The sequence below is a fragment of the Cibotium barometz genome, chromosome 21, assembly GCF_041138505.1.
Source record: "Cibotium barometz isolate CiBa-2024 chromosome 21, ASM4113850v1, whole genome shotgun sequence".
Lineage (NCBI taxonomy): Eukaryota > Viridiplantae > Streptophyta > Polypodiopsida > Cyatheales > Cibotiaceae > Cibotium > Cibotium barometz.
In genome coordinates, this window is record NC_141066.1 from 56,578,873 (window position 1) to 56,650,961 (window position 72,089).

At 42.7% G+C, this 72,089-nt stretch overlaps 1 protein-coding gene across 2 annotated transcripts; it reads right to left on the bottom strand.

Annotated features, from left to right (window-relative positions):
- Positions 1 to 14,770: 14,770 nt before the first annotated feature.
- MAPR2 (membrane-associated progesterone binding protein 2) lies at positions 14,771 to 42,325 on the bottom strand. Of its 2 annotated transcripts, none has more exons than XM_086816045.1 (2): positions 42,188 to 42,325; positions 14,771 to 15,398 (listed from the first exon to the last, which is right to left on the bottom strand). In XM_086816045.1, exon 2 carries the CDS (start codon positions 15,368 to 15,370, stop codon positions 15,047 to 15,049), a length of 324 nt encoding a protein of 107 aa, XP_086672171.1. In that variant the 5' UTR covers positions 15,371 to 15,398; positions 42,188 to 42,325; the 3' UTR covers positions 14,771 to 15,046. The 2 variants fall into 2 exon arrangements, with proteins under 2 accessions (XP_086672171.1, XP_086672172.1); XM_086816046.1 differs by lacking the exon at positions 42,188 to 42,325 and adding an exon at positions 41,494 to 41,589.
- Positions 42,326 to 72,089: the final 29,764 nt, after the last annotated feature.

The window sequence follows — 72,089 nt, forward strand, 5'->3', positions numbered from 1 at the left end:
TAACAAGAGGAACTCTCCTCGGGCCATTAATATCCTACAATATATAGGCTCCCAATGCTATTTTTGCATTAAGATAGACAATTGTTGTGTGTCCCACATCATTGGTCCTAGTTGTCTCGAATGATGTTCACTTCTAGGTGGGCTTTCAAGAATTGAGTTTGGATAGTCAATGTAAAATTTTGACATGGTAGAGGGTTCATTAGAATTAAGTTCAATGTCTACTAGCCTTGTCGGCGTGATTCCTAGCTATGGTGGTAACACTGGAGGTGGAACCTCCAATGCTCTGTACAGGTTTCTAGCCAACATGGGATTCATTGCTGCATGAGTAGCATCTGGTATAGATGAATGGTGGATATGGTAAGGCTAACAACTGGTAATGCAGGCACTCTTGTTATTCTAGCCATTTAGTGTACATGGTAATAGTTGGATGATTCATGATTTCTATATTTTTTGTAATATCTGTTCCACTAGTTTCCCCTTGTACTCACAAGAGTGGGCACTTATACACTGTGTGGTTGCTCTATAAATATCACACCAAGTCATTTCCCATCTTGGAGCTAAATGCAGATGGCCAGTCTCCCTAGGAGAAGCTTTCCATAGTTCTTCTAGCCCTTTGATCTCACTGCCTTAGCAATGTCTTTTGCGCTCTTGGACTCCTAGTGTCTTGTCTTTGGACATTGGCTTCTGTTTTAACCAAAGAGATTGGTCTTCTACTTTTCGAAGGGATTCCTGTAAAGTTATCGTCGAAGTCTCGAAGTCTAGTGCATCTAGGCAACACTCCACTAGGGTTCTATGTCTTCTAGTAGACACAGGTAATAACCCATCAAACATATCTGAAGAATTAGCATAGGCATGCTTATTGAATTTTGTCGAAGGCATCGACATAATCCTCTATAAAAACATCCCTACTAATAATAATAATTTTTGTGAGAGGACTATAGAGATGATAACCTTTTCTTCCAACAATATAGCTGATAAAAATGCATTTCACTACCTTGTCACGTCAAGTTTAGTTCTACTTTGTGGTGGCACATGTACATATGCCAAACAACAAACAACACACATGTTTTGATTGAAACAAGCCTCATAATAAGGAGTGATAGTCTGCAAAGCTTTAGTGGGGCATCTATTTAGTACATTGGTAGTACAAAGAATTGCTTCCATCCAAAACTTGTGTGGAAGCTGCTGACCTTTAACCATGCATCTAACCATCTTCAATGAGAGGATTGTTTCCTCTCTTAGTAACGCCATTTTGATATGGTGTATAGGGAGTTGTACACTGATGCTTAATGCCTTTTTGTGCTTGAGTTCATTAGACATATATTCCCCTCCTTTGTCTTAACAAAGAGTTTGAACTTTGAAGCTAGTTTCATTTTCAACCATAGCAATAAATTGTTGAAAATCAAAAAATACCTATGATTTTTCTTTCATAGGGTAATACCAACGTACTTGCTACAATCCATCAATGAATGTTACAAAGCATAAGTTCCTCCCAAAAGAAGTTCTCATTAGACTATACACATCACTATGTATGAGTTGCAATTATGATCAACTTGCTCTATTGCATTGTTTGGGAAAGAAAGTTTGCCAAGAATGTAAGCTTTGCAAACATATCTTAGTGGTGGATCAAGTTGAGAAAGGTTCTCTAACATTCCATGTTTCTACAAAAGTGTCAAACCACCAATAGAAGTGTAGTATGCCATAATTGGGCATCTTTCATTGTATTAGAAGTGTCTGCCAGATAAGAAATATCATAATTTTCATATATATCCAATTTATAGTGGTTAAATATCTAGTGAATACAATATATTTGTCCCGTTCTTTGTCAAGTTAAGAAAGGTCCTCTAACATCCCATGTTAATAGAAGTGTGGCCAAACTTAATGTGCCGCAATTGGGCATATTTCATTGTATTAGAAGTGTCTGCCAAACAAGAAATATCACAATTGTCATACATGGCCAATTTATACAAACCACGAATGGTTAAAGATACATTAATTATAGTTTGTTTGTCATGTTCTTAGTCATGGATAATGCATTTATCATCTGAAAATTCAATATTAAGCCCCCCTCCTTACTAGAGTGGGCACAGAAAGTAGATTATTTTGAATTTCTAGAACAAAAAGTACATTTTAAAGACAAAGATCCTCATCCCACTAACAGAGTAAAAACGATCTCACCAATACCTGCATTGTTGGCACACTTAAGAATGTAATCACCTTCAGTCTCCATATATTTGACCAAACTTCTTTGAGAAGTTGTGTGCTTAGAAGAACCACTATCAAGAAACCAACTATCAAAGATAATGACACTGAGAAATGCACCCGGTTCAGGATTATAACTACAAACCACCATTTGTGAGAAGTCTTCATGGATGACAACATTAATAGAGTCCTCTTTCTTGGAACTTTGATTGTCAAATATATAACTATTGGAACCTTTGTTGGATTCCTTTTTCTTCTTTTCTTCATTTTAAAGTTTAAGGCGATTTTCAATTGCATGGCAGGGCTTTTTACAATATGGGCAAGTCACCTTCGTTAAACCAAAATAATGTATTATCTTCTAAGTTCAACCGAAGGTATCTATCTTAGTTTTAGGATCGTTTACCCTCTCATCTATTTATATTTGTCTAAATGTGGGTAGGTGGTTATAGGTATCCCCTAATACTTTGAACTTGAATGGTAGCTTGGATATGTGTGAGGTTCTAATCCTCCGATGGCCGTGCTCATATTTGTCATCATCTCTCATTCCTCTAGGCGTCCTCTAGGTGGTGTGATCACTATGGGAATCACTCCTTGTTTCATTAGGAATACAAACTCATGCTCTAAGTTCTATAGGCTTAACTATTAGTTCTCGAGCCATCACGGCTATGTATTGTGGTTTGCATCTGGGAGGTACTGGTGCATAGGAGGGCCCCGCATACGCATAATCTAGTAGTCCAATTGATGATTTTGGCAAGGGTTAGGAGCACATTTGCTATATGTGTCATAGGGTATCCCACTAATAGTATCCCATTAACTACTGGTAGGCTTGTAGCTCTCCATTCATGGCTGTGTAGTAGTCTCTCGATTTTCCAAGTGCCTTGAGTTAGTACTTTAATCTCCGTTCGATGACTATTTGTCTCTCGATTCCTTGAGTTCGTACTTTGGTCTTTAAGGGAGTGGTTACCCATGTTCTTTTGAAAGGTGCTGCCTCTCTTCAGATGGTACTATTTTCCCTCAAGCTTTCTTCCCTAATTGGGTCCAATGAGGAAGGAATTCGTAAGTTGGCATCTTGTCTACAGCTAAAGAATGAGAATTCTTGCTCAACTGCTGGACTACCTCTTCTTGAAGTGATTTCCTCCCTGAGAGTTCCTCGCTTCCCTTACTCCAGTATTCCTTTCACTTTGGTAGGCTAAGGTGGGTGTGACTTTCCCCTGCCTAGATCTTTATGTGTTCCTTACCTCCTCAGCAAGTATAGGTGCGGTGCTACCTTCCTCATCAACATATGTCATTTGATTAGTGGCTTGCTATTAACACTTGCTCACTAGGGGTGCATCAATGAATCAAAACAACTCTTGCAAGTCCCTAGAAATATTAAAGATTGTGTAGAGATTTCATGAGGTATTCTCATAGAACACCATTCTAAGCTTTCTCAAGAAGAATTTATCAATGACATTAGGAAGCTGAGTCCTAACCGACTCTGTTTGAGCTCTGGTAGCTTCTTGTAATCTTATGAGCCTTTCTATCTCATTGGCCATGGAAAAAGGTCTAACCTTCTCAATGTCTCTTGTTCTTGTTAAGATATGCATCATGCCATTGGAGTCCAGATATAGAACTCCTGGTTTCCACTAACTGATAATACCACTCGTGTAGGTTGTCTAAGAGGTCTAGCTCAATTCTATGCATTGATGGCATTGGCTATCTCTCCAAGAGTATCCCGTTAAGAGTGGGACTTAATTAGTTGTATGGAAGCCATAGCATTGTAAGATGTACGCTTCACTGGTTCTTGTGTTACTGGCCTGGTCCCTAACTTTTTCGCTCTCATGGCCCTTCTCTCACCCATTGGTCTTCTAGCTTGGGGCCTTTCGGCTCCTTCCAATGAATCCCCTTTGAACACTCCATGGTCTCATTTGGCCGTATTCAAGTTTAAACATTGAATTGGGCTAATGGCCCCCACAATCCTGATATGGTATCCTCCATTATGAAGGATTCTTGGTCTGCTTCTCCCGAATCGGAATTTAGAGCTACTAGGGTGGTTAGATCAATTCTTGGTCATGTCCCACTCCCTAGCGTTGGCGCGCTTACAATAATGTTTCATATTCAAATGATGGGTTTAAGTATGAAGTTGCAATGATTTGGCCTGAATGCATAAATGCATAAGCATTTGGTCCAACACCAGAGTCACTTGTTCTTTTTATGGAGTTTTCTTATTTTTTATTTTTTTAAATTTCTAGAAGGTTTTATATATATTTTTTTGTTTCTAGAAGGTTTTATGTACTTTTTATGGATATTTATTTATTTATTATTTCTAGAAGGTTTTATGTTTTTATAGTTTTTCTCTAGGATGTAGAAGGTCTAGGTTGTGGTGATGATGGTCTAATTCCCTTGCACTAGTGGCTGTTTTTATTTTTCTAGAGTTTTATCTCAATAGGATTGACGATTCTACTTGGGCGATTCTCCTCAAACAATTCCACTATAAGCAATTTAATCCGAAATGATTCCAGATGAAACGATTCTCGTTTGAATAATTCCTCTGAAGAATGATTCAGAAACTAGGTGATCCTACTTTTGGGATCGATATTAGTACAATCAGATATTTGATGATTCAACTATGGGATCATAGAGTGATCCTAGTTGATTCATGATCCGAGACTTAGATTAGTGAGATTGCACTTCTAGGATCATGATGTGACTATCTTTGCCAACTGCTAGTGTCAAGTCGACGGCGCCTCAATTATAATGAAATTATTACACTGTCTCAGAGTAAATATCCTCTGTAGTAGTAGATTTGGAAAGTACACTGGCACTGACTCCCACATTTATGATCGTTATGGCTAGTTAACTGCTCATTAATGCCATGGGATTGCTCCCCAGGAACGGCATAAAAATGTGAAGGCTAAGAGATAGCAAAGAGGGAACCACTCACCTCGACGTGTATAGGGATCTTTCTGATTGAGCCGACAAGCTCATAACCCTTGATGTCTCCAAGCTCAACACCGCCATGGATAGCTTACCATTTTCCTTCTCCTCTCATGATCATTGTGCGTTGCACTATGGGCACTACTCCCTCCTTTGATATCCAATCACTCACACACACTCTCCCTAGCATGCATTAGAGAGAAGATGAGAGAGAGGGTTATCAAGAGGGAAAGCTCAATTACACAATGGGAGAGTGTTCTTGCAAGTTAGGTGAAGGCTTGAGACTTCTCTTTGTGTGACCTCTCTCACCAAGAAATTGCCCACCTTACAACAATGCAGTGCCCCAACTATCCAAGTCCCATAAGAGGATTCCAATAAGAAATCTAAATTATTAACAAATGTAACATGGATCTGGAAGAGCCATGCTCCAAGGTTGACAAAATGCATGTTAAAGCAAACAAGATGAAAAGAGCCATAGAGCACAATACCAAAGATATGTTGCAGTAGAAGAGCTGGTCAAGGATGACTGCATAATAAAGACCTTTGCAGTCTCATTATTGAAAGCTGCATAAAAGCGCCTAGGTTGAAGAGCTTTCAACACCTTGCACTCTTGCCAAAAGCCATGAGGAGAGGGATGCTGCTTTAAAAGATGTAGCTTTGATGCTCCTTGACCTCTTATGTGACAGTGGGAGAGCCCACGTAATTGCATGAAGTTGATCAGATATAGCTTTTTATATTCACCTTTGTCCACACTCTTTAGAAGCACTACTAGTGCCACATCATCCTCTACCTTCTTGCCAATGGGGCTGCCAGTTGTTGCTTAATGCTTTTGTATTTGTTCAAGTTTGTGATTAAAGGTTCACTTTCCTTCATATCAAGTTTGTAGAATTGCATTAACAGATTTATTTTTGAATTTTTTTGCTTGAGTGCCAAATAATTTATTGAGTTCATCCCATGCATCTTTTGCCCATTGTATCCCTGTGATGTGATGAATGATTTCATCATTTAAACTGAGTGCGATGAGTCCTAATGCTTTCTCATTCCTGCTCTTCCACTCATTTTTCCCACTCACCTCTGGGCATTCATCTCTTCCCTCAACTAGCCCCCACAGATTTTTCCTCATGAGCAATTACATGGTTTTTGTTTGCCATGTATAAAACTGCTCCTCATTAAATTTGGCTATCTCTTGTGCCGTGCTCATGATGATGTGAAGGGGGTCTTACCTCTTGATCCAATTTCAAGATTGAAGGGCAGTGTCTACCTTTCATAACTCAATTCGGTATTTAGGTGATGATTACAACAGATTTATCAGCATAAATTCACCAGAAATTACATAAAGCAAAGAGTAACAAATCTGTACTGAATGGTTGGAGTATCAAACTATCCCTGAATTTCAATCTGAAGTTATAGGGATCTATATCACACACCCAATGGTTAATTTGAACCCTCAATTGTACCAAAATATAGTGATTAGTACTGATTAATCACTGATTAACAAAATAATCCTCTGTTTTGTGTACAGAAAATAGAGTATGCGGGGAGGCCAGATCTGGGGCCTTAGAGTTCAAATGTGCTCAACTCCTTTCAAACCCATCAATAGCAATTAGTCTAGTAGAGGATTAAGCTAAGAAACACAAGATTTGACCAAACATTGAATGCTTAATCTCTGTTTTACCAAAGTCACCTACAGATTTGATGCAGAGCTTGATTCCACTTCTCCTTGAGGAATTTCACAAATCTGACATCACGAGCATGTAGAGCACCCTTGAAAACCCTTGGGGCCAAGAGAAATTACACCAATTTCTTCTGGTGGAGAGAAGATCTCAGTTTTGCTTTAGAAAAAGGGCGCCTGTAAATTCACAATTTTCAGCAGCATCATGCAGTGGCGATTTGACGTGTTGAAGCAATGGGCTTATGCATGGGGAGTATGACTATCTGTGGGGCGGCTAGAGTCTTGAAGCCTATTGTTAAGCCTGGAGGGAGATCAAGCCCATCCACCCGCTGGGGGTACAGAGGCTGATTAAAAAAGAGCTAAAAATTTGATTTTTTTCTAATCCTAATTAACTAGGTGATTAGCAAGATAATGAGCTCATAAATTGATGGATTCTAAGCTGATACCATGTTAAATTTGCAGCAATGTGATGAGCTATGGTGGTTCAAATGTAAGAATCAACATCATTAACAAAGAGATTAGACGATGATGAAGACGAGATTAGTGAGCAATTAACTGATAGCTTAATGTAGGCATGGATAATAAAAAACCATCAAATTCTCATTAGGCCAATGCCTCAATTTATGGAGTTTACATCCAAGCATCTAATCCCACTGATCTCTCCTTGATTCACTCCACCTCTTTTGCTTGATTCTCTCCACCTCTTCACTTTTCCCAGAATATCTCCACACATCCTAAATCTTCTCATGCTACCCTTTATTCTCTCCCAGTAGATACCTCTCACCTTTTCACATCTCACTCATTTACAGATTCTCTTTTACAGCCTCTTGCTAAGGGCTTGTTCCCGCACACACCCTATTCACTTGTATATTTCAACAAGAACAAGGATGGCCAAGGCTCAAGAGATAAGAGACTAGATCCAGAGATAAAGAAAGACTCCCAGGGCCAGCAAGACAAAGAAGGTGGCCAAGGCCACCAATCTGATAGGTCTACATAGGAACCGCCAAAGCCTCTGAAGGACAAGAGGAACCAAAGGTGAACAACCCGGGCAACTGCGCCAAGTTGATTTCTTGGATGCACCATCTCCCACAAGCCCACAAGGAAAGCAAAATAAGCCTTAGCATTACCCAGACCAAAGAACATTTAGGATACCTAAGGCATTTTTAATAGCTGTTCTCAAGGAATAGCCATGGGGCCAAAGCCTGCTATGCCATGACACCCTATTATTAGAACATGAGAAAAGTGCGGGCAAAAAAGTTTAGACAAGGAGAAGGAGTAGCTTAGAGATTCAAAATTCAACCTTCTCTCCAAAAAGAGAGATTCTCAGGTATAACAATTTCATTTATGCCATAGCCCACCACAGAGTGTAGTTTTGATAGAACTTTTCCAATGTGGCATGTCGAAGATTTTCTAAGCATTTTCTGTAAATCCTCTACTTTGACATGATGCCCTCTAGAACTTCTCTCATAATGCTTTTTCCGTATAATAATGCTTCCGAGGATGGAAGCTAGACTGGGCAGGAGGGATGTTACTCCTTTCCATACACTTTTTATAATCCCCACCCTAGCTTCCGAGGATGGAAGCTAGACTAGGCAGGAGGGATGTTACTCCTTTCCATACACTTTTTATAATCCCCACCCTAGCTTAGATATTTCACACTACTGTATATGTCCAAGGGCCTACTCTTGTATTAAAAGCCAGCCATGTAAGGCTTGTATATGTAAACAGAGCATGTTTTGGGCATCCCATAAGTGTGGGTGGTCGGGCAAAGCCCACATGTATATAAGTGACTTATAAGGGTGTGTACACTTTTGATGATACAATCTACTATTGAGCTCAAGTTGAGAGCTCCTTCCTTCTTGCTTATCTTGTTCTCTTCTTAACTCTTGCATGCTTCCATGTTTATGCTTGTCTTTAGCTATGGAGTCTTGTGGAGCTTGCTTGCTTGCATGTGTGAGTGTTGAGTGTGTGTGTGCGCGCATGCGCTTGAGGTAAGCTTGCTTGATTCTTGCTTGAGAATAGCTAGATGTGGAGTGTGAGAGAGAGAGAGAGAGAGAGAGAGAGAGAGAGAGAGAGAGAGAGAGAGAGAGAGAGAGAGAGTATGCTAGCTTGTCCCTCATGTGTGATTGGATTACGGATGTGCAAGCATTGGACCGGTAGAGCTTGAGGAGTTGACCACCCTTCAGGTTTCCATTCCCATGTGAGCAATGCACTGTCCCGACTCTAGATGGGTTTGTACTCCTTGGTGTTGACATGCTTGTTGTGAGACTAAAACTTCTCTACACTAACATTTCTTAGGAGTAGTTGGAAGGGTTACTATGATCGAGCTTTTCTCAATGCATACCTCATAGCTCCTTTGATCCTTCTATGTGTTGGAAAAAATTTGATCTATTGTCAAAGATGAGCATTTCTAAGAACTTGGGAACCAAAGTCGTACCATCGCTTTGCCTTCTTTTGTATGTAGTAAAATAGTTCAGTCCTTCCATTGTATGGAGCAATCGGTTTAACCAATCCATGCTCTTCCCAAAGTATATGTTCTTCCATAACACCTGCATGCATAACAAACACCTTTCCAGCCCCACGGGGTTATTGTTAACAAGGATTTAAAATTTTAAACAAGATTTACACATATATTAGCATGGAAACTATGAGCACTTGCATTTATTAGTTCTAAGTTTGGTTTACCCAGAGCTTTCCATGTTTCATAGAATATCAAGTTGTGACTTGCTCCTTGTGTAATGTAGAGTTATGCTTGTGTTGTTGTTTTTGGACACAGACACTTCAATGTTGACCCTTGTAGACTCAATATCCAAGTCTTCATCCTCCATGAATGATAGCATAGCCATATTGGTTGGCAATGTCTTTCTCATCCGCTGTTTAGCTTTGTTGATCCTCGCCGAAGCCTCCTCTTGGGTAAGCCTTTTCACCCTGTCGTGCTCTTTCTTGTCCTCTTTCTGTTTATGGATTTCAGCAAGCATGTCTTGGGTCATGAGTCCATAATAGCTTTTCAACTTACTCCTATTGATATATCCATTGGTCCCCCCCATGGCATCAAGGGTCTCAATTCTGACCAACCCTTGTGGAGTAATTTTGCTCATAAAAGTTTGTTCATGCTTTCTACTTGGCCTTTGGCTTGTGTGGATACTAAGGTGACGACTTTTTTTTTTTGTACTATCATGAAGTCTTTCATGAGGCAATCAATCACCTCATTAAGAAAATGTGACTTTTGATCACTGATTATCTCCAATGAGCATCCAAATTGAGAAATGACCTGCTCATATAGGGGCCTTCCTAGTAGAGCCGTTTCTTTCGCCCACTTAGTGAAATAGTATGCCGCTACTATGACGTAGAGCGGGATTGGGTTTTATGTGCAGTAGGACTAATAAGTAATTTCTCAAAAGGTTGTTGGACTATAACTAGAGTGAGGGGCATTATGTCCCTCTGCTATGGTACAACAAATCTTTGACACTCATCGTAACCTTTGACAACAAATTATGCCACACTTGAACATGCCGTGAAATTGGTATTGCATGAGGAGAGATGATAATAGGATAATCATCTACTACCTTGATGCATATTTTTAATTTGTTCTATGGTTCATTAGATCCATGATACCATTGTACTACTAATGGTCTAATAGACCTTTGGGGTCTTCCATTGGATCCATGTATTACTTATGGTCTCATAGACTCTTTGGGGTCTTCCATTGGATCCATGTATTACTTATGGTCTCATAGACCCTTGGGGTCTTCTGTAGATGTCTTTCTCTCTCCTCCTCCCCATTACCATCACCAAGGTCCCGAGGGGTTAGCTGAAGGCTTGGGACCTCTCTGGCTTGGCAACTGCCCACCTCAGCGCCAACAACAATCCAATGCCTCAACTACAGCTCAACGCCTTGTACCTACTCGACTCACTCCATCAGCGCAAGCGCATTCAGCCTACTCACAGCGCATTCAACTTGCTCAGCTTAGACTGCTGCCTATCTCAACTTCGACGTATTCATGGCTGACGAGAGCGAGCACCACATAGCTGGGCGGCGGGAACTTGGTAGTACATATTAATCACTAATCATCCAACATGCCGAAGCTTGCATTTGATGTTGCTTTGGCTTCACCAAAAAGGCCCCCTCGGTCACACAACAAAGTGAGTGGTCTTTGTATCTGCTCAAATAAATCAATAAACTTCAAGAAGTGAATATTGCGCTCAACGAACAACTCCTTAACTTTGAAAGTTCCTCTCTCGGCCTTAGAAAACAAACCAAGCCCACCATCAGCTGAGCGGAGGAGACACCATGTAAAGAAGAAATTATTGTGGCAAAGATGAAGCAAGATTTGCATGAGAGTGTTTAGTAGTATCAAGACATTGATCAAAGAAGATTTGAGAGAACACATCAAATCAAAATTCACAACCTAAGTTGAGGAAAAGGAACTAAGGCAAAAGGCCCTTCAGATCAATGTGGGCAGTTTACCTATAGGGTGGTACATGGATGGAGAAGAGGAGGGATTCCTAGATTACCAATTAGGCCAAACCGCACTGATGATAGACTTAGATCATTATTGTGCCAACATTTCACAAGGTAACAATAGTCAACTACCGCACCAAAGACCAAAAGATCAAGGTTCTCAAACAATTAATCAAAAGTACTCAAAAAGACACAAAGATATGGATCTTAGAAGAATTGACTCCAATGTAATTGAAGCAAAAGGCAACAAAGTTAGCTAATGCTTCAAAAAGAGGCTAAGAATCGCTCGGATCCATTTAGCCATGTCTCGCAAGCCACCCACAGCTTGTGGTTCACCAACGTACATGCCATATCGGTTGTCCTAAATTCTTCCATTCTCATGGACAACCCAACCTCATTACTAGTCTCGTTACACCAACACTTGATTTCCTATCCCCAACCATGTGTAAGAGTCAAAGAAAGCAGACAAATAAGTGTCGAAGAAAGTGGTACGTTGAAGTTGTCACCACAGAAGGAGCTTCTACACAAGCACACCTTTAGTCCCCAACGCCCATGCATGACACCTGTAATATACACACGGGTTTGCATCTAGTAGACACATCTAGCACAAACAGGCATCGATAAAACCTCGCACACCTGCACTAAGTCTCATCGTCAATAGTCGTCTAGGTATGATTCTAGATTGGGGGACCATGGTGATGGCGAGCACAAGCCCGGGTACGACCCGTTGCCTGGACGCTCCTCCCAATAACACAACCTCTGTTTTGACTCTAATTCAAAGAATACCTCTACTTCATATCTAATTCAACACATCCCAACCTCACCTTGGCTGCAATCTTACTCGCTCAAACGGGCACTTATCTTTTATAAAATGGTGCAGGAATATTTAAAGTGGTCAGCCTAGTGTGAAAGCTAGTTACTTGTATATAAGTCATTTTTGACACTAAGCAATACACATTCATTTCCTTGCAATATAATGCTTGAGCTTTCCTTCTCCTGTACTCTTGCTTGCATGTATGCTATTGAATCTTGCTTGATGCATACATGTTGGATAGGTTTGTTTGTAGGTTTTCCTCTAACATTAGCTTCTTCTTACCTCGCTTTTTGAGAGAGAACCACCATGAAGGCTACTGGCTATTTGCCTCCATTTGGGCAAAGAGAGCTCTTCCTTCGCCCCTTAACAAAGGAGCATTCTGGTGTGACAATAGAGTGAGGACACGAAAGACGAGCTAGCACACCCACATCGGGAAGTTAGCATTGCGGTTCAAAGGCAAGATCCAACAACACATAATTTGACAAAGGCTAAGATAAGCTCTTAACTTGAACACACCCTAAGATTTGTATTGAGTGAGAGAGATCATAATAGGATTATCTTGATTTATATTTTCCTTTTTTTGTTCATCTGATAGATCCTTGGGGTCTTCCATTAGATCCATGATAACATTGTATTACTTATATGGTCTCATGGACTCTTGGGTCTTCTGTACTCTCTCTCTCCTCCCCATTGGACATAACCCCATTTCCCAGGCTCGGAGGGGTTAGCTGAAGGCTTGGGACCTCTCTTTGTGTAGCCTCTCTCGCCCACCTCAGCGCCAACAACAATGCAGTGCCCCAGCTGTACACAGCTCAGCGCATTGAACCTGCTCAACTCCATCATCGCAAGCGTGCTCACAATGCATTCAACGTGCTCCGCTTGGACTACCTATCTCAACTTCGACGTATTCACGGCTCAAATAAATCAATAAGCTTCAAGAAGAGAATACTGCGCTCTAGGAATAAACCAAGCCCATCAGAGGAGACACTATGTAAAGAAGAAATTATTGTGGAGTTGAAAGCACAGATGAAGCAAGATTTGCGAGAGTGTTACCGGCATCAGGATATTAGTCAAAGAAGAATTGAGAGAACACATCGAATCAAAAGTCACAACCGAAGTCGAGGAAAAGCAAGCAAGGCAGAAGGCCCTTCAGATCAACGTGGGCCGTTTACCTAAGGGGTGGTACATGGATGGAGAAGAGGAGGGATTCCTAGATTCCTAATTAGGCCAAACCGCACCAATGATAGACTGAGATCATTGTCTCTCCTCCCTTTCACAAGGTAACAATGCAATAGTGAACTACCCCACCAAAGACCAGAAGTAGAGGTTCTTAAACAATCAAAAGTACTCAAAAAGACACAAAGATATGGATCTTTAAAGAATTGACTCCAATGCAACTCAAGCAAAAGGCAACAAAGTTAGCCAAAGTACAAGCAGCTTGCAAAACAAAGGAAAGTGGGTAGTCTATCGCAAGGGAAGGGCCCTCTTTAAAGCTCACATTCCAAACCCAATTTATAGGGGAATATTGAGGTGAATGTATCTAATATATGGCATCGTAAATATGCTAGAGGATTAGATCATTGTGATTTTTCTTTAGTTTTAAGTCTTTTCTTTGCTGGACAAGCTATTTGGCTTGAGTCCTTCATGCCCTTTGTGTCTCATGGGTCACTTTGACCTTCCATAGCCGTTAATGTGTAAGTTTCTTTCTTGGTCACTTTGATTCTCTCTTCCAAATCTGAAAGTTAAACACGCCTTATTTCACCATTAAAAAGCTTCCACTATGCCTCAAATAGCAACGACCTAAGGTGTAACAATCCTTGGCCTTTTGTTGCTGGTGATGAATGTATGGAGAGTGACAATGCCTGCCTACTCACATGACATCGCTCTGGATGTGCGAGGATGTCTTTCAAAGAATCCTCATAACAATGTGCAAGGCGATCTGTATAACATCCCACATGGCGGTGGGCGTGGCAATCCTATAGTCGACTTTCAACGTGGCTCACAGGCCATGGGTTGGTCTTTCCCTAGAAAAATGGGTCATTGGCTAGCACCAACTTCCCATTTTCCTCTAGAGAAAAGCCTCCCCATGGCCTTTCCTAGACCATGATGAAATCTCAAAACTACTGGCAAAACCCAGAACTAAAACTATGCTCTCTTCATTCTATGGGCTCCTCTCTAATCAAGTAGACGAACACATACGGGATGCCAGAAAATAAAATTTTACAAATATCCTAGACTCTGTTAGCAAGAAAGAGCACTGCTGCTCCCATACTTCTACGAAAGAACCCAAAACTTTTAAATACAAGCGACTTGCGCCGAAGGTCTACAAGCCAGCCTCACTGTAAATAGCAGGGAAAAAGAAGAAAAATGAACAAGCCACACTTATTTATTTTCACAAACAATATATTACGCAGGGTAGGAACCTTGGCTGTTACTTAAGCATCATCCATTCATCCAACAAATGGCAAGGTTTGGAATATTAACCTATGAAAGAAGACGATTAGAGCAACACAAATCTTCACAAAAACATATCAGAAAATCATTTGAGCTTCATTGTACCAAGTCTAGGAAGGCGAGAGAAAGAAGAAGGGGAGAAAGGGGGAGGTGGGGTGGGGTGGGGATGGGTGTGGGTGTGGGTGTGGTGTGCAAGGGGTGTGACTCTTCAAATGAACCCTTCCCAGTACAAAAGTACGAAACAAGATCCCAAACAAATATATATTTCTACAGGTTTTCAAGGACTGGAAGCTAAAAAAGTTCTGATTACAATTATTTCCATACACCAGAGTCGTTGGGTCTTGTTGATGCAATTTCTTGCACTTATGATGATATTAAACTTGTATAAACTTCATAGTTCTGTTGTCCACGACTTCCCATGTTATACATGTCCCTTTTTTAAAGCCCATTAACATAACAAATTTCCAAACATTGCGTCCTTATTTTTGTTTAGCAGGTTCACTCTCCCTTTCACGGTTAGGTTTGGCTAAGCAAGTGATCCAACCACTGGGTACTTAGCCTCAAACTTCTTTTCCCAGTCTTCCAGCACTTTCAATTCCTTCTCTGTCAACCCCTCCACCGATCCAATGGCGTCTTCCTCCTTTGTAGACATTTTTGCAAGAGCACGGCTTGCATCTTTCCCTGCAAATACAGCATACGATCCTCCAGGCCCATAAAAGCTTTTAGCACTTGACACATCAAATATTCTTTTTCTAATAGCCACAAATATGGGAAGAGAAGAATCTGTGCCATTATATTTCAAAAGCTCATTCTCAGTTATTGCACCCACTTGTGTACTTGCTCCAGCCATGGCCTTTTCTTTGTTCTTCAAACAAGATCTGACGGATCAAGCAGAAAGGAGAAATTACATGCTTTGAATTGAGGGAAAGCTGTCTAGTAATCACAACAAATTGCAAAGCTAGAACTTCCCTCAGCACTGAACTCTCTCTCTCTCTCGCTCTCTCTCTCTCACACACACACTGTTACGACCCTGTGTTTTTCTCTGGACAATATGCAGGTGTGCACGGGGACATGGTGGACAGTGTGAATGGTATCAGGTTGGAGTCAAAAAGGGAGCCCATGTGTGGACAACCCCATGTGTGAAAGGGGGCAAAGAGACATTAATTAAAAAGGTTTTATAACCTTTGGTGGCCAAAAATTAATGTTTTAAAGGTTTCAAAACCTTGGGAGGCCCCTAGGGCGATTTTTAGAGATTACTCCACTTTTGGAGGCCTATCTCTCTCTTTTCTCCCTCTCTCTAGCTTTTTGGAAAAAGGGTGCAACTTCTCATGCGTGGAGGAGAGGAGAAGTGGACTGCATGTTGGCTGCGCACAGGAGAATTCATGCTGATCTGTACGACTGTACGGACAGCTGTACGGACAGGACAGAAACAGGCGCTGGACAGTTCTGGCTGTACTTATTTTTGTTTAGCCATGTTATACATGTCTCAGGCGGCGCTGGACAGATCTGGCTGCGCAGGTACAGGCGTGTACAGGCAGCGCTGGACAGAGCAGCGCATGTTTTTCTCCACGCACAAGGGGCTGGACTGCAGGTACAAGTCGGCTGCATGGAGGAGAAGACAGTAGGGCAAGGACTGAACAAAGCGTGGGTCTCTCCCCCTTCCTGGTGAAAAGATGCGCAGGCAGTTACAGGGCTGCTGGAGGCGGATAGAGCTGGCGCAGAGACTGTCGGCATGGACTCCACGTGGATGGACTGCAGAGGTGCACATGGTGCTGAACCTCCTTGCAACAGGGATGTTTTGGGACTGTTTATGGGCTGTTTTTGTTTGGCTGCAAATTCAGCTATGTGCTTGGGTTTTTGGCTGCAAGTACAGGTCTTTTGGTTATGTTTCTTGGCATGGGAGAGATGCAAGCTCGCATGGCTGCGTGCTCATGGAGCAGATTGTTTTCTTCCTGCTAGAAAGGAACAAAGGGACCTACAGTTATGGGCATCTCTATGTTGCCAGATGTTTCATGAGGGAACAGGTAACTGGATGTATGGAAACAGGACAGAAGTTTCAAAGGGAAACAGGCCTAAGGGTTTCATGTGGAAACAGGTCGTAGGTTTCTCGAGGAAACATGTTTTTGGGTTTCTCCAGGAGATAGGTCACATGCAAGCAGAAGGTACAAGAATGGACACATGTATGGTACAGGTACAGTCCTGTACGACTGCAAGTACACTGTACGGACAAAGCAGGCGCTGGACAAGTGCTGGACAGAACTGGAACTGGCGGTGCTGACTGGCTGAGCAAGTACAGTCGGGTACAAAGACTGTTTTCAGGTAGCACATGCAAGTACAGTGCCACGTGGACTGCTGGTACAAGTTGTACAGTCAGGTTCAGTGCTGTTTTTCTGGCCTGTACAGACAGGTACAGCACTGAGGTGTATGCAGGGAGGAAGGTACAGACAAGTACACCCACACGTGTGAAGCAGAATTGTTGAAACAAGTGTCTGCAAGTACAAACTGGTACAATTACTTCCTCCGGTGCAGATCCACGAGCTGATTTTGGTAAGCTCTGAATTTGTTCATCTACTTTTCTTTCCAATAGCTTATGTCTGTTGCTGCAGATTTGTGCTATCTGGCCCCTTGTGAGAGGAGGGGTATGGCAGATTGAAAAGGGTGGAAACAGAGAGATTGGACAGTGAATGTATGCTTGTGCTGAGTTGTGGAATCATGTGCATGAGATATGCCAGATGTATGTTCAAGGTTGTCTTGCTGAATGGTCTTGGCTGATCAGAGGGGAGCACAGAGTGTTGCTCTGAGACACAGATCTGTGTGTGTGAATCCTCTGTGCTAAGAGGTATTGTGGGTTGCCAGATTGGACATACAGGTGTATTCTCTTGGCTGGTTTTGGTGTACTCAGCCTTACATATTTTTGAAATTGAATAAAGAAATACTGCAAGGGGCGCCAAGCTTTCGGGCCAACACGTGTCGTTTTATTTTCAGATTTGGGGCACTCTAGCTCCAATCATTTTTGTAGACTACAAGTGGACGGGTGACTGCTAGTCTACCGCACTTTGGTTTATACCAGAGGCCAGTTTCAAGACCTATGGGACTACACTCAAAGTTGCTACTTGGAATTGTAATGGATCTCTACGCCTTGATGTAGGGGCTTTTGAGGATAGTTTCACTGGGAGGGACCATCTTCTACTGTGAGACGCATCAGGCTCCTGGACAGTCCATGCCACATGTTAGTGGATACCGATGGGAGACAGCTTGTAGACATGAGACTCGTTTAGAGCATAGAGGACGGGGCTCAGGAGGAGTGTCGGTATTGTTTAGAGAGGAGCTACAGCCACTGATACATATAGTCCGCAAAGATGAGCAGGCTAGGTACAGGTGGGTTAGACTGAGGGCAGAGACGGGTAGATATCTCTACATTGCTATATGCTATTTTGCTCCTAGTACATCAGTGTATGCATCACCTAGTGGGCAGTCTCCCTTTTCTATTTTGGATGATGACATTTGGGAGTTCTCCAGGGATGGTGACATCATTCTCCTGGGGGACTTCAATGCCAAGACCACCCATAACCAAACAGTATTTTATGATACCTCAAAGGAGATGTTGAGGGAGCTTGATGTTAGGGATATGGGCCTATCTAGACTCTCACAGGATGAGGAACATACAGTGTATGGGCGGTATTTGATAGACATGGGGACTACACATGGATTGGCCATCCTGAATGGCCTACAGAGATTCCCCAGCGGGCGGTTTCACTAGCTTTCCACATCGGCATGGTGCTAGTACAGTGGACTATGTTATGGCTCAGCCCAGTCTCATTCCCTCTTTTCAGGATTTTATGGTAGGCACTAGGCCGGTTGGAATAGCAGTGGATCATGCTATCTCGTCCTTCACTCTCACATTTCAGTTCAGCACCGCTCCATTGGGACAGGTCTCCACACACACTCGTTATACCTTTACGAGGGAGACTGACACCGTGTACATGGATGAGATATACAGACGCTTATGTGCCGAGGAGCCGGGACGGCCATTAGATGAGCTCACTCAGATATAGAGACGCTTCATGCTACAGCATTAGAGGCATATCCCCATAGCCAGCCTACACGGAGACGATCTGGGAACATGCCCTAGAACAGTTGGTATGATGAGGAGTGCAGAGAGATGAGGATCAGATTACAGAGAGAGGTGCTCATGGGTGTTACCACTCACAGACAGTCACGGATTACCTTCCGGCACCTAGTGCGACGGAAGAAGAGGGCTTATCTTGCTCAGTTAGAGAGGGATTTGTATCAGTTATTTATGAGTCAGGACTCAGGCGAGGCATGGAGACTATTCCATGAGCATTCACCATCACCAGCCATTACCTCCACAGAGATTTGGGGTGAGTATGCAGCATCCCTGTACACAGCACCAGGACAGCCGCCCCTGCCAGACCCATTGGAGCCATGCCCAGAGACGTGTGCTTTCTTTACTGTTGAGATGGTAAGGAAAGCTATTGACAGGATGAGGACTCGGAGAGCATATGATCATGATGGTTTGGTAGCAGAGCACTTTATTCATGCCAGAGATATGCTTGCAGCGCTTATAGCTATGATGTTTAACCGAGCCATGTGTGAGGGTTTTCTTGAGACTTGGAATATGTCCACGATTGTGCCTATCTTCAAGTCAGGGGATCCCATGCTTCCTGGGAATTATCGTACCATCATGATTGGTCACACATTGGCTAGATTATATGCATCTATTCTTGAGCAGGAGTTGAGTAGATGGGCAGAGAGAGAGGGCATACGTGCATCAGGGCAGGCAGGGTTCAAGAGAGGTTTCTCCACTCTTGACCATATCTTGACACTCAGAGCTATTATTGAGGAGGGCAGATTATATGGCAGGAGGATTTATTGTTGCTTTGTGGATTTCCGCAAAGCTTTTGACACAGTACCGAGAGCTAGACTGATGCGCAGACTACACGAGATGGGAGTGCCCACAGAGCTGATTTGGGAAATCATGGCTTTATACAAGACAGTTGTGGGGCAGGTACTCAGGGTATATCTGAGATGGTTCACTCCACTATTGGGGTGAAACAGGGCTGCCCCCTTTCTCCCACCTTATTTGGAATGTATGTGGATGAGGTTTCGGACTATGTAGAGCGGGAGGGTGACAGAGGAGCACAGCTAGCAGGGACATGGATTCCGCTGTTATTGTATGCTGATGATATTGTGTTGATCTCAGATTCTCCAGAGGGGATGCAGCGTCATTTGGATGCATTGCACACGTTTGCACAGGATCGTGGATTATCTGTTAGCCTTGGTAAAACCAAGGTGATGGTGTTTAACACCACAGCACAGTGGGTTAGGAGGTCAGTACCCACCTTTACATATGGTCAGGAGACAGTGGAGTATACAGAAACATATACTTACCTTAGTGTGGTTTTTAGTGGCCCACTATTTTCCTTGAGGAGAGCAGCGGAGACCAGATTGACCAGAGCTTATGCAGCATTGGGGAGACTAGAGAGGATGTGTTCCAGGTTTAGTTTTAGGAACCTCGAACAAAGCTCTGGCTCTTTGACACCTTGGTCACTTTAGCCATGCTCTATGGAGTGGAGATATGGGGACCCTCAGTAGATCACCACAGTCGAGCTGGTAGCACTGATGGATGGGGATGTATGGAGAGGCCCTTGGTTTCTATGATTTCCCGGATGATTAGGGCCAAGGCCTCCGTACCACATGATATTATCCGTGCAGAGATGGCTGCCCCCCCATTGGTAGTAGAGGTACTCACTCGATCAGTCTCCTTTATACATAGCACTTGGGCTCTCTCTAGAGACAGATATGCTCGCTTAGCCCTGGAGTCTTCACGACAGTTGGCATCACAGGGAGACAGATCATGTTGGTATGCACAGATGACAGCTTGGTTCCAACTGCATGGCTTTAGTATGGACAAGCTACCTCCATTTCAGTACTCCCTGGATGCACCCTCCCTCTCTCTCACACGGGCAGAGATTACTAGACTTATCAGGCAGGACTTGACTCAGCTGGATACTAGGAGGACATGGATACAGCCGACACACGAGCTTGGTATGAAGATGGCTTTCTATAGAGATCATCTTCTCCATCTCACGGAGGATGGGTTTGTGATTAGTGAATGGGAGAATTAGGAATTAGGGTTTCATGTGGGAGACATACACAGAGAAGAAAGGGAGAGAGAGAGAGAGAGTTGTGGGGATAAGTCAACTCATGAGAATGAGTGTGTGACTCCCCTATCACACATGTATATTTGCACTAGTACACATAGTGCACTTAGTACATTAAAAGTACTAAGTGTACTATGTACTATAACTTATGGGCTTGTACACACTATAAGGGTGGGCATAATGCCTTTACCCCAACAACCTCCCACTTAAAGGCAAAGTGCCCTTAAGTAAAGGAAAAGAAAAATCAGCATGTACATGATAATATACAAGGCCATATCAAGGCTGAAACTAGCCTCATCTAATGCCCATCAAGTGTCTACAATGAGCAAACCGCTCCGGAGGCAAACTCTTTGTCAACAGATCAGACGGGTTGTCATCCGTATGAATCTTAACAAGCTGAATTTGCTTGTTCTCTATCACCTCTCTGATGAAGTGATACTTCACATCCACATGCTTCGTCTTTGCATGAAAGACAGAGTTCTTTGCCAACTGGATGGCACTCTCACTATCACAATGCAACAATGGAATATCCCCTGTATAACCCAAATCAACCACTAACCGAGATAGCCATAATGCCTCCTTGCAAGCCTCTGTGGCTGCAATATACTCGGCCTCTGTAGTAGATAAGGCAGTGCACTTCTGCATCCTGGATATCCATGACACAGCACCTCCTGTGAATGTAAACACATAACCGGTAGTAGACTTCCGGTTATCTGGATGACCGGCATAATCCGAATCCGTGTAACCATGCACTAATGCATCCTGTTTGCCAAAGCATATGCACATATCCTGTGTGCCCTTCAGGTATCTCATGACACCTTTCACTGCTTCCCAATGCTTCTTGCCAGGTTTGGCCATGTATCTAGAAACCACTCCCACTGCAAATGCAATGTCCGGCCTAGTAGCAACCATGGCATACATGAGACTGCCACAAGCTGAAGCATACGGAATCTTGGCCATATCAGCCCTGTCACTATCCGACTGTGGGCTGTCCATAGCACTAAGTTTCACATATGGAGACAAAGGAGTACTAGTCTTCTTCCCCCCGTCCATATTGAACCTCTGCAAAACTTTGCCAATGTATTCCTTCTGAGACAAATACAACACATGCTGATTTCTGTCCCGAAGTATCCGCATACCCAAAATGTGATTTGCATCACCCAAATCCTTCATATCAAAGGTTTGATGCAGCCTCTTCTTCAAGGCATCCATCTCTTTACGAGATTTCCCGCAATCAACATATCATCAACATACAAGATGAGGATCAATAGACTGCCATCCAAAGCTTTCTTGGTGTATAAGCAGTGATATATGTCACTCCTCCTGAAATCCTGTGATTTCATGAATGTATCAAATTTATGATACCATTCCCTTGTGCCTGTTTGAGCCCATAAAGACTCTTTTTCAGCTTGCATACAAGCTTCTCCTTTCCATTCACTGCATAACCCTCTGGCTGTTGCATATATATCTCCTCATGGAGATCACCGTGAAGAAAAGCAGTCTTCACATCCATCTGAATCAGATCCAGATCATCATGAGCAACCAAAGCTAATACAGCTCTAAGTGTGGTCATTTTGACCACTGGAGAGAAGATCTCATCAAAGTCCACACCATATTCTTGCTTGAAGCCCTTAGCCACTAACCTGGCTTTGTATCTTGGCTTTGCATCTGGTGCAACTTTGAGCCTGTAAACCCACTTGCATGGCAAAACCTTCTTGCCTGCAGGCAAATGCACCAACTTCCATGTTCCATTTTTGTGCAGAGAATCCATCTTTGACTTCATAGCACGCTCCCAAAGAGCCTTGTCTGCCCTCTGTAAAGCCTCCTTATAACATGAGGGCTCCCCACAGTCAGTAAGCATCAAGTAGTCAACCCCTGGAACAAACCTGTCAGGGGCTCAGGAGGGTCTTGTGGACCTCCGTACCCAATGACCATCATTTGCAGGTTGCTGTCCAGCCTGCATATCACCTATTGGTGGCTCCTGTTCCATGCCATAAGGTTGAAATATCATGCCCAGTATCTCCTGTAACTGTGGTATATCCATAGGGATATCTTCTGCCATCTCTGGCTGTCCATTTGGACCATTTTCAGCACCATTTAAGGGCTGGTTTTGCTGCTGTAATGGCTGATTTACAGCCCTTGGTTGTTGTCCATGATGTCCATCATCATCAAAGATGACTCTGCTAGGCTCCTGTTGCCTTGCAGGCTCCTTATACATGCATGTTTCATCAAAAATGACATCATTGCTGCGTATAATCTTTCTATTCACGGGATCCCAAAGTCTATACCCCATTTCACCTCTGTCACCATATCCTAGGAATATGCATTTGTGAGACTTAGGATCAAGTTTGGTGCGCATTTCCCTGCGTATGTGCACGTACGCAACGCAACCAAACACTCTCAAGTGCTTGTAGGACGGAGGCTTCCCTGTCCATACTTCCTCTGGCACTTTCCCACCAAGCCTCGTGTTAGGTGACCTGTTTATAAGATGAACGGCTGTCATAACAGCTTCAGCCCAAAAACCATGAGGTAATGCAGCATGTGACAACATAGAACGGGCCTTCTCCTGAATGGTCCTGTTCATCCTCTCTGCTGTCCTGTTTTGTGGAGGATCATAAGGAGTAGAGAGCTCCCTCTTGATGCCTTTAGCATCACAAAAGTCCTGAAACTGTTTGGACATATACCCTCCACCATTGTCGGAACGCAAAGCCTTCAGTGTTTTGCCAGTTTGATTCTCAACAAGAGCAACAAACTTCTCAAACACTGAGAATGTATCACTCTTCAAACGAAGAGGATAAACCCACACCTTACGTGTGGCATCGTCAATAAAAGACACAAAATATTTTGCCCCTCCCAAAGAAAGCTGAGGCATCTCACATACATCTGTATGCACAAGCTCTAACTGAGCATCTTTCTGTCCAAGAGCTTTCTTGTGGGGGCACTGGAGTTGCCTGCTATATATACAATGCTCACAAAACTGAAAACTTGAAAACTTTAGAGAAGGCAAGTAACCAAAACGAGACAATTGCTCCATTCCTTTGACACTCATGTGTCCCAACCGGCTATGCCACATAGAGATTTCCGGCAGCTCGGTTGCATTTACATTAGCATGGTGACAAACACCAGCATGCATGAAATATCCATAAGTGCATACCATGACCATCTCCTGCAAGAAGTGAATGGGCATCAAGTGAAGACGTGAATAGGACCTCATCCTCACTGTCACCTGCATGTGACACATTGACTTCTTCAATCTTGACTCCACTTTTGCCCTTTGGCTTTACAGCTTTGGCTTCATCTTTGTCTTTGTCTTTGCCTTTTCCCTTTTCCTTTTGATCATTTTTCCATTTGTAGCATTGCTTTTTGATGTGTCTCTTCTTGCCACAATAATGGCATTCCAAGTCCTTTTTGGAGCGGGACTTGCTCCTTCCCCGTTCTTGGCTTTTACCCCTTTGCTGGGATCTCCCACGTGCATTCATTGCATTGGCCTGGTCAACAGAGTTGTTCTTCCTGTTCATCTCCTCTTGAAGAAGAGCACCCTCAACATCTGCATATGACAGCATAGCATTCGAATTGCTAGTGGCTATCCTGAATGTGTCCCAACTCTCTGGCAAAGTGCATAAGAGAAAAGTGGCTTTGAACTCATCGTCCATTGCCAACTTTTGATTAATGACCTGGCTGACAATACCATTAAACTCATTTAGATGGGCTGCCATAGACGCCCCTTCCTTCATTTGAAGACCTATGAGTTTCTTCAACCAATACACTTTGGATAAAATCACCAAAATCTGGTTGCTGCAGATTTAGGACAGCACCTTAAATGTGCTCTGTTCCCCTTCCAAAGTACTGTACAGCAGTACTAAGTGCTCACCAATGATGTACCAAACCTGTACCGGCAAGTACAGCAGCTGAAATTGAGATTTTTGCTCACTCAAATCAATGTGCAGCCATGCCAAAACTTGTACAAAGCTGTACCAAATCTGTACCAACAGGTACAGTAGCAATAAATGCTCTCCTGGCTGTCCAAATGAGTGAAAATCAGACTTTTACAGTCCCCACCACTGCATACAACAGTCCCGGACTGAAATTGAGCAAAAGCCCCTTGACTACAAGTGGATTTCTGAGGATTCAAAGCATAAAAGTCTTGCCTGCTGCTTTGCCAAGCTCAACAAGCATAAAATCTTGAAAAGCCCCTTAATTTAAGATCAATTTCTGATCATACATGGTACATTAACGCACATGAAGGCATCCAGAGTCTTCACGATGCTTCCCTTGTCCACATATACATCCGGTACATAAAAGCCCCTTGATTTACAGGCACATTGAGTGCTTGACAGGCATCAACACATTACCCAAAGCATCAATTGTGAGTGCCTGCATGCAAATCAACCCAATCGGCACAAAAACCCTTTGATTTGCACTGCAATTTCCTGCAATTTTGGCCCGAATGTCAGATTGCTCACATCATACAGCATGTATGAATGCCCAATGACACAATTACATCAAAAGCCCCAAATTTCGACATCCGATTTCTTGCAAATTGATCCTGAATGTGACCAATGTCACCCAATTTTGCCAATTTTGCTCAAAAATTTGAGCAATTTGGAACCTGTACCTGCTCAATTGATGATTGTACTTGCTCAATTGATGATTGGACATGCAAAATCCCAAAAAATTGAAGCAAAATACCTCGTACAAGTTTCTGAAATCAGCTGATTTCTGTTGTAGAAAAGAGGGGGTTCGTGTTGATGCTGCTGCAGTCTGAAAAATTGCTTGGCTTTTGAAAGTCGCAGGAGAATTAGGAAGCTAAGCTGTCTGCAGCAGCTGTCCTCCGTTCATGCCTCTGCTCTGCGTGCCTGTATTCGTGCAGGTTCCTGTGACTCCTGTTGGGCAATGTGTTGCTGGTGTTGTCTTTCTTCACCTCGCCTACTCACGTGGACCACCACCACGCCTACGAGCGAGCCTCTATAGCCGCCAGCTTCGGTGAGAGAGAGTTGGGACACGTAGCTCTCCCCGCGGGCGACAGGAACTCCAAGGGCGCAGAAGGCATCGGGTCCGAAGGGGCTGTGTGTGTTATCGAGTCGGCAACGCACGGCGACCGACTCCTCAACTGCGCGCAAAACTGCAGCACGGCGCCCGACTCCTCCAGCTGCGCGCGAAACTGCAGCACGGCGCCCGACTCCTCCAGCTGTGCGCGCTGGTGAAGTGCCGCTGCTCTTCCTCCTCGCTTGCCTGCGACTGATTCAACGCAGAAATGGCTGCCCGCCACCTTCTCTTTCCGCCCACCTGCCTGCGACTGCTGCGAGCGCTGCTTTGTTGCGTACTAAGGCGTCGCAATGCTGTGCCTTGTATATTTAACGCGTAGCTCTGCCCGTGACACATACATGCTGCGCACTGCCTTGCACTCGAGATTCAAAGGCTAAGGGTGTGTGAAGCGAAAGCTACTGCTTGTAAGCAAAGCGATCACAGAGAGATTCGAAGGCTTAGTGTTCAGCAGGTCTCTGCAGTTCTGTTTGCCAAGGCTCTGATACCAGTTGAATGGGAGAATTAGGAGTTAGGGTTTCATGTAGGAGACATACACAAAGAAGAAAGGGAGAGAGAGAGAGAGAGTTGTGGGGATAAGTCAACTCATGAGAATGAGTGTGTGACTCCCCTATCACACATGTATATTTGCACTAGTACACATAGTGCACTTAGTACATTAAAGGTACTAAGTGTACTATGTACTATAACTTATGGGCTTGTACACACTATAAGGGTGGGCATAATGCCTTTACCCCAACAATTAGACCCAGCTACATGGATACTCATCTTTCTCATGGGGTACGGTGTGCTATTGGTCAGATGTGCACATCCGCACACCAGCTAGAGATTGAGACTGGCAGATTCAGAGGAGTACCAGCTGAGGCCAGGATTTGTCAGTTGTGCCAGATGGAGCAAACCATCGGTACCTCATGAGACTGTCAGAGCAGAGATAGGAACCGCACCAATGGTTACCGAATCCCTGTTCCAGTCAGTGACATTTTTGCAGAGGATATGGGAGCTCCCCAGACAAAGATACCCACACCTAGCACTTATCTCTTCCAGGCAGTTAGTAGCAGACGGCGATACATGATGTTGGTACACCCAAATGTGTACCTGGCTGACATTACATGGCATGATGATTCTCCCCCCTACCACTAGGCACGAAGATGGCCCACTATCGGGACCATTTTCTACATCTCTCCCTAGATGGCTTTGTGACCAGGTCTACATACATGGGACACCCATCTCTCACATGGCATTCGCAGTGCCATTGGACAGATCCGCACTTCATCACATCAGCTGAGAGTAGAGACTGGCAAATACAAGGAGATGAAGCTAGAAGACCGCATTTGTCAGCTATGTCATCAGGAAGTGGAGTCAGAGGGACACTACATATGCCGATGTACTGTGTACTATGAGATACGAGGGAGATATTGGTCTCTCTTCCGAGAGGATTTTGGACCATTACGACATGTGATGGAGTTTGAGGATTAGAGGTGTTTCGGGCTTTTCTTATTGGAGCTTAGATGCCATCGAGAGGCTCTCCTACGAGCCAAGACAGCACACCAGGATCCACCCCGCCAACGAGCCATGACAGATTTTTTCAGGGCTAGGACCACCCCGGCAGATACGACAGGACCTCCACTACCCCCTCGGCGAGCAAGACATCCTTCAGGAGGAGTCACCCTCGACAGAGCCATAGCACTTTGTCGAGCGAGACGCCCACGCTTACCAGGACCTCGTCCACGGCCGCTTCATCACCGGTGGATTAGAGCCATCATCACCCGCCACAAGAGACGACTCCCTCCCCACTTCAGTTTCTCTATCTTACAGCACCCCACGAGAGAGATACTGAGATGAGCAGACTACACCCGTCTTATGCTAGTTGTAGATATTATACACTTTTGTTGTACCTCAGTAGGAGTATTTTCCTTTCATTGTCTTTATTTTCTGATTTGCATTATTCTAATAAAGCAAATACACCATCTGTGGAGGGGGCCCTACAGAGGGTATTTGGGACCCAATATTGTGTCCTCTTCTCCCTCTCTCTCTCTCTCTCTCTCTCTCTCTCTCTCTCTCTCTCTCTTTATCTATTTTCTGCACATCTACTTCAATTTTGTGCGTTATATCCATCATGAAAGATTGCTGAATTCTAAGCATTGAAGTTACCGATTCGACCATGAAGCTTCCGTATGTTACACATGAGAAATAGATTGTCTGTCACCAATTGGCCGACCATTTGGTCCATTCCTAGTTTTTGCGTCTCGTTCACTTGAGGCCAGGCTGGTGTCTCATGTGAAGAGGCCAGTATTTTGCTGACATGGACGGGAGCCAGATCGGTGCCACCCGTGTGTTAGCATGATGGTGTCGTATGGACGGGAGCCAGACCAGTGCCACCCGTGTATGACCTGGACTGTGTTCGATCCATGGGACTGTCACGCCATGGAAGAGCCAGTATTCGTGCCGTGTTTTACCTATGGGACTGTCACACCATAGGGAAACTCGTGCCTGGAACTGTGTCTTACCTATGGGACTGTCACTCCATAGGAAGACCAGGTTTTTATGTTTTATGTCGTGCCAGTTTTGTGCCGACAGATATTTTGTACATGTTCCATGAACGGGAGATATGTCCATGTTACTATTTGCACATGCACACATGATTTGTATGCTTGAAACTGTTTTCGCATGACATGTATTTGTGTGTTTGCCTGCCTGACGTGTTACTTACTGAGCGGGGACGCCTGCCAGTGAGTCGTGAAGTTTGCCCTGTATTCTGTTTCAGTGCATGTGAACAGGTGGTAAGTATATGGTACATGCTGTTTTAATGTTTTATATTCTAACCCTTTGATTTATAAGGTTAGGGGTTCACACTTATTTAAAAGTGGGCACCCACTTTGGGGCCAAGGTGCTGAGCCCCACTTTTAAGTGAGTGTGGGGGTGGGCATGGTCACCTACCCCCACTAATCCCCCACATGCAAACGTGGGTATGACCAAGGTTAACTCCACTTTCAATTTTATTAAAAAAAAGGCCCCCCTTCAAGCGTAGAAGCCATCGCATCTACCTGGCGTTCATCGCTTCATCTTACGTGAGAATCGGCTACCATCTCTACAAGCGGCGCATGTTTTGCTTGAAGGCGGCTATTTTTCTGTACTCTCTGCTGGCTGCGCCTCTTTTTCTACAGGCGGCCAGCACAGACTGCAGGTGTGCTACACACAGGCTGCGCATGTTTCTTTGAGGCGGCTGATGTACTGCTGCAGGCGACTGCTTCAACCTCTTCCACACGGGCGCATGCCTTTACCTCTATTGCTGGCGACTGAACCTTTGGATGCTGGCTGCGTTTCTGTACAACCAGGCAACCAACTCTTGCATCTACACCACCTTCTCTCCTGCAGGTGACTGTGCGCCTCCATCTCCTCCATCAGACTGCCTTTCATCCACTGCAGTCAGCGAGGCATTTCTCTCCTAAGGCGGCTACTCCAACTTCTTTTTGGGCAAGAGGTTGGGTCTTCTTTCATAGGCGGTTGCTCTCTCTTCTTCAGGAGGCTGTATCTTTCTACAGGCCACTACTCCCCTCGACGTGCTGTTGCTTCTTGGTGTTCGTCACTAGGAACTGCACACATGGGTATTGGTTTCCTATCAACCATCTACAAGTAAGTGATTTTCAGATTTGAGTAAAGCATTTAATGTTTAAATCTGATAAGGGATTCATCCCTCTACGGCCACACCCGTTCGGTGCCGGGTTGTCCAAGCTGTATTGGCGAACCTCGGTCCAAAGGTGCTGAGATCGGGAGAGCCAGGCGTTAGTACGAGAGCGCCTGTTTGTGCGTGGTCGCGGAACACCAGTGAGGCGCTCTCCGCGGAGTCCAGTGAAAGCACAGGACCGTAGTGATTGGACCACACTAGTGGTCGTTCTGCTTCGAGTTTTCTTCATCGAAATCCGAGCCTATTTGTTTGGTACTGTTTTCACATGTACATGGACATTATCTGGTTCTCAGAACCCATGGAGCATTGTATTCATTAAATACTCCCAATAAATATATCATATATTGAGGGGGGGGTCGGCCCGTTCCGGCCCCAGTGCTGGTGTCCATTTTCCATTTCATTTCATTTAAATTTCAAGTTGTTTTAAGTTGTCCATTTCAAATTTGTGGTTTTAAAGTTGTGCTATTAAGCGTGTGGGTGTCCAACGGAGTCTTTCCCACTTGATGGGATCGGTTTCATTGGTATCAGAGCACGGTTGTTTCCCTCTTTCTAGTGGGGAAACGAACCTGTGTACTGGACATCCCGCTTTTAGCAAACTTAAAACACAATGGACAGCCAAGGCAACCCTTTGGAAGTACCAAATTCGAGGGGTCCATCTAGTGCTTCTCGTGGGTCTGATGCCCTGCGTGGTAGGCACAAGCCCCTTGAAAGGGTTATGGATAGTGAATCCAAGGGTCAACTGTCTCCAGGAAAGACAGTTATGCTTGAACAAGAGCCTGAAGCTATGAGGGCTGAAATGGAACATATGAGAAAACTTTTGCAGGCTCAAGAGCAAGAATTGAAGTTTTTGCATGAAGATCCTCATCTACAAAGTGCTATTGAAGCCAGGAAGGCTGATGCTATGGTTGATGTAACCTTTGAATCAATGGCTCGTGAAGTGGGCAAGAAACCAAGGGAGTTGGCACTTGCCTATCTCCTTCGTAAAGGTGATATCAAAGAGGGGGATGACGGAGAGCTGAAATTCAGAAATCCACCTCGTTTGAAGCATGGAGATCCCGCATCCCGGAGGCTGAAATCTTTTATGCAAAAGGAAGAGGTGACTGTCACCTCTCGACATGCATCTTCTCCCCAAGGCACTAAGCCTGACAGATATATGTATGCCAGTGCTCATGGAGGGCATCAAAGTCACATGCATGCAAGATATGTATCTCATGGTGACAGGTCTACTTCCAGAAAAATTTTGCCTTCTGAGTTGTCTCATGGAGAGACCATGCCATATGCAGGTAAGTCACATGCATCTGAGCTTCGAGTTCGTGGAGCACATGCCACCGTGCCCCATGAAGCTTCTATGATGGCCCATGGAGCCCATGCAGACAGGGCTACCCCGTTGGATAAGGGGAAAAGAAAAAGAGAGGACCATGAGCCTCATGCCAGGAAGCTCAAGGAGTTCAAAGCAGGTGATAAATCTGTCAAATTTGATGTCTTTCATGGTGAACATGATGCTTCTAAGGTGTTAGCATTTGTGGCACAGTTCGACATTGCTTTTAGCGATGAGGACTTTACAGAAAAGTCGAAGGTGCGCCATGCTAGCATGTTTCTAAAAGGGACTGCTGCCCATTGGTGGATCACTGAAAAGATCACCAAGGATCCCATCTCTACTTGGAAGGAATTCAAAGATAGATTTTATGCTCAGTTCTTGCCACCTAACGCGGAGCAAACTCTCACTCAAAAATGGGACAGGCTGGAACAAAAAGATAATGAGAGTGTGCAACAGTATGTTAACAAATTTTGGAAAGTGTTGCTGGAAGTGACTCCCTTTATGCTAATCACAGAGGATGAAAGAAAGAGGAAGTTTCGTTCTGGATTGCAACCTGCTTATAGATCGGGTATTGAATTGCACCCAAAACATACGTTGCAACAGCTCACAGCTTCTGCTCTTGCTACGGAGCAATTGGTGCTCAAGATTAAGCAGGATCAAGGAGGTTCCAAGGGGAAGGACAAGGCTGTCCCAAATCAGCAAAAGGGTGGACAGCCACCTAAAAAGAACTTCCGGGAGCCTTTCAAGGGTGGTAAAGCTGAAAATAACACATCTAAAGAACAGGGCCCAAAAAAGAACAAATTTGGATTAACCCCGGAGCAAAGAGAGCAATATGCTAAGGATGGAAAATGCTTTTCTTGTGGTAGCAAAGACCACATGTTTTGGCAATGCCCAGATCGCAAACCAAAGCACGAGGACAAGCACACCAAAGCAAATGTTCATGCAGTTCCTGATGTGCAAGGTAATACAGGTCATGATGCAAAAGAGCGTATGGTTTGCAAGGCTTGGGGGCAAATCAAGGATCAGCCCGCACTCTTCATGTTTGATGACTGTGCAACTGACAATTTCATCTCTATGCAAATGGCAGCTGCATTGGGTATCGAGGTTGAAAACATGGGACCTCAGATTGAAGCCGAAGCTGCATTTATTGGTAAAGAGGTGCAGGTTACCTCTTTGATTGGGAAGTTGCGTATCCATATACAGGGCTATCTTGATAATGAGCATTTCTTAGTTGCTCCTCTGAATGGATGTGATGTATTGTTGGGCAAGCCGTGGCATCATAGGCTTGAGCCCCGCAAAGACTACAAGTCTAATATGATTTCCTTTATGCATAAAGGCCGCATGCACTTTATTGATGCTGGCAAAGAAGGGGATTCCATCCCAGTTGTATCACACATCCAAATTAATAAAGCAATGAAAAAGAGTCTTTCAGCGTACTTGGTTTTTGTGCGTGATAGTCTTGTGCCAAATCATCAAAATATGGATGCTATGTCTAATGATAGGCTGAATTTTCTAAATGCATTCAACGACTGTTTTGCTGACTCATTGCCAGGTGAATTACCTCCCCAAAGGCCCGAAGATCACCGCATAGATCTTGTGCCAGGTAGTTCTCCACCTAACAAACCCGCATACCGAGTGAGTGCTGCACAACAAGAAGAAATTATGAAGCAGGTAAACGAGCTTTTAGAGAAAGGTTTGGTTCAGCCCAGTTCCTCACCTTACTGCTCTCCTGTGCTTCTTGTTCAAAAGAAGGACGGATCATTCCGTATGTGTGTAGACTATAGAGCTTTGAACAAGCTTACCATCAAGAACAGATTTCCTATTCCACGTATTGATGATATCTTGGATAAGCTTGATGGCTCGGCTTGCTTTAGCAGACTTGATTTGAAGAGTGGTTATCACCAGATACGCGTGGTGCCACAAGATGTCCATAAGACTGCATTCAGGACAGCCTTCGGATTATATGAATTCTTGGTAATGCCTTTTGGTCTCACCAATGCTCCTGCTACTTTTAATCGTATGATGGATAGGATATTCCGACCCCATCGCAAGTTTACAGGAGTCTTCTTTGATGACATCTTGGTTTTCTCCAAGAATGAACAGGAACACAGAACTCATTTGGTCACAGTGTTCGAAGAGTTGCGGAAGCATAAACTTTTCGTCAATGCCAAGAAAAGTGAGTTTTTCCTTTCAGAGATTCATTATCTGGGACATATTGTATCCAAAGATGGAGTTACAATGGATCCTGCAAAAATCGAGACTATTCGGAATTGGCCCGAATTGCAAAACGTACATCAAGTACGTAGTTTTCTGGGATTATGTTCGTACTACAGGCGTTTCATAAGGCATTTTGCTATGATTGCCACTCCTCTACATGATCTCACGAAGAAGAAAATTGCTTTCAAATGGACTTCAAAGGAACAGGATGCTTTCTTGCAGCTCAAGCATGCTATTAAATGTGGTCCAGTATTGATTGTCCCTGACTTGCACAAGTCATTCGTGGTTGAATGTGATGCTTGTGGTGATTGCATAGGAGCTGTCCTAAATCAAGAAGGGCATGCAGTTGCATACGAGAGCCGTCGTTTGCATGATGCTGAGCTTCATATGGATATCTATGAGAAAGAGCTCTTGGCTGTAATTCACGCCTTAAAGATTTGGAAACACTACCTTCTTGGGGCTGAATTTGTAGTCAAGACAGATCATCAAAGCTTGAGATACTTTCTATCTCAAACCAAGCTTTCAGAGAAGCAGATGAGAATGGCAAATTTTCTTTCGATGTTTCATTTTCAGATTGTGCATACTCCAGGAAAGAAAAATGTCATGTGCATCAGTAATGCCATGGACATTCTGAGAGCTAGATCCAGAAGAGGCAAGCAGATAAAGACTAGGAACCAGATAGAGTCAGACTGTGGAGCACAAGATGCAGTAGTGGACAGGTTGGACTTGGAGAAGCAACAAGGAGCTGTCGGCTGAACCAGGAAGCAAGGCGCATGAAGGCCAGACAAGAATAACCAGTCGGCTGATATAAATGACATTTAATTCATTTATAACTGGCCGACCAGCAGTCGGCCAGTTTCCAGCAGTCCTAGAAGTCCAAGAGCAAGTATAAAAGGCCAAGGGTGCTCCTCATTTGAGTCATTCCACCCACTAGGGGTGTGAGTCAATAGGAGGTCCCATAGGGGACAGAATTTAGGGTTAGGAACCTTTTTATGAAGGCAGCCCATGGCTGCAAAGATCTGTACCTTTTTTGTACATAGTATATACTGAAATTCCAGCACTTCTCACTCTCTCTCTCTACTCTCTCTCTACCTGCGTTTTTGCATCATGGTGCGTTTTTGCATCAGAAGGTCTTCAAGAGTGTTTAGGGCTGAAAGAAGACTACCCAGAGCTTCCGCGCGTTACATTGGTATCAGAGCATCAGGCTCAGCCAAGCTAAACACTGATTCAGTCCCAGATGATGGTGTACAGGTCCAAGGTACAGGAAAGTACACAGATTCGAAGCCCAAGGCGGGAACACAGATCGGGAAGAACTCCCAGGAGGTTTGTTGGTGGTGTTCCACAGTGCCAGATGGGGATGGCAGTTCCGTGAGCCGGATGGGTTCTAAGGGAACGGTCCCAAGGGAGGTTGATCCTCCAAGGGTGATGTGAGAGTGCCAGACTCAGTTCCAGGAATGAAGACCAAGACGGTGTTCAGAGCCAGGGCAGGAATGGATTGTGGACTAGAGGAAGACCAGATGCATAGATCTTCATCAGAGACAGAGTGGTTTGGAGAACAGAACGGATTTTCAGAGAAAAAAGGTTTGCCAGGGATGGATGATGACAGAGGGACTTCGGAACAGGATTGGGATGATGACAGTCATCCAAGAGCAGGTTGGATTCCCGTCATCAAGTTTAACAGAGGGGGATGTCATGTGCATCAGTAATGCCATGGACATTCTGAGAGCTAGATCCAGAAGAGGCAAGCAGATAAAGACTAGGAACCAGATAGAGTCAGACTGTGGAGCACAAGATGCAGTAGTGGACAGGTTGGACTTGGAGAAGCAACAAGGAGCTGTCGGCTGAACCAGGAAGCAAGGCGCATGAAGGCCAGACAAGAATAACCAGTCGGCTGATATAAATGACATTTAATTCATTTATAACTGGCCGACCAGCAGTCGGCCAGTTTCCAGCAGTCCTAGAAGTCCAAGAGCAAGTATAAAAGGCCAAGGGTGCTCCTCATTTGAGTCATTCCACCCACTAGGGGTGTGAGTCAATAGGAGGTCCCATAGGGGACAGAATTTAGGGTTAGGAACCTTTTTATGAAGGCAGCCCATGGCTGCAAAGATCTGTACCTTTTTTGTACATAGTATATACTGAAATTCCAGCACTTCTCACTCTCTCTCTCTACTCTCTCTCTACCTGCGTTTTTGCATCATGGTGCGTTTTTGCATCAGAAGGTCTTCAAGAGTGTTTAGGGCTGAAAGAAGACTACCCAGAGCTTCCGCGCGTTACAAAAAATGTGGTGGCCGATGCACTTTCTAGGAGGCCTTATATTGCTGTAGTCTCAGTGGCCTCTCATGGAGATCTATCTGCTATGAGAGATTTGTATCATTTGGATGCTGATTTTTGCCATATATGGACTGATTTGATGGCTGGTCATCCACATGCCTCTTATGTTATCAACGAGGGTTATCTCATGAAGGATAATTGCCTATGTGTGGTGAAGGATTTGCGTCCAAAGGTTATGGACGAATGTCACGCTCCACCTTATGCTGGTCATAGAGGAATTATGCCTACTACTCGCATGATTCAGAGGTATTTCTTTTGGCCAAGCATGCGTAAAGACATTGAGGCTTATGTGCGTGCATGTATCACTTGCCAAAAGGTGAAATTTGATAGGCAAAAGCCTCCAGGTTTGCTTCAGCCATTGCCTATTCCCTCGCAACCTTGGGAAAGTATCACGATGGATTTTATTATGGATTTGCCTAGATCCCAGCACGGGAATGATGCTATTTGGACTATTGTGGACAGGTTTAGCAAGCAAGCTCATTTCTTGCCCGTCAAGAAAACCATCAAAGCTGATCATATGGTAAAGCTTTTTCTTGCTAATATTTTCAAGCATCATGGTATGCCTAAATCCATTGTTGGGGATAGAGATCCCAGGACTACAAGCCTATTTTGGAGGGCTTTGTTTGATAATATGGGTACTAAGCTTGAGTTTTCATCAGCTTATCATCCCCAAACGGATGGCCAAAGTGAAGCTGCAAATTCAGCCGTGTTGGATTTGTTGAAATGTTATGTGGCAGATCAAAAGAGTGCATGGGAAAAGTATCTTCCACTTGTTGAGTTTGCCTACAACAATACGATCCATGCTTCCACAGGAAAGGCTCCGTTTGAGATTATTTATGGTAGAGTGGTCTTGCCACCCATCCTTCGTACTAAGGATGAGATTTTTGCAGCTGATGAATATAGTGACTTGGATGTTGCCTTTGGTCAGGTGCGGACAGCCATTGCAAGATCTCAGGATAAGCATAAAATGGCTGCTGATAAGCATAGAAGGGACATGGAAGTCAAAGAAGGTGATTGGGTATTGCTGAAATTTGAGAAGGCTAGGCTTCGGAAGAGGCCAGGACGAGAAGGATCATATCCTAAGCTTTCTCCTCGCTATTATGGACCCTTCAAGGTGATTCACAAAATCAATGAAGTGTCCTACAGGCTTGCTCTACCTAGTCATTGGAAGATTCACAATGCTTTTCATGTGAGTCTATTTCGGAAATATGTGGGGCCAGATCCTGATGACCCTGTCACAGAAGATCCGCCAGAAATTGAAGAGCTTGAGGAGATCCTCCAACCAGAACAGATTGTTTTTCACAAGGAGAGAAAGCTACCTGCAAGAAAGCTTTCCAGGAGATACCTTGTGAAGTTTAAAAATTATTTGCCTATTGATGCCAAATGGGTAAATGAGGATTATTTTGCAGATTATCCGCAATTGTTGCAGGCATATCTTGAGGCTTTTCAGTTGAGGTCAACTCTTTAGAAGCCCGGGGGGATGTCACCAATTGGCCGACCATTTGGTCCATTCCTAGTTTTTGCGTCTCGTTCACTTGAGGCCGAGGCCAGTATTTTGTTGACATGGACGGGAGCCAGATTGGTGCCACCCGTGTGTTAGCATGATGGTGTCGTATGGACGGGAGCCAGACCAGTGCCACCCGTGTATGACCTGGACTGTGTTCGATCCATGGGACTGTCACGCCATGGAAGAGCCAGTATTCGTGCCGTGTTTTACCTATGGGACTGTCACACCATAGGGAAACTCGTGCCTGGAACTGTGTCTTACCTATGGGACTGTCACTCCATAGGAAGACCAGGTTTTTATGTTTTATGTCGTGCCAGTTTTGTGCCGACAGATATTTTGTACATGTTCCATGAACGGGAGATATGTCCATGTTACTATTTGCACATGCACACATGATTTGTATGCTTGAAACTGTTTTCGCATGACATGTATTTGTGTGTTTGCCTGCCTGACGTGTTACTTACTGAGCGGGGACGCCTGCCAGTGAGTCGTGAAGTTTGCCCTGTATTCTGTTTCAGTGCATGTGAACAGGTGGTAAGTATATGGTACATGCTGTTTTAATGTTTTATATTCTAACCCTTTGATTTATAAGGTTAGGGGTTCACACTTATTTAAAAGTGGGCACCCCCTTTGGGCACCCACTTTGGGGCCAAGGTGGGGAGCCCCACTTTTAAGTGAGTGTGGGGGTGGGCATGGTCACCTACCCCCACTAATCCCCCACATGCAAACGTGGGTATGACCTAGGTTAACTCCACTTTCAATTTTATTAAAAAAAAGGCCCCCCTTCAAGCGTAGAAGCCATCGCATCTACCTGGTGTTCATCCATCACCCATCGCTTCATCTTACGTGAGAATCGGCTACCATCTCTACAAGCGGCGCATGTTTTGCTTGAAGGCGGCTATTTTTCTGTACTCTCTGCTGGCTGCGCCTCTTTTTCTACAGGCGGCCAGCACAGACTGCAGGTGTGCTACACACAGGCTGCGCATGTTTCTTTGAGGCGGCTGATGTACTGCTGCAGGCGACTGCTTCAACCTCTTCCACACGGGCGCATGCCTTTACCTCTATTGCTGGCGACTGAACCTTTGGATGCTGGCTGCGTTTCTGTACAACCAGGCAACCAACTCTTGCATCTACACCACCTTCTCTCCTGCAGGTGACTGTGCGCCTCCATCTCCTCCATCAGGCTGCCTTTCATCCACTGCAGTCAGCGAGGCATTTCTCCCCTAAGGCGGCTACTCCAACTTCTTTTTGGGCAAGAGGTTGGGTCTTCTTTCATAGGCGGTTGCTCTCTCTTCTTCAGGAGGCTGTATCTTTCTACAGGCCACTACTCCCCTCGACGTGCTGTTGCTTCTTGGTGTTCGTCACTAGGAACTGCACACATGGGTATTGGTTTCCTATCAACCATCTACAAGTAAGTGATTTTCAGATTTGAGTAAAGCATTTAATGTTTAAATCTGATAAGGGATTCATCCCTCTACGGCCACACCCGTTCGGTGCCGGGTTGTCCAAGCTGTATTGGCGAACCTCGGTCCAAAGGTGCTGAGATCGGGAGAGCCAGGCGTTAGTACGAGAGCGCATGTTTGTGCGTGGTCTCGGAACACCAGTGAGGCGCTCTCCGCGGAGTCCAGTGAAAGCACAGGACCGTAGTGATTGGACCACACTAGTGGTCATTCTGCTTCGAGTTTTCTTCATCGAAATCCGAGCCTATTTGTTTGGTACTGTTTTCATATGTACATGGACATTATCTGGTTCTCAGAACCCATGGAGCATTGTATTCATTAAATACTCCCAATAAATATATCATATATTGAGGGGGGGGTCGGCCCGTTCCGGCCCCAGTGCTGGTGTCCATTTTCCATTTCATTTCATTTAAATTTCAAGTTGTTTTAAGTTGTCCATTTCAAATTTGTGGTTTTAAAGTTGTGCTATTAAGCGTGTGGGTGTCCAACGGAGTCTTTCCCACTTGACGGGATCGGTTTCATTGTCGGCCTTGGTTCCCATCTTGAAGTCCTGTATTGGCCTCATAGTTGTTCCCTTCATTAGGCCCTTGGTCTCCCTCTGCTCTTGACGTGGTTATGTCACCCCAAGAAAGATTTCCTCAAGAGAAATCCTTGTGTAAGCCCAGAGGGGCCTGTTCCCGCTCAGTGTGGTGTACTGTGCAAGTTCCCTATAGCTTTCTCTCTCCCCTCTCTCTCTATCTTATCTCTTGGACACATGGTTGAATCTATCACGGCACACCCAACTAGGCTTACAGGAAGTATGTTATGTACCTAGTACTAATCGTGGTAAAATCTAGCAGGGTTGGGGGAGCCCTGAGACTAGAGGAAGCACGCGGATACAGGCAGCAAAGACTCATGGTTAATAATGCCAAGTATACTGGCTATTTATGACCGGACGATTATTTTTAGCAGCAATAGCCACTATATAAGTGAGACTTGGACTAGTATTGTTCACAGAGAGTTATTCACTATGTGGTCCGTGATGGACCAAGATTACCATCGGGAACATGATTGGATTCAATGGATCCTGGACGGTCATGCCAAAGGCCTCAATAGGCAGGCATTGGTTGTATACCAATCTTGACTAGCATGGTTCGTAGGACTAGAGCCTTGGTCTCTGGCCCGAGGGAGGTTTGCACACGCAAACCTACAATCGCGTGGTGAGATAGCATGCACCCTCATCACTCGTGTTTTGCGTTTAGGAGATAGATCCCTGGGGTTGAACAAGACTGGAGTCCAAAAAATGCAGATGGTGTGAATTGTGCAAGGGATGCAACAGTTAGTGAAGATGGTGGTTGTAGCATCAAAACGCAGATCTTGTTGAAGAGATGATGATGGCAGCTCAGATCAGAGAACAACAAGAGGTGAACAATAGCTAGACAAAAACGCAGCATCTTGAGTAACACAATGGTGCATTCCCCTCCCGCTTGTTGTCACCCCCTCCTCACCTAAACCTACCCGGTACCCCCCTTTCCTCCCACCACCTCCCTCTCCAACATGTTGCTCCCTCCTCCCTCGCCCCCCTCCGCCTTTCCCCTGCAACCTCTTCCGTCACCCTCCCCCGTTCCCTTTTGGCTTCACCTCTTCCATTCTAGCATCTTCCCTTCCATAATCAACAGGTAGTTTTTTCAATTCTTGGGCATCTTTATCCCTCCACAAGCCTCGGCTTCTTTTGGTCTTCAAGGCCTTGCTTTTTGGTCTCCCTCTTTACTCATCTTTTGTTAAAGTTCTTGATTTATGCTTTTCTAGCTTCAGGGCCTTGCTTTTTGGCCTTGGAGCTGCTTTTTGGAAAATCGTCTTTTAGCTTTTTCGTCCAGCTCAGTCTCCTCTTGCCAGTGGTGCTCTTGGCTCGTGGTCAACCTAGTTTGACTTTTTGCTTTTTCTTACTTTTTTGACCAAGACTGGTGCTTTTTCTTGATCAAACCTTGTGGTCCCTATCTCCGTGTCTTCTTCCATCCATCTGGTGTCCAGGCATGGGTTTCATCATGTGAAATAGAGCTAGGAGGATCAAATAGTTACACTTAGCATTTAATGTAACATTAAACAACATTACTACCTTTTTTAAAGGAATATTTGTCATATGTCATGGCCCCATTGTGAGCAGTCCAGGACATGTCTGGCATGAGCTACATGGTCTTTCTTCCAAGCTTAGGTGTCAGGGTCAATCTCTTCACCATTCGGAGAACAGGGAAGTCATATGAGGCTAGGCATGTCAAAGTCAATCATGTAGTTGTGCATGTAGATCCATGAAAAAGCATGTAGAAGTATCATGTAGAGGCATGTGCACATAGGCCAGCCCATAAGGCATCCCATGATGGGAGTTTATCTTGTATATGGTGTTAGACACCATATACCGTCTCATGGTATCAAGTCGCGAGTATGTCAGGCCACACATGACCAGTCAGCATCACATATGCCGAGTCGGCCATGCATGTAGTAGTAGCAACCCCAACTGCACACGTGTGAAATGCATAGCGTTTAAGGCTATTGTGACTCAATAGTGGACAGATAATGCAAGCCGACAGCCATATAATACCACCGACCAGCAGCAAAATCATCTATATAAGCAGCCCCTAGTTCCTTGCATAAATCATTAGTATTCAGCAAGCAAATAAAGAGAACATGTGCTTAAGTTCCCTCGGGGTTCTTGGAGCATACATTCAGCCTCAAGAGTCTGTGCTTCACTCCAAGGCAACATAGAAGATCCTCTCATCTTCAACCAGCATATCTGCATATCCTCAACAGTTCTGGCCCCATAGAGTCTTCTACAATGCTTTGACATATGGTTCAACTAACAAATAGGTTTCTAGATGTGGCCGAAGAATCAAGACCAAAGACCCCAAGAAAGCATCTCTGGTGCTAGAGATTCTTCATCGGCTTTGAAGAGCCCTTGTCCAAGCAAAGACAATGACCACTATCATAAAGTCATATATCCTTCTGCTTCAATGCACTCCAGATCCCAAACATCCTGCCCTACCTAGACCAAGTCAGTCTAAAGGGACTCGAGAAACAACTGAAATGGGGCCTTGACCTTTCACTCTTCACTTTATCACCACTTATAACAAGTGTAGTATGCAATAGGTTGATTGTTGTAATGCTCAACAAAGCCTTCTTTAAACTTGTAAGTTTATGCAATCCACTTTACTTTAAGAGAGAAGATTAGAGAGAGAGAAGATGAGAGTCAACACCAGATTGGGTCCCAATTACCCACACTGAAGGGTCCCCCTCTGCAAGTAGGAGTATTTGCTTGTATTACTTTGGAGAATGATGAGAATGATGACTGGGTCTGCCAAACGCAAGGACGAGAAAGAGTGAACACACCTTGTGCACAGATTAAATCCTTAGTTTTTAGGTTAGCGCACAAGTGGTTTTGAATGTTCTGTGTGAGAAGAGGAAGAAAATAACGATACTTTGTAGGGTTGGTTGAAACAAAAATGTCGATATAGGTTTCAACACACTTGGAGAGTAAGTTCTTCAACTCACAGGTGAAAACTGGTCTTGTGATGGGTGCTTTTGGTACTTAGTAAAACTTGGGGTTTCGCATAGAACTTGTAGAAAAAAGCAAACCTCACAAAGACTTCCAATCTTGGTGTTGCACACACGGGTTGAACCCGATTCTACTCAAATCTCAAAGCTTTGTGAGGAGTTTCTCAAAATAGCAAACCCTGATTTTCCTGTGCAGACTGTGTATGTAGAAAAAACCCGAAAAACCCTTTGCTTGTTGAAAACACACAGGGTTTTCATCAGCATTTGCTTGTTGAACTCATGAAACTGTGCTGATGTGCGCACTATGTGCAGACTGTGTCTGTAGAAAAAACCAAAAAAAGCAGCAGTACAGTTTCATGGGTCAAATTTGAATATGATGAGTAAGGAAGACAAAACCTGTGCGGGTTGAAGAGTGGAGCCTATGCTTCAAAGTTATGTGCAGCAGGTGTGAAGAAGATGAGTCCACGCGTCCTACCAGTGAAGTTTCCTACCGTGGGAGTATAAAAACATTTTGTTCAACCAAAATAAGGTTTTAGTTCCCATTTTTATAACTAAAATATACAAGTAGGTGACATTATATATGCATACATATGTGTATGTGCATATGCAAGTGTGTGTACGTGTGTGAGCTTGTGTGAGTGAGTGTATATGCACACGTGTATGTGTGTTTGTATGCTAAAAAGTAGCAAGAGCATTCGAGAGTCCGAAAGGTAACACAAGAAACTCATAATGGTAATACCACATGCGAAATCGTACATGTGTGCAAATGTGTGTGTGTGTGTGTGTGTGTGTGTGCATGTGTCTATGTGTGACTCTCTCCCATAGACGCATATCTATGTGTGTCTCTATCTTACCTGCATTCTCTCTCTTCACACTCGTCTCACATACACACTCTCTCTCTCTCTCACACACACACACATAAAACCTCCACACATACTTGTGTAACTGTGTGTACACATACGTATGTATGTGTGAATGTGTTTATATATAATAGTACTAATATAATATTATTATATATTTTTTATATGCATATTAATATATATAATTATTATTCTATTTTATATTTTATATATTTTTATTTATTAATTATATATTTTTATTTATTAATTATATATTTATATTATATTATTATGTATATCTATATATTATATTATATTATTTACTATATATTTATAACATTATTAAATTATTATATTTATAATATATTATCATATATTTACTATATTTTTAATTTATGTTTATGTATTATTATTATTGTTATATATAGTATTATATTAAAATATATTAGTATAAATTATATATATATATATTTATTTATTTATTTAATATCCTTACCTATTATATGTTTACATATTGTTATTATATATATTTTTTATACTTATTTATTATACATCGTATATTTTTGTATTATATTATTTATTTATTTTTTCTTCTCTCAACATACCCCTACACTCATCTATCTCCCCTTATTCCTCTCTCTCTCTCTCTCTCTCTCTCTCTCTCTCTCTCCCCAATATGTGGCCTTTACTTTCTCCTCTATAACCAAAACCAAAGGACACCCAAAGGTGCCCATGAACAAGCTGGGGCACTATTTTGAAAGCAATGAAATGAACATCGTGTTACCTGTCTATAAGGGACTAATGGTCTTTGCAAGCTTGGATGGTGGTGTTGGTCTCAACATAATGAAAGACCAAGGATTATTTGGAGGGTTGGGGGGAAGCCCACAACTCATAGGCACAAGGCTCGTGGTCAAGCTTGCCCGATGGGAATATAGCTAAACCCTTAGGCCTACTCCTACAAAATGCTAAGATAAAGACCTTTAGATTAGGTTTCAGGTAAGAGCAAGTAGACAAGCAAGACTCAATAAAAGTACAAAGGGGAATTGTTTCCCTTCATTATAAGAAAGTCACTTATATACAACTGGCTCTTATTTCACTTAGGTGCCCAAACTTAACTCAAATCTACTAAGCTTGGTCATTTGCTAGGTTTTCTATAATGCTTTATAATGTCATGACATGGACTTATTATGCAACTCCCGTTTGTAGTAGGGAGTGCCTTGATTAAGCCTAAAATGAGGTTAACATCCCTCCTACCTTATAAATGTTCTAGCCTTGCAACATTTCTAAGGCCTCATAGTCATGTCTCGCCAAGCTTAAATATGTAATGATTCCTTTTATGAGTGAAGCTTGGGAAAAGTGTGTGAAATAAGGATGGGGCGTCCAAAAAGAGGTATCAATCATGTATTTGAAAGTGATGTGCATGTACCTTGGCAAGCATCTTAGACAATAATAACAATATAAAATCACGTGCTCTTCTAGACTCCTATTGTATCAAAGAAAAGCACTTTCTTATCAAAATTCTCTACCGCCTCCTTTAGTCTAATAAAACCACAATCATCTTCATGAAGCAATAAGCAGCTACCATAACTGGATCTGGAATCCTCCTCTATGCTTTGATCCATAAGAGTTGTCCCTTCCTTTGACTCTCTATATAGTTAAATTGTGTTGGCTCAAACATAGAAAAATTGAAACAATCGTGGGAATCCCTCTTCTGTGTTTTGTTGCAAATGCTACCCGGGTGAACCACCTTTTGATTGGCATATACATGGGGTCACATACTACGTCAGTAAGGACCACATGTAGATACTTCTATATTTTGGGATTATCAAAAACTCTTCATGCCACTCTAGTTGAATGCCAAAGTCTTCAATCTTGAGATTAGCCTCATCTATTTCGAGTAGCCACCTCATGTCTCCACAGGATTTGCTTCTTCCATCGCTTGTAACTGTAGGTAATGAGGTATATGACTATTCAAATCTCCAACAAATCCGGTAGTTATAGATTTACAAGCTTTGTATGCAATGCCATGTTCTCCCATAAAGTACCTTCCATTGCCACGTTTGGCATTAACTCCTCCCACTCTGGCATTAGAGCTCTGATGGGATATGCTGCATAAGGGAGATTTCTAGGAGCTGCATTGTAAGCCATTGTATGCCTCTAGGAATAGTGGTATTGTCAGATTGAAGGGTTCCACTTGCATGAGCACCTTAAAGAATAGCTTTGGCCGCAACATCAAGTTTCCCCACTCTAATGAGATCCTCGTATTTTGTCACAGAAAGCTAGGCCAAAAAAAAATTTAAGGCATAGTTTGCAGGCATGGTGGTGGGTTTACCTTAGTGTAGCTCACCATTGTTAGCTTTGAGGCTTGTGACTCCTCGCAGGCGAGAGTGTTAGTGGGAAAGTCATGATGAAAAGAAGATGAAGCTATGTTAGTAGGTTTTGTAGTGTTAGGTGTTAGGTGTTGGCTTATGAGAGGAAAAGAGTTTGGAAGATAGAGGACTATTAAGGGGATAAAGCATTTTCTCCCTTCTTATCTTCGTTAAGAGTTGGAGGTAGAGGGGGATTTGCTATTGATGAACATATTTAGCTCTAATTACTCTTCATGAGTTATGACATCAAGATATTCAATATGCTCGATAGAAAATTCGTATACTTATAGATTTTATGATAGAGCTTTAGTATGCCTAAGGATGGTATAATGTACTCTCATGTAAGCTTAGATACTTATATGTGTGGAAAGCCTCTACCCATCCTGGGTTTTGAACCAAGCGAGTTAGTAAGAGTTTTAAAATTAGGTTAGGGGACATAAAGAGTTCAAGCATCTCTTCCCTCTCATCCAAAATTATAGAGTTCATTAGGACCCTGCACCATGATCTAAAGTTAAGAACTATTGGGTGTAGTAGGGCATATGTACACATGGCCATATAATTTTCTTATCACCCTTGCTTGCAAAAGTTAATTATATTGTGTAGTGGCTTCATGTGCTACCCTTGTCTTCTCTTCTAGCAATGTCTGTTGAAGCACTTCTTCTTTCATTTATAGTTATGTCTTTACTTCTTGAATAGATGTTGTGAGATGTGACACGACTTGCTGGTGGCTACTGATTTCCATTTCTAGCTGGTCCTTGCTTGTTGGATCTCTACATAATGTGCTCTAATGGCATGGGCATGTTGTCTGTTTAGTTCCTTTTGCTCTTTTTCCAAATATTCAATTCTTTCCTTCTTCGGCCTCATGCAATGATGTGATTGTGCATCAATGTGATTTGCTCTTCCACTAGCTTTTTGCTTGCCTCAAAGTCCTTTCTGTTGTATCTTGGACTTGGAACTCATTTTTTGCTCCACTTCTTGTTGCAGTCTTTGTTCATATTTTGCTTTATCCTTCTACAACTGCTTAACATGATGGTTGACTTATGCCTGCAGCCTTTGGGATTCTACTTCATGAGCCAAGAATTCCAACACTTTTTTATCAAATTCTGACTTCATCTCATTAAGGTGGGTATTTATTTCCTCTAAGGTGGCTTGATATTTCTAGTCATATTTGGAGTTCCTACTTGGCTATCCTTCTTATTGAGATATCGAGCTCAATTGGTGCTACGAACATTGATGACCTGCTTGGGTGCTAGTATCCGCACTTATGACACTAGTACGATTGGTGAGATTATGGCAGTGTGGTCGGTTGGTGCTGCGAACATTGATCACCCGCTTGGGTGATATGATTCACGCTTCTGGCACTAGCATGGTTGGTGAGATTATGGCATTGGCATGGTTGGTGAGATTATGGTTGATATGCTACCAGCAGTGGGAATGACAAGATGTGTGCCAACCATATTTAGATTAGTAAAGTATGGCATAGTTATAATACCAGCTTATATAGGTGGGTTTACATTATGGACCGACCATTGTATGTTACAGTAGGAGAGTAATTTCCCTTGTAATATGAACTCTTATCTCTTTAGTTTATGGTTGTAGAGAAGAGAAGAAGATAGAAGAAAATTTAGATCTCTCTCTTGAGTGTGTATGTATGTTTCCTTGCAAAGGAACTCAAGCTCTCCCTTGCATTCTCTTAATGGTATTAGAGCTCGAGTTCATGTGCGATCTAGGAGGTAAGCAAGAGGCAAGAACAAGGCAAGCAAGGAAGCGGTACACACAGATAAGGGTATTTCCATATCTTCCCCTCTTTGATTTTGGAGCAACACCTTTGATAGCTATGAGAGTTATAGGCTTGAAGTCCCTATCTCACAAGGTGAAGAAAGAAGGTGATATTGTGTGTGCAAATAACTAAGTTAACTACATTTTTGCACGTTTCAGTGCGAGTCAGGGATCTTTTTTGGCTCTGTAAGATTTTTACACGCACTCTGTGAAAGTGTTAATTTTGATTGTAAATCGTCAATTTTTGGTCGAAGCAAAGTTGACAGTAGGACAGTCTATGCAGAGAATCTAAGTGTTGTAGGTGAATATATTGTTGAAAATACAAGTGAATAGGGTGTGTGTGGGAACAAGCTCTTGGATAGAGGCTGTAAAAGAGGAGATGTAATTGTAAAAGAACCTGTGAAAAGGTGAGAAGAATCTACTGGGAGAGAATAATGGGTAGCATGAGGGAATTTAGGAGTGTGGAGATATTCTGGGAGATATTCAGGGAAAAGAGAAGAGGTGGAGAGAATCAGGCAAAAGGTGGAGATATTCTGGGAGTGAATCATGGAGAAATCAATGGGATTTGATGCTTGATGTAAACTCTATAAATTGAGGCATAGCCCTAATGAGAATTTGCTGGTTTTTGAGTATCCATGCCTACATTAATCTATTTGCTAATTATTCACTAATTACATCTTAATTATTTCTTAATCACTTTGTTAATCATGTTGATTCTAGTGTTTGATCCACCATAGCTCATCATTTTGCTCAAATTTCAACATGGTATCAGAGCCATGCCTAGAATCAACCAGGTTTATGAGCCCATTAGTGAAAAAAATCAATTTTTAGTGAGTTTTTCACCTTCCCCTTCACCCCCAGCCAGTGGAGGATCTCTAGCACCTTGCACACAAAGAATTGGGGCATAAGCTTCTAACACAAGCTAGCTAACCCATAGGAGCTCCAGCCCATCGAATCAGAAGCGCAAACCGCCCACACGGAAGCTCCCGATTTTCGCTGATTAAAAAGCTACGTTTTTCTGAGATGGTTTGGTGATTTCTACTTCCACAGATCAAAGGTCTCTAATTCCTCTTAGCCCAAGGGGTAATCAAGCATGCTCTACAAGCTGGTGAAGACAGAATTGAGTTTCATCAAGTCTACATTGAGATCCAAGCTCTTCATCAAATTTGCAAGTGACTTTGGTAAAACAGAGATTAAGCTTTCAATATTTGGTCCAATCTTGTGTTTCTTGGCTTAATCCTCTACTAGACTCATTGCTATTGATGCCTTTGAAAGCATTTGAGCTCATTTGAAGTGGAAGGCACCAGATCTGGGCTCCCCGCATACTCTGTTTTTTGCACACAAAACAGAGCATTAATTTGCTAATCAGTGATGCTAATCACTATATTTTGGTGCAATTGAGGGTTCAAATTAACCATTAGGTATCTGATACAGATCCCTAAAGCTTCAGATTGCAAATCGGAGTTGGTTTGATACTCCAACCATCCCGTACAAATTGGTTATGCTAATCAGTGAGTGATTAATCAGTACTAATCACTGTATTTTGGTGCAATTGAGGGTTCAAATTAACCATTAGGTATCTGATACAGATCCCTAAAGCTTCAGATTGCAAATCGGAGTTGGTTTGATACTCCAACCATCCCGTACAAATTGGTTACCCTTAATTTAATGTAATTTTTGGGAAAATTGTGCTGATAAATTTGTGAAAATCATCATTTTGCATTTAACCCTTGGTTAATGCCTGTAAATCTCACTCAAATTCAAGATTATTCACAGCCAGAGTTGCATTTGGAATGTGCATGAGAATGAATGCTATACGCATTATGTATTGAGCACATTGCATCAGTGTAAAAATGGGAACAGACACTGCCCTTGTCCAGAATAAGGCAAGAGGTAAGACCTCCTGCATAAATTTGGGTTTGCATTGCATAATGATACAAGATAAACATAAAAACCCCAAAGGAACTGTCAACAAAACATTGAAACATGTTGCTCACATGGAGCAAAATGACCTGATGGACGAGCTCATGGCCCCAGCCATGAAAGAAGAAGAATATCTCTTCCCAAGAAGAGGATCCACACCAAGAAGATCTGAAGGAAGACATGGACACGAGAAGAGAAGCTGCCACAAGAAGAGAAGCTACCCCAAGAAGACTGAAAGAAGAGACGGACGCGTGGAGAGATGCTGCCCCACGACAAGAAGACTGAAGACAAGAGAAGATGTGAGGCTCCAAAGAGTGAGGAGCCATGTGAAAATCTCTGAGAGAGAGAGAGAGAGAGAGAGAGAGAGAGAGAGAGAGAGAGAGAGAGAGAGAGAGAGACCCCACAACCCAATGTAACCTGCCCCAATAAAGTAAAACCACCTCTGAGCCACCGATGATGTAGGCCAAGTGGTAGATGTATGTGTGAGCACTTTAGTCAAGGTCACGGGCACTTATAGTAGCCTTGGACACATAGAAGAGAGAGTGTCAAGGACTATGGAGTTTAGGGACTTGAGGCACTGGTCGCGGACTGTCAAGTAAGAAAGAAACTTGATACAGGGTCCAGGTGTGCTGAGATAACTTGAGGGGGGAGTAGACACTGGTCGCGGACTACCAAGTAAGGGGTGGCAAACTTGGTATAGGGTCTAGGTGTACTAGGAGTATTCACTTGAGGGGAGGTGTTGAAAATACAAGTGAATAGGGTGTGTGTGGGAACAAGCTCTTGGATAGAGGCTGTAAAAGAGGAGATGTAATTGTAAAAGAACCTGTGAAAAGGTGAGAAGAGTCTACTGGGAGAGAATAATGGATAGCATGAGGGAATTTAGGAGTGTGGAGATATTCTGGGAGATATTCAGGGAAAAGAGAAGAGGTGGAGAGAATCAGGCAAAAGGTGGAGATATTCTGGGAGTGAATCATGGAGAAATCAATGGGATTTGATGCTTGATGTAAACTCTATAAATTGAGGCATAGACCTAATGAGAATTTGCTGGTTTTTGAGTATCCATGCCTACATTAATCTATTTGCTAATTATTCACTAATTACGTCTTAATTATTTCTTAATCACTTTGTTAATCATGTTGATTCTAGTGTTTGATCCACCATAGCTCATCATTTTGCTCAAATTTCAACATATATGTGTATGTGGTTGGTGCACATCATGTAGTCACATTATAGTTGGTTTACAATACTGTTATGTTTGAGAATGTAGGTTTGTTGTGTTAATGATGAGCTATGGTGGATCAAATGCTAGAATGAACATCATTAACAAAGAGATTAGACGATGATTAAGATGAGATTAGTGAGCAATTAATTGATAGCTTAATGTAGGCATGGATAATCAAAAACCAGTAAATTCTCATTAGGCCAATGCCTCAATTTATAGAGTTTACATCCAAGCATCTAATCCCGCTGATCTCTCCTTGATTCACTCCACCTCTTGCTTGATTCTCTCCACCTCTTCACTTTTCCCAGAATATCTCCACACATCCTAAATCTTCTCATGCTACCCTTTATTCTCTCCCAGTAGATACCTCTCACCTTTTCACAGCTTCTCACTCATTTACAGATTCTCTTTTACAGCCTCTTGCTAAGGGCTTGTTCCCACACACACTGTAGCAGTCTCTTGCCATGTGTCTTGGCTTTCCACAGTTGTGGGAAGTGAAGGTCCTTCCTCTTACTCTGCCTCTTCCTCGTCCTCGTCCTCGAGAGAATCCTCCTCGGGTGAAGAATGTTTTTTCCTCTCCAGCTGTTGAGTCCAGCCATTTCTTCTCTTTGACCTTGGTCTCTTGCTCTAGTAGATCTCCTTCTATCTCATGTAGCTTTAGTTCAGGTACATTCTTTGAGGTTGCTACAACGTTTTCATATTCACCTTTTGTCCACACTCTTTAGAAGCACTGCTAGTGCCTCATCATTTTCTACCTTCTTGCCAATGGCTGCCAGTTGTTGCTTAATGCTTTTGTATTTGTTCAAGTGTGTGATTAAAGGTTCACTTTCCTTCATATCAAGTTTGTAGAATTACATTAACAGATTTATCTTTGAATTTTTTGCTTGAGTGCCAAATAATTTATTGAGTTCATCCCATGCATCTTTTACCCATTGTATCCCTGTGATGTGATGAATGATGAATGATTTCATCATTTAAACTGAGTGCGATGAGTCCTAATGCTTTCTCATTCCTACTCTTCCACTCATTTTCCCCACTCACCTCTGGGCATTCATCTCTTCCCTCAACTAACCCCCACAGATTTTTCCTCCTCATGAGCAAATACATGGTTTTTGTTTGCCATGTATAAAATTGCTCCCCATTAAATTTGGCTATCTCTTGTTTCGTGCTCATGATGATGTGAAGGGAGTCTTACCTCGATCTAATTTAAAGATTCAAGGGTAGTGTCTACCCTTTTACAAATCAATCTAGTGTTTAGGTGTGATTACAACAGATTTATCAGCATAAATTCACCAGAAATTACATAAAGCCAAGGGTAACAAATCTGTACTGAATGGTTGGAGTATCAAACCATCTCCGAATTGTAATCTGAAGTTATAGGGATCTGTATCAGATACCCAATGGTTAATTTGAACCCTCAATTGTACCAAAATACAGTGATTAGTACTGATTAGCAAAATAATCCTCTTTTTGTGTGTAGAAAACAGAGTATGCGGGGAGTCTAGATCTGGGGCCTTAGAGTTCAAATGAGCTCAACTCCTTCCAAAGCCATTAATAGCAGTTAGTCTAGTAGAGGATTAAGCCAAGAACCACAAGATTTGACTAAACATTGAATGCTTAATCTCTGTTTTACCAAAGTCACCTGCATATATGATGCAGAGCTTGATTCCACTTTTCTGTGAAGAATTTCTAGATTCTAAGGCCACTACCATGCTCAGAGCATCCAAAAACACTTTGGGCTAACTCGATTGCTTACAACTCCAAGTAGTAAAGCCACAATTGAAGTTTTTCTCAAAAAAAACAGCGTTGGCTTTTGTGCACTTTTGCCGCATGTCTCGGAGCTAGGGACTCGCCAAACACCATGTGCGAGCCACGAATGGCTACAAGCACACAACCAGGAAACAGGGAGCAATGGTGTGTCACTCATCACTCAGACCACCGTCGTGATGAAGGACTCTTGCGCCGCGATGAAGAAGGAGGCGCCGCCGCCGCTGCTCTACCGCCTCGCTGCCGCTGTGGCGCCACGCAATGCTCGACCGCTACACACACTCTCTCTCTCTCTCTCACACACACACGCTGGAGAAGGAGATGGAGAAGATGAAGCAAGAGAACTCCTTGTATTTAACACTTAGAGAATGAGAGGTTTTAGGTTACATTTGACTTTTATATGTGACCTGGCCGTTCGCACATGGACGCTCACACATGGCCGACCGATCCTAACCCTTATCCTGATGAAATTCGAGGTGCGCCTCTCATCAGCGATCATCCAATCCGCTTACCCTTTACATGTGGTGCCGACAAGCCCGGCCTATGACTCAGAATACGTAAAATATATGACGTAAAAAGTAATATGTCTCAATGTCTGCCATAGGTTAACATGCCCCCCTTCCTGATGTAGATTCTGTCCTCAGAAGCTATGGTATGGGAAGCTCGACAGGGTTTGTTGTGGTAGACTGTATCTGCAAAACAGGGAAGTAGAGTGAAAGCATGCTTGGCCTTCAAAAGATATAGAGTGTATCAAAAATAAAATAAAGCATGTTAGACCACAATGGAAGTATGCCATGAGAACCTAGTTTAAGAGGCCACATTAAGGAGCTAGCATAGCAAATTAACAGGAGTTTAAAATTATTGAAAGTAATTCAAGAGTTAGCAAGGTGTTGAAGGTTAATCAAGGTCTACAACTGGCCTAAGTCAAGGAAAATTACCAAGCTTAATAAATAAACAAATGACCACAATTTGTCTATTCTAAGAACAAGCTAATCCCAAGAGCCTAAGGACACAAGAAACATCAGAGTCATAGGAGTCTTTTGTCTTTATTTCTTTTATGCACGTGACAATTTTTTCAAACAATGACGACCTCCCTAAAGCAAAACTAGCATCGACCCTGGTGCCATGTTTACCACAAGGCCTTCTCCAGGAATCTACTAGTTCACCATAGGCAAGGCTACCCCTACCAACCCAGGGGGCATTGGTCTGGAGTGGAATACTCCTCACCTACCAAGTGCCAATAGGGCGATAGGTTGACATGAAAGCACATAACAGACATACATTGCCATTTTTTATCGGCCTTTCTTTTTATTTTTTATTTATCTTTTTGGATTTTTGCTCCCAAATTATCATGTGTTCTTACATCCTTTTGAGACAAAGGGGTAGAAGCTATGTCTTAGAGGTCAACACACATGTCCAGGTTGTTCAAGCATTAAGATGGTTTTAACCCTAGACCTAAGACAACCATATTCCAAGGTTAACTAAAGAGATGTGATGTAAAGAGATGTGATGTGACATGAATATATGTGGATGTGAAGTGATAGATATGAATGTATGGATAAATGTGGGTAGTCATACATGTGAACGATTGGATGGATGTGGATGAATGAGATGAGATGTGTATGAATGAGATATGATATGGATAGAAGTGATGTGATATAATGTGGATAGAATGCATGTGATGGGATGGTTATGAGAATGAATGTGATGGATATGAATGAATGAATGTGATGGATATGAATAAATGTGATGTGATGGATGTGAATAAATGTGATGTGATGGATGTAAATGGATGTGATGTAAATAAATGTGATGGATGTAAATGAATGTGATGGACGTGAATAGATGTGATGTGATGTGAATCGGGATGTGAATAAATGAGATGTGATGTCATGTGAATCAGGATGTGAGTGAATGAAATGTGATGTAAATTGGGATAGATGTGATATGTGATGTGAATGAATATGATGTGATGTCATGTGAATCAGGATGTGAGTGAATGAAATGTGATGTAAATTGGGATAGATGTGATATGTGATGTGAATGAATATGATGTGATGAGATGTGGATATGGGTAGATGCGAGTGGATGAGATCTGCGGATAAATGAGGAAAGATGTGATGAGATGGAAAATGATGTGATGAGAATGGGAAAAGTATTTATAAGTGAAACCTTCAGATCAATGTCTAGTCAAAAAAATGAATTGTTTACTTCAATAGACTTGGGTAGATAGCGAGTCCATGAATAAGCTCTTTTGAGAATTCTTAAGTTTAGATGGTTTCTTACACTTCACCATCATCTTGTGAGATGAGGTATTGTGGAAACATTTTTTTTATAACCACATGGAATTTGTTAAGCACTACTTAGTTTTTGAAGTTGCATAAAATGTTAGTGTAAATCATTAATTGAGTTTAACTTTATTTTAGAAATTATGTAGCTCAATTGGGTATCATAGAGGCGGGTCAGACTCTAGTGAATCCTCCTTTGCCTCCTCGAAAAATGCTTGCGTAATCCCCAAGTTGGCGCCTAACACGCTGTTGACGTTCTTTAGCTTCAACTCTCACTTGTATCTTCTTAAGCTCAGCCTGTTCTTTAGCTGCCTTTTTTGTGATGGATTGCATGTAATTCCTCTTGGCTTAGGGGGTCATAGTATCTTTTGAATTTACTCCCATTGAGGAATCCAACAGTTTCAACTCTGTCAAGAGTCTCCACTTGGATGGTACCTTGCGGGGTAATTTCACATACTCTATACGGTCCCTTACCAACATATTTTAACTTCCTCTTTTCGTTACGCACTCCATACATCAGCACTTTATTCCCAACTTTGATGTCCTTGTTTTTCAGGTGGCGATCAAACCATTTCTTCCTTCTATCCTTCTCTACAAGGGCATTGTACACCGCCAATTGTCTTTCTTCGTCTAACCGCTCAAGGATATACAAACGCTCTACTAAGGGATTACCATCCTAGCCCTCTTGAGTAGCAACACAAAGACTAGGAATGACAAATTTCCACGGCATGACTGCTTCTTGGCCATATACCATCTTGAATGGTGTGCAATTAATTGCCACTTTGTACGCAGTACGATAGGCCCATAAAGCTGATGTAAGCTTTAGATCCCAATCCGTGCGATGAGCCTCAACTTTCTTTGTCAGAATAGAGAGTAAGGTCTTGTTGGTACTCTCGGCTTGGCCATTCGCTTGCGGATAATATAAGGAGTAGATTTATAATGGGATATCATAAAATTTGTTGTGAGCTCCTTAATCACTTCATTTATAAAATGCGTACCATTGTCGCTCACAAGTTCAAAAGGACAACCAAAGCGTGTGATTATGTTTTCAAAGAGGAACTTGGCTGTTGTCCTCGCATCTGCCTTTTACGTGTCGCTTTCGCTTCAGTCCATTTGGTCACATAGTTAGTGGCCACAATGATATAGTGAGATTGTGTGTTACAGGCCGCTGGGCTAATTGGACCTACAAAGTCTAATCCCCACTTTTCAAATGGTTGGTTTACTTTAATTGGATGTAGGGGCATTTGATCTTTCCGGTGGGGTTTCTTGTAGCGTTGGCATTCATCAACAACCCTTCACAAAAAGTGATGCATCTTGAAACATAGTGGGCCGCCAATACCCTGACTGCAATATCTTTCGTGCAGTTAAGTCTCCTAAAAAGTGACCACCGGCTACGCCCATACATGCCTCTTGCAAAATATATAGATACTCATCCTCTCGGGCACAACGCCTAAGAACGTCATCTTTTTCTTTTTTTTAAAGTGTCCTGGCCATTAGGCAATAGGGTTCACATTCCTTGATCGGCTTTCGAGCTAGATCTTTATGAAGCTCTTTGGGTGGAAAACCATTAACGAAGAAGTTAACAATCTTCTCACCACATTTAGGCATTGTCTCCACCATGAACAAGGAAGTGTCAGGTAAGTCATCACATCAACTCCCGTAGGAGCTTCACCATTAGGTATGCGAGACCAATGATCAGCCATGACATGTTTTTTGTGAGGTCTCACAACAACAGTGAGATCAAACTCAAGAAGAATCAACAACCATCGTGTGATTCTTCCTGTGGAACATGGTTTGTTCACCAGATACAACAATGCTTGCAAGGTCTCATGTTTTTTGCGAGGTCTCACAACAACAGTGAAATCAAACTCAAGAAGAATCAACAACCATCGTGTGATTCTTCCTGTGGAACATGGTTTGTTCACCAGATACAACAATGCTTGATGATCCACATAGAAAACAAACTTGGTGGCAAGAAGGTAATAACGAAATTTCTTAATTGCATATATCATTGCCAACCCTTCTTGCTCCGTAGTGGTGTAGTTCATTTTAGCATCGACTGGCAAAGCTAATGGGGTGGTCTAGTTTATGTTCTCCAGGTTGAGTTAGTACACACCCAATAGCAAAGTTTGATGCATCAATATGCACATGGAAGATTAAATCCCAGTTAGGCATTCGCAAGATTGGAGCACTCACCAGGGCCTTCTTTAACAACTCATATGCACGGTCACAATCTTCGGTCCAAATAAACTCGATGAGAAGCTTGTACAATGGTCGAGCCATCTCAGCGAAGAATAAAATAAACATTTGATAATAACCAACATGGCCCATAAAGCACTGGACTCCCTTATAGTTAGTGGGTGGGGGTAGTTCTAGAATAACCTTGATTTTACTTTCGTCGGTGAAAATCCCATTTTTGGACACTATATGCCCTAAAATAACTTCGTGTTTAACCCAGAATTGGCATTTGAAAGGATTCAATTAGATGTGATATAATCTACACCTTTCAAATACTTTTCGTAAACACATCAAGTGCTCATCCCAAGAGGAATGAACATAAAGATCATCTAAGAAGGCTTCACAAAAGTCCCTTAGATATTTCTTAAAGGCTGTGTTAGAATGTTGCAGGTGCATTGGTTAAGCCAAAGGCTATAACGCGAAAGGAAAACACTCCAAACTCCGTTATAAAAGCTGTTTTAGCTTGGTCCTCTACTGCAATTATGATCTGATTATAACCAGAGTACCCGTCTAAAAAGCTATAAGCCTCCTTGCCTGTAACTCTTTCAAGCACATGTTCTGAATACGGCAAGGGGTAATGATCTCTTCTGGTGGTTGCATTAACCTTTTTGAGATCAACGCACACTCTGAGTTTCCCATTCTTCTTTGGTACAATGACTATCAGAGAAACCCATTCTGAGTGCTCAATAGGGTATATGAATCCACATTTTATAAGCTTTTCAATTTTCTCTTGTACAATCTTTGCATACTTAGGATTCATTGGGTAGGGATGTTGTTGGACTAGTTTAGCAGTGCTAATCATTGGAATTGTGTGTTGCACCACAGAGGGTGGAACACCCTTCATATCGTTGTATGTCCAAGCAAATATGTCCTTGAATTCCTTAAGAAGCATCTTAAGTGTAGCTTCTTCCGTCTTGGTGAGGTCTTGAGCAATAAAAACTGGTTTAGACTCCTCACCTGGATCTGCTAGTTCTATCTCCTTAACTACCGTCGGGCCATCGTAGACACCGCTACTCCCATTGGTAGGCGTTCGTTGGGATTTTGTGTAGACAACTTTACTTTCCCCCGTGGTAAAAGATTTGAAATCGTCGGGTACGGGGTGTAAGTCTACCGGTTCTTGTTGTGCCATGATTTTTTCTTTAATTTCCGCTTCCTTTTGTTGCTGAGCTAACTCTCGGTTTTGATGCCTTCTCGTAGTACGACTTAGTTTCGGCTTCTCTTCGATTTCTAATTGGGCGATGTCATGAGGTTGCGGACTACACCACATGACACTTTGGAGGTATTCTCCCCAATTATCCAGTAACTTCCGATGAGCCTCATATGCTCCTATATTACTAAGCCATTCTGCAGTGGATCTCTCTTTGTTTATTCTAGCTCGTACGTTAGCTCGATAGCCTTGTCGCTTATGTCTCGTCTTCTTCTTACCTAGTTTTTGATTTTTGTTTATATCGGATTCAGACTCACTTGATCGATCTTCACTTATGTCCCCTTCACTCTCGGATGAACTGCAAGAGGTTAGTGTCCTAGGCCTTAAGCACGTGGCTTCCACACTTGGGTGAATATTTGATTCATACCTCCTATCAGGCTCAGAGTCGATTTTTTCTTGAGATTCAGACTCGGAGTCGCATTGGTCAGAGTCTTTGCTACTTTCAGTGTCAAGGGAGTTTGCCACTTTCTTGCCATTAGAAGTCAAGTGCATAACACCTATCATGTTTACTGGCACTAATGGTGGCATATCTTGCCCCTCAGGTGTTACCCAACTTGTGTCTCTTTTTCCCCATGTGTCTATGGTTGCCGCTAGGTGTACCCAATCTACGTTATCTGACTCAGTCATGCCCGGTAGGACATCCATATAAGAAGAATCTTTCCCATCATCGGTCTCTTTTTTGCATGTATAGCAATACTTTAATGGGGCTCAGTTGGATAGTGATATCCGATCGATTATCAATGATAACCTTGCTTCCAAAAGGATGCGCGCGACCATTCTCAAGATGAACTCGAATGACAGAGTCCTGAAATTGTAAGTAGACATGGTTTTTCGACCAGTCATGCACCATTTGTGCTTCCCTCATGAAAGGACGTCCTAAGATCATTTGATATGACATAGGATGCTTAGAGAAATCCATTACAATGAAGGTATGCCTTACCTTATATCCCAAAACCTTGATCTTAAGGTCCCTTAGCATTCTAATAGGTTTAGCTATAGTTCCGTTTGCCATCTTAACCACTATGTTGGTGACTTCTAGGTGAGGTCTTCCCATAGATTCCTAGCAGTTTTTAGTCACAATGCTCACTCCAGCACCACCATTAAGGATTCCCTTTAGAGTTAATCCCTTGGTAGTAATGAGGAAGGTTGTATTAGATTTGTCACCTTCAAAGTACTATCCCAACTTGTTAACATGTATTTCAACGACGACCGAGTCTTCATCGAGGTTGGGCTGTAGATCCCAATGCTCCACATCTTGAAGCATGTCGGGTCTACCCATATTTGCAAATTGTGGTAACCCCACCTTCAGTTCTCCATTGAGAAATGCCCGAAGAGCTAAGAATAGCTCAGGATCTCCGTATAACTTGGATATGATCGTGGTTTTGATTTCAGAGGACATGAAATCCATTAGTTTGGACACATTCAACGGTACTTTTTGAGATATCGGCCCTTGACTAGTGAAGATGGAATCACTAGATGGAAACACTTCCTCTTCGATGGGTTTAGGCATTCCCTCACTAAACATTCTTTCAAGCAAGAAGGGTTTCTGCCCACTTCCCGATGTCCTGTCCTCACTTTCTTCCTGAATGATACTAGGTATAGCTAACAGTTTATGGCTCCTGTGAGGCTGAACTTGTGTAGGAAACACTGTGTCTAGGATCTTGATTTTTCTAGGTTCTGGCTCCAGTTCGCTTTGTGTTTCGTTCAATCTTCTCTACTGGGTTTGGGTAAGTCCCAATCCTTTTCTTGAGTGTTTTTGGCCCACGTGGCTTGTCTTTGAGAGTCTCAGTCAATCTGGGTAGCCGAGAGAGCATTAGCTGACTTGGTTGTGGGGCAGGAGGAGTTTCTTTTTGTTTCCCCCAATTTGTGTCTTTGCTTAATTCTCCTTCGTTGCACTCCCAAGTGGGTTCCTCCCTTAAAGTAGTGGCTTTGGTCTCCATGGTTTCTATTGAATTAGAATCATCTTCAAGATCATTCATATACACAGGGTCGTCTCGTGTCCCTATATTAGTCTTTGAACTAGGTTTGGAGCTTGTGGCATTAAGGATCTCTTCCGTCGCGTTTTCTTTTTCTTTGCTTGAGCAATTGATGCAGTATCCCTCTCTTCAAGAATGTAGTTTTGATTTTGAAGCATTGACTGTGTGACTACATTTGCAGGTACAACAGGTGTGGTTTTCCTAGTGCCTCATTGGTGACCTCAACCAAATTCAATGGCATAATCTTGGGTGCACTTGGATTATGTGGACATTGAGCAATCAAATGATCTATGCCACTACGATTACATGTAAGTACCGGCATTCCCGATGTGCTCCCTTAATTTGGTTGCATTTGAGTAGCGATCTTTTGTAGCCTATTAGGGCACTCCGCTACACGATGCGGTCCACCACAATCGTAGCATTGAAGAGGGGGTCTCTTGGCAAAGGTATTAAGGTTTTGCCCTCTTGTGGCAAGAGTAGCCACTTGATATACAGGCTTGACTTGCCCGAAATGATCCTCCATGTAGTACTGGGGAGTCATTTCAATCGTATCAATCCCATATGGAATAGTGGGGTCTATATCCTCTTCATAATCCTCACACGCACTATGTGACTCGCAACCCATCTGGTTTATAGGGGTAACCCTCGGATGCGGAGGTTGTGGTCCTAGCACTGGTGGTGGTAACGACACAGACTGGACTACATTTGGGTTCCTTGGAACTATGTGTTGTGACGGTTGCTCAACAGGTGGTGCAGGCATCAATGCGGGTACTTGAGGTGTGTTTGACCAGGCTAGTGGTGCTTGATTTGCTAACATACGCTTAAGTACTAGGCAATCCTTAGATTGATGGCCATACTTACCACATGCATTGCAAGTTCCATTGAATTTAACTCTGAATGTGGGACATTCACTCGTGCTATGTGGTCCTAAGCAAACTGAACACCATTGTTGCTCTCTTCTTGGGTACATATGGCTATTTTGACGAGCTCGATTACCCTTAAAGTATTCTTGGAGAGCCTTAGTAAGGTGAGCTATGGATATTTTGGATATCTTGGGCTCCTTGGCAATAGGTTTTACAGTCATTGGCTCGTGCCCAGATACTTGCAAACTAACAGAGTTTGTCTCCGAAGATACCTTTTTACCTGTTGCAGTCATCAAGTTGTCTTCTAATTGGATTGCATTGGCAGTGACTGCTTTCCATGTCGTAAGACCTCTAATGACTAGGCCATTGTATATGCCCTCGTGGCGCAATCCTCGGATGAATCTATCAAGAAGTTGGTTGTTATTGAAGCGCTCATCGAGAGTACAGCGAGAATTTAGATGCTTTAGTCGACTAATAAAGTTTCTCACTAACTCTCCTTCCTCGCGTTCAACTTTTTGGAGTTGAGATACTACACCCCAAAGCACACCCTCACGTATGTATTCTTTCAAGAACAATCTCTTGAGAGTGGGATAGTGAGTACGCTCTTCAACCCTTAAGGTTCGATACCAATCTCTGGCTTTTCCACTCAAGGTTAAGCCTAAGGCTTTACACTTATGTAGCTCATTGTGCTCTTCCAAGGAATCACACACGTGTTCAAAAACTTCAATGTGCTTCCTAACATCTTCGTTACCACACTAAAGTTCTGAGTGAGCTTGGCAACTTGTACCGCCTTGCTTCTAGGCTCTCTCTCAGGTATGCCACGCATGTTTTCCGCAATAGATCATCCGATCGTTTGAGTAAACGCTGCTAGATGACCTAAGTGAGCAGGCATAGCTGGTGGAGGCACTTCTGGGATGGCCTGGTTGATAGGAGTTGGCATTGGTCTTGGTATGTATGCAGCCAATGCAGGATATGATATGTGACTAGGCATAGCTCCTCTTGGATAAGGGTTCTGATAAGGCATTCGTGGAGCATACACCATTGGCATAACATGAGGCGTAGGAGCTACATGAGCATGAGTAGCGATAGGTACATATGGTCGATATGCATTGGTACGCACTGTTGTAGGTACTGTACCATTAGGTAGCGGTGTTGTACTAACTACAATGGTAACGGGTGCACTTTTTGTCATGCTCATATCATCGGAGTAGGCATTGTGGATTCCCTAATGGAAAGTTGAGTCAAAGTTGGAAAGCTAAAGTTACTGCTCGTGGGCTCAACCTGCATTGAGACTTCAGGCGAAACAACATATGAAGGATCTACGAGACTCACCAAGGGAGTCTCCATTTGTGACAGGGTTGGTTGTTTAGCCTTGCTCGTATCCAAAAATCTCATAGGGCCAGTTGAAACTAGGTTCACCCCCTATTCTGCCTCTCGAATTGGATAATTCTATGGAAAACTTCACATATCATTTGTTGTTGTTCATCTAGATTGGTGGCACTAGATGTAGATCGTATGACTTCTAACCAACCTACATGGTATGTGTAACTCGTGTATAGGTCAAACAGAGTCTTCGTGTGTAGGCCATATTCCTAATTTTCATTAAGAATTATCCCATCTAAACTTGGCGTGCCAAAGGTTCTCTCGAAGTGGATGCAATGTCACTTCTTGTGGTTTGACTTCTAGGGGCCTCTACTTTAGGAAAAGCATCAAAAGGTGGTAGCTTAGTAAGGCCTTCATTAAATGAAGTGGGTAGAATATCCACATGGACACTCTTTGGGAGGGCAGGGTTTACATGAGATGTGAATGGCGAATCTACTTCCCCACCTCCTTCGTTTACTTCACTTGTCGCAGGTTCAGAGCGCGTAGCTCTACTAAAAGTCTCTATTAGACGACTAAACATGCTAGATCCGGGTTGTGGGGCCTAAACTGGCACTTTTTGGCTTGCTTCCTCTCTCAGAGTTCTGGGTAGGATGCCCTTCCATGACTTCAGAGTCAGAGGATGAGTCACTAGCCGCTATTCGCCCGTGGATCTTGGGTTGCACTTCCTTGGGTTTCAACTGAAGGCCAAGATGCTAATGTGGAGGGATGGTGTGAGCCTACGTAAACTGAAACGCTTTCTAGTCGCTCAGACTCTAACACCCGACCAGAGCGTAGATGCATGTGACGTGGGTATCCTACGGGCGTTGGTAACTACCCTTGAAGCCCACACAAGTGGTTTCTCAGGTGTTTTGCACCCCGTTTTTACTTGTTTTTGTCTTGTTTTCAACCCATTTTTACCCCCTTACTTACGGTCGAAACTATGGCGTGTGATAGCTCAAGACGAGCGTATCGTTCAAGGGGCCCTAGCCTGCTTTACAGCACAATGTTCGCCTATCCGAAGCTCCCGTGGCCCTCAGAACACTCTATTTGTGCCTAGGTGTGAGGGGTGCATGTGGGGGGAAAGGTGAAGGCTTTGTCCCACATACCCACTCCACTCCTTGGGGGGTAGACTATATATATAGCTTCACTCCCCTTAGGCTATCACTTGAGAGAAAGCTATGGAGGCTCACTCTCCTACATATATATATCAAAAGACAGACCGAGGACGATTGGGAGTTTTTTCTTTTTCAAATTTTTTTTCAATTAAAAATTTCTTTCCACGTAGGTTGGGTTGATTTAATTGATTTTTTATTTTTTTTATTTTGAATTTTTATCTTGAAAAATATTTTTGGATAAAAAAAGCTTGAGGATAATGTTTTAACCTAGGGGGCTAGCCGCTTGCCACTGCGATGCCCTCTGTGGCTCCTAGCACAGCAGCACAACGCGCAACAACTCTTCTACCCTCTATCTACACCACGCACGCACGCACCAACACTAAGTTTCTTGCTGCTCTCGCAACTAACACACAGAACTGAAATGTGCAGAAAATGAAGAAAACAGAACTGAAAAATGACTGAAAAACAACAGCACACACACAAACACGCCTCTCTTTGCCTTTCCTACAAGATAAAATGGACTTCAAACAGCAGCCCGAGCTGCATCTGGAGCTTGTTTGGTGCAGGGCAACTCCCCGACAGTGGTGCCAAAAATGTGCGCTTTTGCTGCACGTGTTGGAGCTAGGGACTTGCCAAGCACTATGTGCGAGCCACGAATGGCTGTAAGCACACAACCAGGAAACCATCAAGCTCAAAACAGGGAGCAATGGTGTGTCACTCACTGCTCAGACCGCCGTCGTGAAGGACATTTGTGCCGCGATGAAGAAGGAGCCACCGCCGTTGCTCTACTACCTCGCCGTCGTCGCTGTGTCGCCACGCAATGCTCGACCGCTACACACACACACACACTCTCTCTCTCACACACACATGGTGGAGAAGGAGATGGAGAAGATGAAGCAAGAGCACTCCTTGTATTCAACACTTAGAGAATGAGAGGTTTTAGGTTACATTTGACTTTTATATGTGACCTAGCCGTTCACATATGGGCGCCCACACATGGCCAACCGATCCTAACCCTTATCCTGATGAAATTTGAGGTGCGCCTCTCATCGGCGATCACCCAATCCCCTTACCGTTTACATGTGGTGCCGACAAGCCCGGCCCATGACTCAGAATAAGTAAAATAACTATATGACGTAAAAAGTAATACGTCTCAATGTTCGCCACCCATAGGTTAATAGCTTTTTTGCGAAAATCGACAGCTCCAGATGGCAGTTTGGTGATTCAAGTTGATAGGCTGGTGTGTGGGAGACTTGTCTAAGTGGGGCTTGAAAGGTTTGGGCCAATGTTATGGCAAGAGGGAGGTCAAGCCCCTCCACCAGCTGGGGGTATAGAGACTAATTGAAAAAGAGCTAAAATTTTGATTTTTTTCTAATCCTAATTAACTAGGTGATTAGCAAGATAATGGGCTCATAAATTTGATGGATTCTAAGCTAGGCTCTGATACCATGTTAAATTTGTAGCAATGTGATGATCTATGGTGGATCAAATGCTAGAATGAACATCATTAACAAAGAGATTAGACGATGATTAAGACGAGATTAGTGATGAGTAATTAATTGATAGCTTAATGTAGGCATGGATAATAAAAAACCAGCAAATCCTCATTAGGCCAATGCCTCAATTTATAGAGTTTACATCCAAGCATCTAATTATAAAGTATGGCATAAAAGAGCTAGAAATTTGTTGTGTTAGTGTAATAGACTCTATGATTGTGTATATACAGGATGCATAAATGCCTAAGGAAGCTTTGGACACCTTGGTGAAGATAAACAGTCAAAACACCCAAGCTTGAAATATGTAGCTAAAGCAAGAGGTGATACATATATGACTAACAAAAAACTAAGTATAAATGATTACTCGGTGAAGGTTAAAGGGCTTGTACATGCCCTTGCTTCTATTGGATCACCAGTATATGATGATGATATGGTGTCTGTGACCTTAAATGGTCCTGGGCATGGAATACATCTAGTTTCAAACCTTCATTGGAATTCAAGTGGACTTTCCTAATTTCAAGACTTGATTGCTCTTCTCATCCATGAGGAGATGAATATTGGGGGAGCTTCATCCTTTGAAAATTCAAATGAGCAGGTATTCTACTCAGATATAGGTAGAGATAGAGGGAGATCATCATCTAGAGGCTGGGGTGAAGGCCGGTTTGGAAAAAGAAATCATGGGCAGCAACATTAATAGAAATCAAATGTACAGACATGTGAAAGCGGCCACTTTAGAGCCAGGGGGAGGTTATCATCTAGAGGCCAAGTGGAGGCCAGTTTAGAAACAGAAATCAAATGTACAGAATGTGTCAGGCCAAGAGATATTTGGTATGTGGATTCTAGCACCTCTAACCACATGATTGGTCATGGTAAGTGGTTTAGAGATATGCAAAAAATGAACAAACTAGGATATGTAGAAACATATGATGATACTATGCATCTCATTGCGCATGTTGGTAAAGTGTCATTGTCTATGCACGATGGCAAGATGAAGTACTTAGTAGATGTACTTCACGTTCCAAATATTATAAAGAACCTAGTTTTTGTTGGACAGATGGTTGAGCAGGGTCTACAAGTGAGGTTTAATTCTCAAGAATGTTTTGTGGAAGATTAAAAATCAATGCCGCTTGGTTGCAAAGGGTAATAGAAATGGAAGGATGTTTACTTTGGATGTGAACATGCCTGAGGTGAAGACAACCATGTTTGCATATGGGACATGTGTCATTTGTAGATATTGACATATGGCACAAGCGCATTGGTCATGTGAATATACAACAACTCAAGAATATGTAGGCCCAAAATATTGTTATAGCTTTACCAGGTTGTAGGTATTATATTCATTGATAATAATCACACTAGTAAAGTTTAGGTTTATTTCATGAAAGAGAAAAGTGAGATGTTTGCTCACTTTTAGAGATTTAAAGTGTTGGTCGACAAGAAAAAAGGCATGCAAATAAAATGCCTGAGATAAGATGGTGGGGAGATAATATTTCTCCAATGAGTTTGGTGATTTCTTGAGAAAACAGGAAATCAAGAGATAGTTTACATGCAAGTACACTTCATAAAATTAAATGGTGTTGCAAAAAGAAAAATAGGCACATTACAGAACTGACATGTGCCTTGATGTCTGAAAAGAATATGCCATATTATTTTTTGAACAGAAGTAATATCAACTATTATTTACATTATGAACAGAACCCCCATTGTAGTTGTTTATGGTATGATGCTTGAACATAAGTTTACAAGCATAAAACCAAATGTGTCTCACTTGAAAGTGATTGGGTGTATTGCTTATATACATGTTCCCGATGAAGTGAGAACAAAGCTGGATCCAAAGGCAAAGAAATGTATCTTCATTGGTTATACTTTGGGGCAAAAATGTTATAGATGTGAGTAAGCACAGATGTTATCTTTGATGAGATGAGTAGCTGGTATGTACCAGTGAGGCAACTGAAGATGTAAATGTAAGAAGTAATGATGTTGCCACACATGTAAAGCACTAATGGCATGTTCTTAGTGGACCTGGAGAGTCCTTTAGGCAGTGGATCTAATGTTAGTCCATGGTCAAGTAGGTTGAGGACAGATGTCGATATACATGCATCATGCAGCAAAGAGAAGGAAAAGGTAGATCAACCTTTTGAGCTTAATCTATTAGTAGACCACTCATATGTGGATGGTAACTCTAGTGGCTTCGAGAGCAGACCCTTAATGAGGAGCTTGAAATTAGGTCATAGTGGTGGTTACTTCTGGTGCAAGGAGAACAAGGGCTATTTTAAGGATACCTCACAATGATCACTGTGTACGTAAGTCTACGAGGGTTAGATACCCTGTTGATAGATTGAGATATGATGGATATACATCCCATCATTATGCTTTCATGATTAAAGCAATATAGAAGTTGGAGCCCACTTGTTTTGATTAGGCACTTGGAAATAAAAAATGAGAAGATGCTATAAATGAGGAGATAGAAACATTGGATGCAAATGCAGCATGGGAGTTAGTGACTTTGCCTAAGGAAAACAAGGCAATTGGGTGTAAGTGGGTGTATAGGATCAAGCATAACTCGGATAGATCAATGATCATGTATAAGGCCAGATTGGTTTTACCGAAGGTTATGGGTACACCAATGGTATTAACTATGAGGAAATGTTTAGCTCGATTGTGAGAATGACAACCGTGAGAGCTTATGGTGTAGCAAAGGGTTGGTCTTTATATCATATGGATGTAAAGAAAGCTTTCTTACATGGTAATTTTCAAGAAGAAGTATACATGATGCGGGCACTAGGTTATGAGAGTGGTTCACACCTAGATTTTGTGTGCAGGTTATACAAAGCCTTGTATGGCTTAAAGCAATCACCCAGAGCATGGTCAAATAAGATCAGGGAGTGTCTTATTACCATTGGATTTTAGATACCCAATGTAGATTTTCACTTTATGTGAAAAAGACAGATAGAGGGATAATGCTATTAGTCATTTATGTGGATGACTTGATTATCACTGGTGATAGTGAATCTATCATGATGTGATGATGCTTTTGGACCAGAAGTTTGAGATGAAGGATTTGGGTGAGTTGCGGTATTTCTTGGGCATAGAGGTGGTGAGATCACCTCATAAAATTAGGTTATTATAGAGGCATTAGGGCCTAGACATGTTGTCTAAGCATGATGTGATAGGTTGTAAGCTTTTCAATGTCATTGGAGCAGAACACAAAGCTTTCCATAGATATAGGTGAGCTTTTGGAGGACCCCACTATATGTACATGCACACAGTGGGTTACTTGATTTGCATGACCATTACTGGGCCAAAGTTAAGCTATGTTGTTAGTTTTGTGAGTGAGTTTATATAAGCCCTTAGGAAGCCACACTTGGATTTGGCTAGATGGATTCTTAGGTACATAAATTCCACAGTTGATTATAGACTTTTCTATGATGCTGGCATAGAGATACTGCTACATGGATACATAAATTCTGATTAGGCTGATATTGTCGTAGATCAAAGATCTACCAATGCATTATGTTTTATTTTGGAAGTTCTCTTGTGAGTTAGAGTAGCAAGAAATAGCTGATAATTGCCTCATCGAGTATAGAGGTAGAGTACAGGAGAGCTGCTATGGTAACTTGTTAGGTAGCTTGGTTTCAGAAGCTACTTGGTGATATGGGTGAGCCTTAGGATATGGCCATTATCATTTATTGTGACAGATAGCATGAGTAGCATACAAACCATTAGCCAGTAACCTAGTATACCATGCTAGGATGAAGCACATTGAGGTGCATTATCGTTGTGAGGGAGAAGGCTCTAGTAGGTGACGTAGATCTAATACATGTCAACACAGAGAGGATCAAGTGGTTGTTGACATCTTCAAAGAGAGGATCGAGTGGTTGTTGACATCTTCATGAAGGCACTTGGTACAAAAAAGAAACTCCACAGGTTTAGGTGCTTACTTGAAGTACAGTGTGTGGAGTTGAGCTTAAGGAGGTTGTTGAGATATTGAGCTCAACTAGTGCTGCTCTGTTCCAAACATTAGTGATCCACTTGGGTAATAGCATCTACACTGGCACTGGCATGGTTAGTGAGATTACGGTTGATATTTCATCAATGTGGATGACAGGTTGTGTGCCAGCCACATTTGGATTACTAGAGTATGACATAGTTATAGCACCACCTCATATAGTGGTTTACACTATGGAGAGTCATTCTCTTAGAGTATGTACTCTCATCTCTTTAGTGTATGTATGTTCTCTATATGTTATAGTAGGAGAGTACTTTCTCTTATAGTATGTACTCTTATATCTTTAGTTCATAGTAGGAGAGTACTTTATCTTATAGTCTGTACTCTTATCTTTTTATTTTATGTATGTTATAGTAGGAGAGTACTTTCTCTTATAGAAGATAGAGAATAATTTAATTTAGGCATTCATCTCTCTCTTATGTCTTGCTCTCTCTCTTGTGTGTGTGTGTGTGTGTGTGTGTGTGTGTGTTTGCTTGTAAGGAACTCAAGCTCTCCTTTTCCCCTCGCGTTCTCTTGTGATACTAATTAATGACTGAGGATATAGCTTGTGAGCATATTGAAATTAGACACAAGCTTCTCATTGTCTTCATCTTCCTTTGTCTTGTCATCCTTATAAGATTCCACATTTATGTATCTCTCTCCCAAGGAATCCTCCAAAGCGGTCATGTAACTTAGAAGGCTTGGTTGGTTCTATGTGGCATTGAGATAACAGTGGTAAATTTGTGATGCTACTTGTAGCTGGCATCCTCAGAGTGAGGTCCTTTAGCTAGAACCTTTTTATACCTTGCTTAACTAGTCTTTCTTCAGTCTCATCTTTGTCTTCAGTCCTGTTGTGCTTCTTAGAAGGAACAACCTCTCGTCAACTATATTTGGGACCAAGTCTTTGACATCTTCTGGTAAAGGAGTGGCTTCTTCCTTTTCTCCTCTTTGTTTTCTTAATCTTTTGCTACCTTTACCTGCATTTGTAGCTTTGGCTATGGGGAGGGTACTCTATCCCCTTCTTGCCTCTTCTTGGACTATAGGCTATATCGGCTCCTCTTAAGGCTTCTTTGGAACTTCCATTTATTTTGTGCATATTTTGCATGGAATAAGAGAGGTTCATATTCTTGTACCGAGCATATGGGGTGGTTCGAGGCTATTGTTGTTCGATTAAGGCCCGACACTTCAGTGGTTCCGGACCACCTAGTCGGCTCCTATAGAGCGACGACTAACTTAAACGTACCCAATGTGACAAGCCAATTCCAAGCGTTGAGCTACTATTCTACCCATGCTTAGGGGAGTCGACTATGAATATATGTGGGTTAGTTCCTAGATCCTTCATGCTTCTTGATAGTAGTTAACATAAAGATAAACATGCAAGAGATACAAAGTAGACATAATCATGTAATACAAAGTAGCAATAAGAGAGAGACCAACCCAAAAGGCATTCTTGAATATTAGCTCAGACTCTCAAAACATACATCAATCTGGCCTCTCCTCATCCCTAGGAAATTCCCCTTTTGCCCCTTACATCCATTCGGGTACTACCCGTTTGCAAGAATCCGTTACAAGGTTGTTACAAAAATAAGAAGACTTGACACATGATCAGTTTGTTACTAAAAGGAACTTTGGCGGTAGCTAGACCGGCTAATTGGCCACCAACACCTAGCGATCATGGTGGATGTTGGGTCAACAAGCAGTGAAGCCCACTTTTTCCTGTTGGTCTTTGATTTTTCTTAAAATTTTATGGATCTAGACTGTGTTTCTGACTCTAGACCATGTTGTCCAGTCACTTTTCGGGCTGAGCACAATGCCCCCTAATACAAACTTAATTGTCCGTTGGTTGGTTGTATTTGGGCTCATATGCTCTTTTTCAGCTGTTTAATAAAGCATGGCCTGGCCGTGTTCTCTCATCAGCCCTTCTGAATTGCACTTTGATAGGCCATACATTGGGATATTTGGCCTTGGCTCTCGTTATTGCAGCGCGACTGCCATGTTAGCTTTGTGAAGCCATGGGGTTCTGTGTGTTCCGGACATATAGCATCATCTTCAAAGATTTTTTGCTCTAGTATGATTCTGAATTGGCCTGTTCATCTCATCTTCAGCTTTCTTGGGTGAGGTCCCATTGTTGAGGAAAATAGCAGGAATGTGTCTCCTTCCTCAAAATTTTTTGAATTTGGTGTTCTTGTCCACTTGGAGCTTCCTTCTTTTCTACACAATCTCAGCTGTCCATACACTAAACAGTCCTTTTTCATCCAATTTAAGAGGTTGCTTGATTCTATAGACTTCTGATTCTTTCGGAGATAATCTTTCTACCATAGCTATTCTGAGACTTTGTATGAGGAATTCCATGGGCACTACTGCTCTTCCAGCCCATATACAATGCTAAATGGCATAAATCCTATTGCATTCTTGTCAGTTGTCATGAATGCCCATAATGCAGAATGTAGTTTTGTGTCCTAATTTATCCCGTTTTCATTGATTGTCTTGATTAAAATTCCTTTCTAGATTATGTTCGTGGATTGCACCTATCCATTAGCCTGTGGGGGTAGTAGACTGTTGATTTCTTGTGTCCATATGCTAAACAGTCCTTTTTCATCCAATTTAAGAGGTTACTTGATTCTGTGGACTTTTGATTCTTTCAAAGATAATCTTTCTACCATAGCTATTCTGAGACTTTGTATGAGGAATTCCATGGGCACTACTGCTTCTAGCCCATACACAATGCTAAATGGCATAAATCCAGTTGCATTCTTGTGAGTTGTCATGAATGCCCATAATGCAGAATGTAGTTTTATGTCCCAATTTATCCCGTTTTCATTGATTATCTTGATCAAAATTCCTTTTTGGATTATGTTCATGGATTCTGCCTATCCCATTAGCCCATGGGTAGTAGACTGTTGATTTCTTGTGCATAATCATGTGTTGCTCTGTCAGCCTCTTGATCACTTCATTAAGGAAGTGGCTTCCTATATTGCTGGCTATTTTAATTGGGCATCCCAATCTTGTCATGATTGTTTCATATAAAGAAACTTTGCCACCACTGATGATGCCTTGCAGTCTTTCAAAGCTTTTGCTTCTACCCACTTTGTGTAGTAGTCTATGGCAACTTGTTTCCTATTTTCTAAGCTGCTTGTGTAATTCCTAGCTTCTTTGCTAGGCTGTTTGATATTATATTGACTCCCTATCCTCCATCCAGGATGACCCGTGTCACCATCTGCCCCCTTATTTTATGGTCACTTCAGGAATAGCTGTGTCGTAGTCCTAAACTATTTTCACATTTCTACATTCTACCAGATTCTCCATTTTTGGAGCAGAAACTTACACCAGTTTTTCATTTGACACTATTACCTGGAGAAACTTTTGCCTTGGGCACCAGATTCAGCATTTGATCTAGTGTTATGTTTAGCGTCATTTTGTTGAGATCCTCCCACAAGTCATCTTTTTATTTCTTGCCTTGTCATTTCCAAACCTATAATAAATATTATCAAACACAAACTTACCAGCATGTTTAGCTGTTATTCTCCTAGTGCTAGCTGCTTCTGCCCATCTGGTCATGTAATTAACAGCCACAATAATGTAAACTTTGCTTGACTGGGTTCTTGGGAGGGGACCAATGGCATAAATTCCCCATTTCTTGAATAGACCAAAAGAGAAAATGGGATTTCGTGGCTCATAAGTGAGCCTCTTAGCCCCTGCAAGATGGCAAGCTTTACAAGCCCTACACCAATGACGAGAACATCCCTGTGTAGGCTAGGCTAGGTGTAACCTGCCACCCATTAAAATCTTTCTACTTGTGATTTCCTGTGCAAATGGCCGCCACATACTCCATCATGGCAGGATTAGAGAATGTGATAAATTTCATT

Bases quoted from the DNA above. Each gene is read 5' to 3' on its own strand.
- MAPR2 (XM_086816045.1), bottom strand. From the start codon at position 15,370: ATGGCTGGAGCAAGTACACAAGTGGGTGCAATAACTGAGAATGAGCTT.